Below are 72,089 nucleotides of genomic sequence, written 5' to 3' on the forward strand. Positions count from 1 at the left end.
ACAGATGTTGTATGAGTATAAAATATATTACAACACTGAGGATTAAACTATTGAGTGCTTTAGTAGTTAAACATAGATCAATATATACAGCAGGAAACTTCAATATACATTTTTTTGTTTGTTTTGTTTTTTCCTAACGTTGCCTCTGTACACCACTACAATGAATTTTAAACCAAACGGTCAAGATGTGATTGATGAGCAGCGTTTCCATTTTCATTCAAGGAGATTAATAAAGTTGTTGCATTAACTGTTTGGCAAATGCCCCATTATTAGGGACAAAATGTGGCTCCTATAGAGCGATCTGACCCTTCTGGTGCTCCAGCTACTCTTCACTGAGCCCTCATAATAAATGACCTCAGTTCAAGGGTGACTTTGAACAAGAAATTCTTAAGGAAGGGTAACAATGAGAGCATCTGAGGTATACCAAATTACTCAAGAACTGTAAAGAAGTCAGGAGACCGGTACAACAGTGAGTGTCTACAGCCATCTACAAGACACAGTGCTGGAGACACAGTGTCAAAACTGATGGAGTGATGAACACATAAAAGTACTAACAGGTTTTGAAACATCACGCAGTACCATCTGGAAAGCATCTGATTGGCAGCAGCTTCTTTTTTCATCATGACAATGATCCCAGACACACAAGCAATGCAGTGCAAATGTACCTAGGTAGAAAAAGACATAGTCAAACACTGTGAGTCATGGATTGGCTTCCCCAGAGCCCAGACATCAACACTGAAGAATGCTTGGATCATCAGGACAGAGAACAAAACAAAAAGCAGCCAATATCCAAAGAAGAGCTTTGACACTTCATTCATGAAGCTTGGAGAATTATTCCTGAAGTCTATATTACAATGGAGCTCAGGCTGTGTTGAAGAATAAAGATGGTCATAAAAACCTTGACTCTTTTTCCCTTTATCCTAGCAAAAATATTTTTAAAAATGAGGGGTGTCTCAGGACTTTTGAACAGTATTTACTTTACCAGGACTTTCCTGCTGCTTGTGCTTGTCTACAGCTCCCACTGCCTTCAGTCAGTAAAAATCATGTTCTGTTAGGTTAAGGTCAGGAGACTTCCTCAAACATTTAAGAACAGTCCATTATTTGCCTTAATAAGTTCTTAGGTTACTTTCCTGGAATGTTTTGCATCACCGTCTGTCTGTAATGCACATTTGTCCTTGACTGAAGCAAAAAATATCTCTGTACACAACAGAATTCATCCCTGCTACTTTATTCAGCTTTCACACTGTCAAAAACTGTCGACTGGTCCCAGTTAATTAGCTGATTTTAGAGGTTGTTCTTTTGTTTCACTAATTATGCAAGTTTTTGATGTACTTCATTGTAAAGGGTTACTCGTACAATATTTGGTATTCAGCCCAGTAATAAAAAATAATTTGTTAAACACTTGTTCTGCAACTCAGACAAATAGGTAAACATGTCTCTCTACAGAAAAGGGAAACAAAGGAGGAGAAGGAGGCTGGAGCAAACACAGTTAGAGGTGCATTATTGAATGATGGGTTGTAAGCAAATTAAAGCACAATATACTTGAACTGATCAGATTAGAGGGCTTCATTCCAGTTCCTGTTCTTATATTGGAAGACAGACTGCTGCAGAATGAATGACAATCATGTTGCATGATCTAGCCACATCAAGGTTCAACTATTAAACCTTTACTACTGTGAATTTCATGAATCCAACAATATTTGATAATCTTGTCACACAAATCCCAATGAGTTTTCCTTTAGGCATCAGATGAACCTGAAGAAGACAGGGGGAATTCTGAGTTTTCTTTAAGGATGTCGGACTAACAAACATGTTGTGTCATTTCACATTTACTGTATCAAATTGTGGCTACTTGACAGCAAATTCCAGGGCTGCTTTTGTTGCTGTTGTTGTTGTTTTGTTTTGTTTTTCCAAAATTGGAGTCCTGTCTATCTCTGCATGTGTCTATGTGTGTATACACGCACACTCAGATTCATAAGGAGAAAACTAAGCCAACACGCTTTCATTTACTGCGGCTGGTAATTGCTGCTGTCATTCTGTCTGTCTTATTAAAATGACGAGAAACTGTGCCTTGAGTTTAACACATACACTCGCACAGACTGCACACAGAGCTTTGGTTGACTTGTTTTTACAAGACATGATAACATAGCTGGTATTTTTTCACCTTGTGAGTCTGTGTGTGTGTGTGTGTGTGTGTGTGTGTGTGTGTGTGTGTGTGTGTGTGTGTGTGTGTGTGTGTGTGTGTGTGTTTTGGAAAATTGTCATCTAGGAGATGCCTACAGCATGCCAACACAAAGGAGGCTTTGAGTACTGTGGACAGATTTGTCTATATAATAGAGTCACAACAGTACAGATAAATACAGTCATGAACATCCAGAGGTGTGTAAGGTGAAATCAAAATAATAGGTGGGTGTGGTCCATGTAAACAGAACTCCTGTAATTGTTTAATTGTCATTTAGTTATCTCTACATAGTAATCATGGGTTGGAAGCCACAGGTTTACAGGTATCAGTGATGTGATATTGATGTGTTCGTCTTCGTGAAATTAGTTGTTCTTTTTTTCTAGCTAGCTAGATGTTCCTCTCAGCAGGTATCTATAGCTCAAGAGCTGTCCACTTCCAATTTCAGACCCACGAGCCTGCTCAGTGTTTGTTGTCGTGCTTAATCCCCATTATTTTCAGTAGTCCATGCTACAGTATTGTTTGGCCTGTTTATGCTTTTGGCAAACTGTTCTTAATCATACTTAGAAAAGTAAAAACAAATAAAAAATAAAAAAAAGGAGTGGTGGATGTTTATATGCTTAAAATGGGTCATTTCAGCCTGTTGCTAGGTGGTTGCTAGGCATGTGTAATTCAACTTTAATGGATATAAATGAGATATTACTGTTGTGAAATTAAAATGGCAGGATGACTTCATGAGGTGGTAGAGGTGCATAAAGGCTAAAACCAAGTCATTTTATCCTGTTGCCAGGCAACGTGATAGCGTCATAATAGATCATGTGTAATACTAATTTTGTGGATATAAATGAGATTCTGTTGTTGTGAAATTAAAAGGATAGGGTGTTTTTATAAGGTGTTACAGGTGCCTAGATGCTAAATATTGTCATTTTAGCCCATTGCTATTTGGTTGCAAGGCAACATGGTGACATCATATTATCTCATTAAGTGGAGGATTTTCAAGGGTCTAAGTTGTACCAAAGTCATTGAATGAAAGAGTTGCGTGTTTTTCACAGCAATGGCCGCTCATGGAGCCTCACAATAGATCCCAAAGTAAGCGTCATACACTAAGTGCGCCATAGAGATATAGCAGCACATTCTGAGATTCATTTTTAAAATATAGGAAGTTAAAAAACAAGTCTGTATGTTATTAGCACACATTTCAACTGCCCTTTAAGCAGTTGGAAGAACTATTTGAAGGCTACATGACCCACATTATGACCCCAAATTGGGAACCCCCCCTCTGACTTATTCAAGGACTCTGAATTGTACATGTGTGCTCAGCTCCTGGTGGTTTAGAAGGAGTTGGAGGACAAAGACACAAACAAACACGCAGATGGAGATAGTAAGATTACTGCTATTAAACCAATAAGTATATTTGTTATTATGGTCATCATCAGTATGCCAAGCAGTTTGACACCTTTTGTATTGAAAGCTGTTCCAGGTGTCTCCCAGATCCTAATATATTCTCTCTTTGCTGTCCTTTCTATCCAGCCATTCAAGGCTGACAGCTGCTTATCCTGAATCTGGTTGTCTTGGAGGTTTCCTTTTAGTACAAAGAGAGCTTTACTCCTCAAGGATGAACTGCCGGCTTTCTCTCTTGGTACTGTAAGGTGTTGACCTCTGTTTGTAAAGTTCATTGAGATGAAAAACTGTATGTTATGATTTGAAGAAAAACTAAAGTGAACAGTGAAGCTGCAGAAATAAGGAATTGTTTTTCAATGACATCTGTGGCTCATACCAAAGATCTTCAGATCGTAACAACGAACACTAATAATGAGAAAAGTTTAGCCCACAACAGCTGAATGAATAGCTTTTTTCAAATGCCACAAGTACAGTATTATAGACAAGCATGTGATGTAGAATATGTAGATGCACATGAAATATTCCCCTCTTGCATTCTAACACCCCACCTTCCCTCCCCACTTCACACACATATCCGCACAGACAGGATGGCCTGCGGACAGACTGACTGTGATCAGGACTTTGACCTCTGTGATAACCGCAGCTCATTTCCATTTGCTGTCCTTGTTGCCTCACACACCTCGCGCAGATAGAGAGACAGACTGTGTATTCACCGGACTGAAACTCCCACATTCCCACAAAGAAGATATGCCAGCCTCACTGGCAATTCAGTTCACTACTTCGTCGCACGTCACATTCAGATAAAGTTCTCAAAGGATAATAAAAATTCTCCTAATCTCTTCACTGTGTCCTCCTCTGTCCCACAATGCCTTGGGGCTGGCTAAGGCTGCAGATTGACATGTCTCCATCTTAAGTCTCAATCACCAGCAAGGCTTTAAGTTGGAAATGACTTTCTGATCTCATGGACTCCTTTTTAGATTTACTGAGCAGAACAGAGAGGTACACTTACTCCACCGACTTAATCTAGTAAATAATAAAATACATTTTTTTTTAAAAGAAGTCTTGATTTGATTTGACCTGGGAGTTTGGGAGTAAAGTGAACCTCAAAAGCTGGAGTCACTTCTGCTGTAAGTGGTTTGGCCAGTAGGGGACTATTTATGTTTGTTAAAAAAGTAGTATGACTCAAAGTCAACCTTTAATCACTCACATAATTCCCTTAACACTTTGGCTTTAAAATGCTTTCTGTGTTAGTAAATGTCACTACATTCAATGTACGCTGTCTAATTTTTATGTCTTTAGAGAGTGATTATTAGAGAGTGACGCATCAGAGCGCTGAACAAAAACAACAAAAAACTCATACAGAGATAATGGAATAAGTTGGGCAAGAGTTGACACATGGATAAAAAGATTACTGTGTGCATTATAATCTCCCAAATCTCCACACATGGCAGGCAGCAGGCAGGAGATGTTACTGCTGGTGCTTGGGAGAGGAGGGAGCAGGCAGCTTGCTGCCAACAAAAATCAGTGTCATGGCCTTGAGCCACACCTTACTGGAGGAATGCCACTGAAGCACTTCCCTTGGTTTCTAGTGACTTAATGCATACTCAGTGAGCAAAAAGGACGCCCTAATATTGATAGAGACATTTAATTCGAAAGTAATTTCAAACTGAAATGCCTGATTTATCAGTGAACCGAGTGTGACTTTTAATCACTGCATTAACCCACCTGTCTCATGGCCACGCCAGAAACAGTATGAGAGTACTTTTCCTAAACTGTGAGGCAAAATATTTTATATATTTATATGTATTTAATATAAATATAATATTTCCAGTGCCCTTTTTGGTTCTTGAGATAAAACGCCACAGAAAAATGTCCGTCAGCCTTTAGCTCAGTTGACTGCTGAGAAGCAAAAGAAAACATTTATTTTCATGTATATTTGATTGGTTTTTACGTCTCCTTCCTAAAACTTTTAGCTTTCAATTTGATTATTTACAAAGCACGCCAGCTGCCTCAGGTCACCTTATCCTGTGAGGTGAAAACCTTACAATATTTCAGAAAGAAATCCAGGTGTTTAATATCTCTTAAAATATAATATTTTCTGATCTCACAGCAAATGCAATTTTCCGTTTTGTAAGCCTACCTGTTAAGACAACACAGATAAAGACAAAAACACTTTCTATTTTAATGTCCTTTTAATGCCTGTTTTTTTCTTGTCTGACATTTCTTGGAAGCACAAAAGGAAACCAAACACAAACGTGCGCACACACACACACACACACACACCCAAGGTATCTTTTAAGAACAAGGCGCACGCTGTGAATGCAGCTTAAACACGTGCATCCCCCACACATTTTTTCCAAGACTGTTTGAAGAAAAAAACAAAAAAAAAAAACAAAGATTAAATAAATGTGACTCATCTACGTCTTACTCAACTAACACTGAGCATCACCAGTACAAAACTGAAGAAATAAGTCACGGTGATGAAGAAAAAAGAAAACACTACGATCATAGTATTTACATGATGCGTAAGACGTGAAAATGTAAGCAGGACACGCTAAAAATTCTTTAAACTGAAAACACAAAGTTAAATTGCCATTAAAATAAAGCTGGAAGTCACTTCCATCAGATCTTTTTTCCTTTTTTCCCTCCGCTCTGTGAAGGAAGTCATCCGCTAAATATCAGTCTTTTGTTTGGCTGCCATTTAGATGAATCACTGGCCGCCCCCTCTCCTGTCTCAGCCTGATATGCTGTTATCTCACAGGTGGGAAAAAGTCGGACACTGGTCGCAGAATGGCGAAAGATGCGTTTAATGATCAGACAGACATTTGAATAGGTGGGACTAAATTCATCTAGCCAATTTGTAGATGTTTTGCAGGAGTCTCCGGCTGTATTCTCTGTGGTCGACCGGCTGGACTTCCATTACAGTTACCTTTACTCGACTCTCATCCTGTGGAGGAAACAGAGAGTTTGAGTTCAGTGCACAGCATCGGGTAAAGAAACAACAACTTTAACCTCTGTTATCAGCACGATTCAAGACTGCACATAATCATTAATCTACTGAACCAATTAAGACTCAACCGGTGGAAAGTCTGCTTTAGGACTGAAACTTCCTGCTACTAACAGAGCTTTGCTGTCAGCTCAGACTTGTACCAACAACCTTCTTCTCAAAATCTATGCAAAAAGCCGCAAGGCCACTAGATTTTATTGTATGGTCTAATTTCAAATCCTTTGGCAAGTGTGAGCCATGATGTCGTTAGTCATGTCGAGTTGAGCTGCATAATTTACATGGTATTTAATATGTTGATTTTAATTTGCATTGCCTGCTTCTTCTGTTTTGATATGTTGGAAAATCTCACAAATGTAAGAAAACGAGAGCGGCTTTTTTCCCCCCATGATGTAAGCGAATCTTGTCATCAAAGCACTCTCTTTGGGAACCAGACACCTCTGATGATGAATTTAAGCATTTCACCTCAAACGGTGAAAATTCAGCAAGTCAGACTGAGTCCTGACTGTCGCAAGACTAAAAAAATAAAAAATAAAAGGCTTCCAACATAAACAAGAACACAAACACTGGCTACTGCACGATCACAGACTTCAGCAATATTTAGCAAAAACTCGTGTGATTACTCAAACCTAATGGACTGTGTGATTATAAAGTGATCCTACGTGGCCCCAAGGCGGGAAGCAGAGCAGGAAAGGTGACACTTTCCATGCCATTTACAAAAGTAAGCAAAAAGAAGGATGTTCCACCTGTTCCCTTCATATTAATAAAAATGATATCAATAAAAACATATTCTAATCTGCCATATTATACAGTGCTACAGTGTTTAGTGCCTCGTAGCTTGAGGCTTCCTGGATCCACAGGCCAGCTTCTGTGTGAAGTTTGCATGTTCTCTGTGTGCCTGCGTGGGTTTCCTCCTCCCACAGATCAAAGACATGCTGGTTAGGTTAACTGGAGATTCTAAATTACCCATCGGTGTGAATGCGTGCTTGTACTTTCACAAACACAAGAACAATTGAGATCGATAATTGTGTACGCAGATGTAAGCTGTCTCAACTGTTTGCAGTAAGAATCACCATCAGTAAGTCAGATTCTGTACCATCAAACAATGGCATGATTTCCAGTGAAAGCATAAAGTCAAAAGCTCTTTTCCATCATAATCAGTGACAATTATTAAAGGGATTAATCCAGAGACAATTAGCAATTCACTTAGGATAACCAGCATCAAGGGTTGAACATTTGTTCATTATCATATGCGTGATTCCACACTTCTACTTGTATTTTCAATTTGCATCTACCTCAGGCAAATTAAACAATATGTGTGTGTGTGTGTGGTTCCACTTGACAAAAGGTGACAACTTATTTAAAAATAATAGTTTTCCAAATGGTAGGGTACTGAGAGGAAGAAGGCTTGGTAATTTAATATGCGCAGACTAATACTGCAATCGCATCTGGAGAAAACAATTACTTTGTAGCCAAACATTCACCCCTGTTCTCTAACTCAATTTCAGGCGGTGCGCTGAAGTGGGGTTCTTCCCTGAAGGAATAAATACCAGCACTTCTGGATGTGCAGACAAAAAGAAAAAAACAAAACACACACACATGCAAAAGTACAGCGCACAACTAGCCAATAAACGTTTACACTTACTGATGCCACATCTTCAAAGAGAATTAATAAGATGCTGCACTATACTGTGCAAAGAAATAACCCAAAACTACCTGCAGATAAATATTATTTGTAATATTATTCATTATACGGGACAGATAGCACTGTCTGTTTAACAATCCAGCACTTAGGTCAAGACTGAAATATCTTACCACATTCACACAATAGGTTTTATGCAACTGAAATGAATAGGATAAATCCTACTACCATTTTTTTCCATATATCCAGTAAAATGTATATGCAAGGCAACCTTGATAAAGGATTCTTAAAACTTGTCTGAAAGTGCCACCTTAAAGGTGAATTAAGCCTCTGACAAGGTCACCAACCACGTTCTGTTAAATTCCACTGTAGGACGTTTGGGTCAAAAGGACTATTTTGGCCTATTTGCGAGAAAACACTGGAAAACTATTGCCCAGGAACACAAGTTTCTAGAAAGTCTGGCTCCTTGGAAACAATCTCTCTCAATCTCTCTCTCTATGTATATATATATACATATATGTGTATATATATATATATATATATATATGTATCATGGGAGCTCTTAGTGATTTTTATATTTGCCATCAAGATGATAAATGCCATCATGAGAATTTTCTGAAACCTTTTTCCACACTCAAGGACAGCAAAAAGGTCTGAGTGTAATGTGGCGTGAATGTTAGCAAAGAATACGTTTAGTTGATGATGTAAAGTGTCTGTGTTAAGAGTGTACTTGGCTCTGAATGGTCTGTCTGTTAAAACAAGGCAAGAAAAACAGATCCCCTATGACACTAATAGATTCAATGAGACACAATCAATGTATTCACTTCAGACTGATGCACTTGGACTCTCACACAAGCACAGATATATGTGCACTAATACAGCAACACATATTTAAGATGAATAATCAGCCAGCCTGGAACAGATTCAAAGACTAAGATTTGAACTCAATTATCACATCTGAGTACTGGTTCGAAATCAGATACACATTTCTTTGGATTGTCTTTTAAACAAATGCAAATTAAAAGATTATGTGTAAACAGCGCTCTTTAGTGCTCCGTAAATCCAATTCACCATGTTGTGAATTGTGTGTAGGAGAGGAAGATGAGCCTCTACTGCACTCAATTCTGGAGCACTAGTTTCTGATTCACTGCACATGCTCCTGCCTTTGTAAGGCACCACCTTAACGAAACACGGCAGACAGTTAAGACAGAACTTTATTTAAATTCAGCATTTACATTTTTATTTACGTCTGTTGCCAGCTGTGTTGGACTTTTTCATCGTCTGAAGGATTTGTAAATTTGTTTACCTGGTTGTGAATATAGACCAGATGTTGTGATGATAAATGCACATTTATCATCACAACATCTGTATAAGAGTCTCCCACTTTTATACCTGTCGTAAAGTATAAAAGCAGGCCAATTTTATCAGCTACTGCTTTGCTTCTTGTACTTTCTGCTTTCAGAGCTCACTTGAGCAAAGTAATCTATTGTTAATATAATATTTGTTAAATACCAAATTTGAAAAACCTGGCAAACTCCAAAGCTTTCAGAGACTACACCCCCCAACAGAGGGGTATGTCAAGTTGCCTTAAGCAATTTCTGCAATTTTTAAAAAAAACAAAATGTCAATCACGTCTGCTTCATGTAGAGATTTGCCAGGTGAGAAGGGGGATAGAGGGAGTCTGACCTTCATTCTTAAACTCTCAATTATCATTCTTCACACAGCTGTCACCTTTAAAGCAGGGCTAAAAGAGACTGATGCTCTTCAGCACCGTCATCACCATATTTAAACAATTATTGTGGCTTCTCTGTAATTCTCATTAATCAGAAAAAAACTTATATATACATAAGTTAGCAACTGGAATGCTTATGTGTGAATAATATTTGTTTACTTACAAAAACATATACATTACGGTCCTGGGATTAAAGAGTCAGTTTGCTGGATTTGAAAATCAGAGCTCTTTGGCCACATCGTGACAGCTGCCACAGCCCTAAAACTAACCTTACCCATCATCACGCAACAAAAGAGGCCTTAAACAAACTGAAAGGAGGTCATCTGGTCTGATGAGTCCGGTTTTCCTTTAAATCCCACGTGTGCTGTTTACTTTGGGAAATAATGTCAGTGCTGGTGTTTGCTTTTGGTGAGTGTGATGCTCTGGCGAATGCTCTGATCATCCCACATGGGTCCATAACACTGCTATAGACCAGGTACAACTCAGTGATTTCCCCCATCAGGAAAAACGGGCTATGCCACACTGCCCGTTGTTCAAGAACTGATTGAAGAACACGATGAACTTAAGGTTCTTTGAAACGTTACCTTCAATTTCCTCAAATCTCTAGAAAAAGTAGACACAACTACACAAATTATAGGCCTTCAGAGGTTGATAATGTTAGGGTGACTTATATGCTTAAGAAATCTGATATTAAAACATATCAAACATTTTTTTCTTCCACACGAAATAAACAGATTTAGCTAAGATCTCTTATGTGTAGCTATTTATTTACATGCTTACATTCTTCAGGACTGCCCCCTGGTGGTCAAACTAAGTACTGCCAAGACTCATAAGATGGTTTTAAGGGTCTCCTTTTTACTTCTAGATTCTCATTTATTGGCCAATATATATGCTTTTACTGGCCGGGCCCTTTTTTTAAAATAGTATTTTCCTAAAATTGGTGATTATATAATATGAATTACCTTTGTGAGAGAAAGAAAATAATTTATCATAACCTTGTCTAAAAAGGATAATGGTCTAAATAGGAAGAGTGACTGATGAATGAAATGAGCAACAGTGTACACTGGTAGAGTTGATGACTGAACAAAAAAAACTTGTGAGCGCATTGTGCTTGTTAAGTCAAAAACCTGGTAGTTTGTCATCTCGCTTCTGTTCCTAAAAATAAGACAAACCTTAAAATATGATCCTAAGCCAGGTCGTTCTCTCTCTGCGTGTCTCTGTTATGACAAGTGACAAAGCACACACTTTACAACTTCATTAATCTTATTACGTTCCGACATTTCATTGCGTTGTTCTATTTTTGTGAAAACAATGCGGTAGGACTTTTTGCCTTGTGTCACACAAGTGTGTAAGAACGAAGGCTTCGGTAGAAAGACAAAGTGAACAGCTCGTGTTTTTGAAGCGCAGGGTGTGCCAAATGCAGCCGGAAAAAATGTCTGAATACAGTGATAAGCCTTATGTAGAACACGTTTCTATTCTGAGCTCATTATATCTACTTTGTTGAAAACTGAAACGATCAAAAAAGTGCTATTTATCTTGAACTCTTCCTGACACATCCTGCAATAGAAAAATAAGTATTTACCTAAAAAGTAAAAAAAAACTTGATTTTGATGCATTTGTGGTCTTGAAAAAACATGTTGTGAAAATGCTCTATGTCTCCCCACAGTATCACCTTTGATGCATAATTAACAGGTGATCAATGATTTTCTTTTTATTAAGTGCAAACTGTAATTCATTTATTTTTAATATTGTTGAATTAACTGAATAACCAGAGCACTGAATTACATGAATAAATCTGTATCAGTCTCTGCCTCAAACACAGACATGCATGGCAAAATAGAGCCTGTAATGACAAGCGCTTACTGTGCCTGCATTTGCGTTCAGGGTGGAAAAAACCCCCCTGATTGCTCAGTTAGCTGTTCTGAAAGCTGCTTAGTTGTTCAGCAGATCATTTAAACTGTGTCTAAAACACTGTTGACATGTTTTCAATTTTTCATTTCCATTTGCTGCCAGCCAGGGCCCTCTGAACTGCGATGACTCCCCTTTTCTCTGTCTCACAATTTGAGCCCAGATTACCTTGAAATTTCCTTTGGACGTTGATGGTTCTCAGCGGATAATTTACACAAAATGTTCATACTCCCAAAGTGAAGTAGTGTTTGTTTTGAAAAACTATGACTCCTTCTGTAATGCAGCCCTGAGGACGGCATTTTAAGCCCCACCGGTGGTAAGGCTGTAAGAAAAGCAAAATCATCAAAATGCCATTTGTTCTGACCAAAGCGTTGTTCAATATAATGGAAACTGCAGCCTCCAGCATTTGCTCCTCTAACTTCAGGCTGGCAAGTAGAAGTGATATGCTGACATTTAGCGTAAACAGTTTCTTCCGCTTTCTACATAAAGATCACTCTTTAATGAAATAAATGTTACTGTTGGTGAAGTTAGACTTTCCTCGCTTTATGGTTTATGAACTCTGCATAGTTTTCCTTGTAGATTTTCTCGAGGTCAGGACACAGACCATTCAGAGCTCATCCTACATCTCAATCATTCCACTCAGACTCTCGGTATGTGCCCCTAGCAGCAAATTAGTCTCTGAATAATTACGCTAATTAGGCTTAGAAAGACAATAGCTAAATGCTAATTAGCAACTAATTAAGAGAAATGAATTCACAGCTGTATTTGTTTTCTGTTATCCAAAGTGCACCGGCTATAAAACAACTCCCCTGTCACTCTTATACTAATTGAAATGAGTTCGGATTCATGTTATTTGACTGACAGCATGTCGTGATTATACTGCATATGTAGCTTTACATGCTTGGGTCTGCAGTGCAACCGACTGGAAGACAATATCTGATGATGAGTGCTTTAACAAACTCATGAATGGCATGCAGATCATTCATTAATGCACTGCAATAGGTTATTATTGACAAAAATAATGCATGTTCCCTTAATCTAAGAAGAAATCTCTTTACATATCTTTACAATTTGTTCATTTCTAATTGAGTTCATTAAGAAAAGTGCCAATTATGCTTGAGTAAATGAAGCCTCAGTTAACACAGCTGGTTAAATTGAGGTTTATGTCAGCGCTAACACTTCATATCGCCTCTTTTAATTTCATCCTTAAGGATCCTGCTGATCAGTAAATACCTTCCGTTGCTAAAACTACAAGCTTTTCCTTATATCATTTTTTAACAATTAGGCTTTATACAAGTATCGAAGCACCAAAGACACTTCGACATGCGGACTGGAGGGGTTTGGATTCAAACCAAAGGCCTCCTGATTAGTATGAGACCTGTGAGGGAGCGCTGGGATCTAACAAAAAGACTCATGTGTGGCTGTGGAGTTGATAAGCAGCAAATGTTGCAATTTCCCATAACAATTACATAATTGTAATTGGTCGCTGTCATATAAAAGAAACAGCTCACACAAACCCTTAACATCTGTGTATTGTAGCTGCTTTTTATGAAATTGAAATGAAATTGACCCCGAATGAAACCATTTACTGACTTTTACAACAATGTGACTTATGTGCAAACCTTTTGTGTATTTTGAAAGCCTATTTTTTTACAGAACCATTATTGCTGTATTGGGGAAATAAGATGCCTGCTGGTGTATTTGTTGAATATAGTGATAATACAGCTGTTTGTGACACCAGCCAATCAGGGTTGAATATTCCTCCAGGATCACTGAAAGAATGCTTGTAGGACAATGATGAGCACTAGTGTGCACCAGTAAATTCTGCTCTGCTACTAAATTGTATTGCACTGTACCACTTTATATTGCACAGCTGTTTTTAGCCACTTACGTTGTAGGTCTCTAGCTTGACTCTGTTTTTAAAGATGTGAGTTGTGAAGTTGGCTTTCTGGAAGACTTCATCGAAGGCAGCTTCATCCTTAGAAACAAAAAACAAGGGAAATACAACATCAGGAAGCACAGGAAGTAGTCTTTTACAGTTAGACCTTCTGGCAAAATTGCAAAGGCAATTTTCTTGTCCGCCTATGTGTCTTACTGTGTCTCTGAGATGTCCGAGAGTTTCTGCGCTGTGACCCAACAGGGCCTCAGCTGTCTCCTGGAAGCACGTCACCCACTGGTTATCCCCGAAGTCAGCTAAGTTGGCCTGAGAGAGAGGAACAGGCTGAGATGATGAGTGGGCGAGAGATTATTTATATGTGTATGTGTGGTCACGCATATTCATGTAGGTTACAATAATTCTCATCACAGTATGTATAACAACCACTACTGATGTGCACTGTGCACACTTACAGAAAGTAAGAGTCTGTATTTGAAGTTGGGGAACTCTTTGTTACACTTTTCGCAGCGGTACAGCCCGTTCTGCTGATCGATGACCTTCTTGTTGCAGTCTGCAGATGGACAGGCTTGGTACAGACAATTCTCCTTACGAATGTACAGCACTGTCGCCACGCAGCTGAAATACTGTGCCTGAAAATGGAACACAAAAACATATTTATCCTATTACAGGGGTTGAGCTTGATTGCTATAAGCACCAAATCATATTGCTGCAATCGGATTGTCTCGGAAACTGCAGTTAATCTGTAGGTGCTGTGCTAACCAGCAGCAGTTTAATTGCATTTTGTCTATTATATTTTTCAATCTATTACTCTTCCATATTAAATATGAATGTGGCAAGTCAACCAAATCATCCGAGACTTGTTTTAAGAACTTTGCATTTAATGTGCAATTTTTGCAACAGTCAAACTATTCCTGCTGGAACCCGGGAGACAATCTAGCATTGTCTCACCAGCTAATTAACACCAGTCCTCAAAAGCATAATTTAAGTCGGTGTCAGTAAAAATATGGCAAATTGGCAGCATACAGCTGCAGGAGAAAGGAACTCATGGCAGAATAATAGTCAGTGCCAGTGTTATGGATCATTTAGTTTTCTTGTTTAACTGGCAGCTTTCTCCTTTGAATGTTTGCAGAGCTGGCAGATGTTAAAACAAGAAATTAACTGTAGCCGTCCTTGTAGCTGGCTCATATTTGCCTCCTTTCATTCAAGCTTTCAGAGCAAAGCCATCTGATTGCTTTTTTTTGGAGTTCTAGAGTTGAATAAAACTGTTACACCATCTTGTAGACTCTTGAGCCAAGATTAAAGTTAAAGGTATGCGTATGAACACTGAAAAAAAAAACATCTGTAAAAAAGTTTGAAACAAAAGTCTGAACAAATAATTGTAAATATAAATGCACTGTTCTTTCATAAAGTTATAAAAATAGTCCTGACTCAACAGGACTTACAAGACAGGTCAACAATAATCATTACAAACTGACAGCTGATGACATTTCCAGTGCTTTGTCATTCTATAATTCCTTACATTTTGTGGTAGCAATTAACAACTGCGGGCTGCTTTAAGGCAGCTGACAAAAGATCTAAAACTGAACCACAAAAGACAAAAAAACCTCCCATATCACTGCAAAAGAGCTTGAGGAAGGTTTAGCTGACAGAGAAGAGGTGGTGCACCTTTCCCTTGTGCAGTGTTGATGCGTAAACAAGACTTACACAAAACAAGTTATCAGTAGGAAATATGGACTGCTACCTCATTTGGGAACTGAACATGTAATCTTTCAATAAAAAAAGGAGCAGCATTTAAAAAAAAACGACAAACAAACAAACAAAAAACAACAGAACACAGGAGTGGAATAATTCAACAAATACCAAAATCTGTATGCAAATATCACACAGTCAATCAAGAGAGTGAAGCTAAAAAGAAGTTGGCTTCTATAAAGCAGCACTGATGCACAATCACTTTTACTGTTTGTGATTTTTAAATTGCTAAAGAAAAAAGGAGTGCACTAATATTAGCGTATTAATTTGAAGTTTGCTGCAGGAGCTCTGTTTACTTCTTTTCACTTCAAAATATGTGATGTGTCCAAACCCGTGCACAGAAAAGTGACACAGCAAAATGAAGGTTTGACTTCTCAATTCATTCACTTGCAACGGATAACCGAGGACCTCTTAGCTTAAGAAGCTGCATTAGTATATTTACAAAGACAGACAACCTTTAGTTTAGACATTACAACTTTTCTATTGAATTAGGCTGCTTAGAACTTAGGAATGTTTTAAAACTTTTCTTTTACATTGAGCGGCACATTCAAAAGAAACATTCATCAGCACTCCAGGTGAATAACCCTCAGTGGATGTGTTGTTTTCATCTAAATATTGTAAGTATTCTTTTGGTATTTTCTTGTAATTTAAGCTGCCTTACTTTTAAAATCATGACTTAAAAGTGATGAAATTAAACGATAAAATCCAAAAGAAATGTGAGATCGAGAGGAATAAAAGTGGGCCTTTCAGAGTGGACAGTTTTAAAGAGGGTGAAAGAGAAATATTAAATAAAATAAAAATAAACTCAGATCAAATTTGGCATCAACTGTAAAACTGTTGCCAACAAGTTGGCCCAGCTGGTAGATGCATGCTGTTTACACATCTCTATTTGACTTCCAAACAATCTTGGAACAGTTTAAAAAGAGAGCAGAGGGAGTTTGAGAATTCTTTGCATAATAAATGCAAGATGAGATGGATCTCTCTCTCTCTTCCTCTCTAGTTTTGAAATAGTGCTAATGTGCTAATGTATGCACGCGCACAAGCACGCTGACATATACACACGGCTGCGGTGCAAGGTTATATGCAAAGACCCAAACTTGTGCATTTGCAATACACATACAATGAGCTGAACTTCTTTCTGTTAGGAATTTAAATTAAAGTGTACACAGTCAAACAGCATCAAATTAAAATGCAGCGATATTGCTGTAATTTAAACAGATATTAGCTCCTTAGGCGGCAGAACTCACACTGGTAAAATCAACAGCTAAAAAGGAAAGAAATGCTAATTCTATGGGGGGAAAAGGCTATTCTCTCATCCTGTGGAGACGCTCGGCATTTGATTTCCATAAATATAAATATAAAGAATGCACACAGCACAGGAACTGCATCTCGTTGGGAAAAGGCACGCACGTGGACGTGCCTGCATGCAAACATACACGCGGTTAAGCACGGGGTGATGAATGTGATATACCTGCACATGCTTGGAAAAACCACAGAAAAATTTATTTTCCTCGATTCACCAGAGGGTATTTCTTCTATCAGGAGAACAGGTCTTAAACAAGATGTTGGAATTGAAGCCAGAATTTAAAATGAAATGCTTTAAAATGCATTCTAAACAACAACTACAAGCTAGAGCTGGGCCAGACTCATTACTAATGTTGGCCTAAATGAGTCTATCAAAGACTCTTTCTAGGATGCTGGCCAAAGTCGTGCGCGCGCACGCGCACACACACACACACACACACACACACACACACACACACACGCTGACAGAGCAATGCTGTTCCTTCGTTATACAGCCCACACTCGCTGTAAAGTGTTTAGTAAGAGCATGGAATGTGAAAAGGCCGTTGTGTTCACAGCGTCGCTCATGAGAGGGTTGATGATGTCCTCTGTCCTCATGACCTCTACAGATACTGCCAGTCAGACTTAGAGCTCTTTGACACTTTTTCCCCCTCTAGCTAACACTGACTCACAGCCTCATAATCTGTCCACCCATCCATCTACCCAGTACTCATGCCACACGGCAAGAACCCCTCTTGAACACTTAGTAAGGCTTTTTTTTTTTTTAATTAGGAGAATTCCTCCCGTTAGCAACAGCGCTCTCCCCCTCAACACTCCACTCCCATTTTCCGCCTGCCTCATCACGTTTTGCAGACTTGGGCAGATTGGAGCGCTGGAAGGCTGGAGAGGTGGGAAGGCGATGAGTGGGGAAGGTGGTAGAAGGGTGGACGTAACAGGAGAAAAGAAAACAGGATGCTTTTTGAGAGCACGGGGTTGTTGAGGACTCCTAATGTTGGCAGATGCTACAGACAATGAGCGGATAGAGGTCATCGCGATCTGAACCATAGTGATTCCCACAAAACTAGACCACTCTAAATAAATCCCACTGCATTTGTCATCATCTTTCCGGTTCTCCCTTCATGTTTTATTCTCTCCCTCAGTATTCCAGTGTGTACACAAAAGCCTTGGGGCAAAGTCTTAACCTTAAGCACACTGAGGAGCGCCTGGAAGAGTAGCATGACTAACGCTGCACATAAAAACAGACACACAACACAATGCAAAAATATGTGTGCACACTTACCTAAAGATTCAGAAACATTAACACACACACACACACACACACACACACACACACACACACACACACACACACACACACACACACACACACACACACACACACAGCTCTGAAAATAGTTTTCATTCTTATCACACCAAATCCCTGTGTCACCTTCTGGCACCTAAATGCAATTAAAATTTGTATGTGGAAGGGCAACCAAGTGAAAATCTACTTCACATAATTGACGTGGCTGCACATGCCAACTTTAATGCTTGTCCCCAAACCCCAACACACACATTGCTACATTAATTAGAAATAGCTTGTATGCTTGCATCTGCGCGCGCGCGCACACACACACACACGCGTGCGCAAACAGTCACGCACTTACATGGAGGAAAACAGGTAGAATGTCAAATTAGATTCCTTCAAACTATAAGCTAATGATTTGAATTCCATTATTATAACCAAAGTCGCAGCCTCAGAGTGCACGAGAGACAAGCTTCTTTAAAGCCTTAAAGTCAATTACAGAAACGGTAGGTGGTACGCAGGGCAGACAGCTAAGAAGACAGAAAAGAGGACAGGACAGAGGATAAGAAGAGGGGAAAAATAAGAAAAACAAGAAAAAGAGGGATTTCTCACCTTTCAACCCTCATCCTGACTTTACCTTTTCTTAATAACCCTTGTCACTTCTATCCAGTCCACTCCTCACTACTTTCTTTACACCTTCTTCTGTGGCCTTGGTCCCCGCCCTCCCCCGAAAAAAAAACATCCCTCAGTGCAGCTTTGTAAGTGACATGTAGCTTGAATGGCTCTGCCTGACTTTTTCCACTCATCAGCTCTCAGTCTCCCACGTTTTCTATCTGCGCCACTTCCCTTCTGGTAATGTTATGCCCTATAGGCTTCCCACACCTCCAAAAACATAATTAGAAATTTTTATTAGAAGCGACACTGATCTTGAAGCTACCCGTAAGTGGCTTCCAATTAAATGCGAGGAATGAGGCAGACTAGTCTGAACTAAATCTCATTAATTAGAAATTTTAGGAGTGGCACATCACATTTAGATGCACTCCGCTTTTGGTCAAAAGTTGATAATTCTGTGCAATGACACCTCTTAAAATGGCACACAATTCAATTTGAGGGTTCTTGCGTGCTCATCCAATGGCGTTTGGCTTTACTGCTAATACGTGAGCATCGCTATCTCCTTTCCACAGCTAAAACAAGAGAAGCATGACTCTAATCCATGAAGTCATAGCAAGGCACAGCCTAGAGCTGCTCTGTTTACAATGAATGGAAGACTGACTGTGGATTTGTGTTTGTCTAAATGCTTACATTTAAATGAGGCTGAGCAGCAGTCAGGTCTAAAAATCACTGAAACCATGTCTGTTTACAGAAAATCTTCTTTGATAGTTTTTAATAAGAGGCCTTCAATCACATTATGATCCTGTGATGTTTAGTAGTAAGGATTGCTTTCATCGTGCATTTTGTGGGTTCAGTTCAGTGATAATGGCTTTACTGGCGTGACCATATTCAGACTCGGCCGTGCTGTGTATGAATTCTGACATGAATTTAAAAGAAATTCTGGTTATTTTCTTACAGGACAGGGAAAAAAATACAGCATTTTTGTTTGTAGAATTAAATTTAACTTTTCTTTTCTACCTCCCTGTCAGTTATTTGCACTTTGTGAGTTCCTGATTTTTCAGTAATTTCCCTTTCATATAGTGTATTACATTGTATATTCATTACATACAAAGTGAAATATTTCAAGCCTTTTTTTAATTTAATTTTGAAGATGATGGCTTCCAGCTCTTAATGCTCAGAAATCCAGTATCTCAGATTATTAGAATATTATTCCACGATTACATAAAAAATGTTGGGGCTCCTTTTACTGCATTGGAGTGGCGCTTGTGGCAAAGCTGAGGTGTTACTAAAGTCCAGATCGCTTGCTGCCTTCAGCTCATCTGGATTTTGGGATTTTCCTCATCTTCCTCTTGAAAATACCCTACAAATTCTCTGTGTGGTTCAGGTCAGGTGAGTTGGCTGGTCAGTGAAGCACAGTAATAACATGGTCAGCAAAGCTTTTGGCAGTAGTTCTGGCAATTCAGACAGGTGCTTAGTCCTACTGGAATTTGAAATCGGGATCTCCATGAAGCTTGAAGGAAGTATGACGTACTTCAAAATCTCCTGTTTTATGCCCGCATTGACTTTGGACTTTGATTAAACACACCAGACCAACCGCCACCAAAACCAGCTGATAACACGGCACCCAAATCATCACAGGCTGTGGAAACTTCACGCTGGACTTCAAACACCTTGGACTCTGTGCCTCCTTACTCTTCAAGTAGACTCTTTGACCTTGATTTACAAATGAAATGCAAAATGTACTTTCATCTAAAAAGAGGACTTTGGACCACTCCAGTTCTTTTTCCTTAGTACAGTAAGACCCTTCTGACGCCATCTCTGGTTTAGTAGTGGCTTTACATCACTGATATTAGCAATGCAACGGTTGTACCTCCTTTCCTGAAGACATCTGTGTGGTGAGATTGACACCAGCCTCAGACTACTCTTTGTGACTATTCATGAAGGGTATGGTCATCCCTGTTGCTTGCACACCATTCCTAGCACAGTTTCCCTTCCAGTGAACTTTTCACTAATACGGTTTGGTACACCACTCTGCAAACAGCCAGCTTTTTCAGCAGTAACCTTATGTAGCTTACTCTCTTTGTAGAGGGTCGAGCATTGTCATCTGGAAAACTGCTAAGTCAGCAGTCTTCCAAGTGACTGCAGTTGAATGTACCGCACTACACCAAAGGATACACTTTCTGTAATGCTGCATTTTGGATTTTCGTGACCTAAAAACTGTAATCGCCTAAATAAACATATCACTATATTTATTTCAATTCATGTGTAATGAATACAGAATATATGAAACAAAACACAATCTTTTTTGCAATATTCTAATTTCTCCAGACGCAGCTGTATATGTAATTCAAGAAAGCCCAATCCACACTGTGAATGTAACAAGAGCAAGCAAGTTAAAGTTAAGAAATAAAAAATTTAAAAACAGCATTACACTCCTGACGTCAAAGTCCGTCAACATGATGGATTTGTCCCCGTGTGACTGGAAACTTTCAAAGCATTAAAGCTTTAACTCCTTGATTTTTTGGGGCTGGTGCCAAAACTCAATGTTTACAGTGCTTGTCTTACAACGCTGGAAAGATTTTCTGTTATCAACCTTGGCTGTACTGTAGCTATGCTGATGTTACATCATCTGCACAGGGTCTCTTTCATTCCTCTTCAAACAGTAGCCAGCTGCCTGAGTGAGAGAAGGATTTTCTGACTCACATATCAATCTGCTTCCTACCAAGATTTTCATAAAGAACTGACTCAGAAATCAAACTAAAACTGCAACACAAACAACAAGATTTACCCTTTTGCTGTTTAACACCTTGTGGTTTAATTTTGATCAGATTTACTGCAGATCCCCCACTGTGCATTCAATGTAGCAAGCACTATAGCTGCTTGTGGTTCATAAAACAATTAATAAAACTTAAAACAATCAAAGACTGTAAAACAAAGTCACCTAATCCTAACTGCAAAGAACATTTTAATGGCGTCCATGGATCTTACTTTAGTCTCGTCCACCCCAGTCCTAAAATTTATTCTGATATTGGCTGCTATTTGGGTAAAGTAAACCTTCAGTGATCTTTATTTTATTTCCCTTTTAAATCTAAATGCATGTAATGATAATGTCTTTGGAAATAAGGTAATGCAATGTGTATTTAAGTATGTTTGCATGTGTTGAGGTCACCTTCTCTCCATGGCCCATGTCTTCATTCTTAATGGCGCTCAGTGTTTTCCAGTTCATGTTTAATCCTGTGCCTGCTGACCTGGTCTCTGTCAGCGACTGGCTGTTGATTGCAAAGCCTTCCCGGTCATACCTATAGAGATGACACGTACATGAATAAATATGCGTTGATTAGGCAGACCATTATAAGCACTGACAGGTGAAGTGAATAATACTGATTCTCTCTTCATCATGGCGCCTGTTAGTGGGTTGGATATATTAGGGAGCGATTGAACATTTTGTCCTCAAAGTTGATGCGTTAGAAGCAGGATAAATGGACATGTTTAAGGATTTGAGTGAGTTTGACGAGGGCCAAATTATGATGGCTAGATGACTGGGTCAGCAGGCTGTTCACAGTCACAATCTATTAATAGCAGTCCAAGGAAGGAACACTGGTGAACCAGTGACAGGGTCATGATCGGCCAAGGTTCACTAATGTATGTGGAGAGCGAACGGATGAGCTACTGTAGCTCAAATTGCCGAAAACATTTATGCGAATTTCTGATAAAAAAGTGTCCGAATACACAGTGCATCACAGCTTCTTGTGTACGGGGCTGTATAGCTGCAAACCAGTCAGGGTGATTATGGCCCCTCTTCACCACTGAAAGTGAGGATCAGAACTGGAGCAGAGAGCAATAGAAAAAGTTGGCCTGGTCTGATGAGTCACATTTTCTTTCACAACACGTGGATGGCCAACTGTGTCTGCATTGATTACCCACGAAACACCTGGCACCAGGATGCACTATGAGAATAAGGCAAGTCGTCAGTGGCAGGTGCTTTGGGCAATGTTCTGCTGGGAAACCTTGGATCCATCCATGTGGATGTTACTTTTACATGTAGCAGCTACCTAGACACTGTTGCAGACCATGTACACCCTTTCACTGAAATGACATTCCTTGAGCTCTCTTTCAGCAGGATAATGCACCCTGCCACAAAGCGAAAATGGTTCAGGAATGGTGCATGAGGTATTTACTTGGTCTCCAAATTTCAAAGCCCTCAATCCAATCAAGCATTTGTGGGATGTGCTGGACAAACAAGCCTGATCCATGGAGGCTAATATCTTGGTCCAGATACCACAGCATACCTTCAGGGATCCAGTGGAATCCATGACAAGTCAGGGCTACATGGCAGCAAAAAGGGTACCAACACAATATTAAACAGGTGGTCATAATGTTATGCCTGATGGGTGTATGTCCAGGCATGCCTATGAACCAAAACACATTGGTATATTCTTTTTAAATTGTCATGCACATTATACAGAGAGCAGGGGAAAGAAATATGGATTTGATAAGTCAAAAGAAAGCACACCGTATGCTTGAGGACACAAGTAAAGATCCCTGGATACTGAAAATATTAAACTACACTAGATGTTCCATGAACATTGGACCTGAATATGTTCAGCAGTGTATCTATTTGTGAAAAACAAAGTGTCAAAGCAAATGTGTGTATATTTTTTTAAATGTTTGTTCTACGGCATTTTCTTGCGGAGTAACTAAACTCAATCACTAACTGCACTGTATCAATTATAATCCAAATAAGCCTCTTCAGACATGTCTGAATCGCTCTTGTAACTGATTTCCAGACACAACATCCTGCAATATATCTGATCTGACATATGGCTGCCAAATGCATTAACAGACCATTTATCATTTTTTCTCTGCATACATTAGCATCCACATACACAGTTCATTCACCAAGTGAAAAATACAAATAAATAAAACCTCTCGAGTATTGTCTATGCACGCCTTTTATTAATTTATCTACCTTTTTAATATACCATCTAAAATCTTCATGGATCAGTGTGACTCCTGCTCAGCAGTCTAACTAAGCAGCGCAATCTAATCAACTCATCATCCAAATTCATCAGCTTCCTTGAATTATGCAAAGAAGTCTGGTCCAAACAATCCCACATAGCACCGCATCGCCACAGGAAGTAGAGTCAGACAGACCTCCTTTGTCTTTCTAAAGCACAGACCTAAATATAAAAAAGAAGTGGATAACTGTCTGGTACTTGACTAACTTCATTGTCATTCATTGACTGATGCCAGCATGTAAACTTGGATAAGCACCAAACAGCAGCTGAGATCGAGAGGAAAAGCTGTGGATTAGAGGAGAATGGAAGGAGTGATGAAAGGAAGGAGGGTGCTGTTCTTTTACTTATTTAGCCCTTTAAATATCAACACCAGAGACCAATAAGACCAAGATTAAAGCTAGAGCAATGCAGCCTACCCCTTCACTTTCTCCTGCACACATAGGTAACTGGCATAATTAATATAACGTACCCATAAAAGTGGCCAAAATGATCAATCATGGAACAATTAGCAGAATTCATAATGCAGTCATTAAAAATTTAAAAGTGTGAACAGAACCATGCCTTCGGGAACACGCCTGAAATTACTGTATTTACACTTTGAAGGTATGAGTGCTGTTTGACGCAATTTAGTGCCTACGAATAGATTTCAAGAGTAGCACACAGGCAATCATATGCACACTGAAGGATTGTTATGTACACACAAACACACATACACAGAGGGAGGAAAAAGGAAAAAGCGTTTTTGTTTCAACAGTGTCCAGACTTGGGAACAGCCTTAATGAGTGAATGAGTCATAATTCAAAATCCCTCCACAGGAGCTGCTAATAAGAATCCAGTTTAATGCTGCTCACCATGTTCCCACCTTTGTGAGCAAGTACAAAAGCAGTTAGGAGCTGGAAAACACAAATACTTGTGCTTTGTTTCTGTGGTGCTCCCTCCTTCTGCCCTTCTGTCTACATCCTGTCTCGAGTCCTGCTGGGACTGAGGGGGCACATGCCACCAGTCTCCAGCCAAGTCATCACTGGGGCTTTGCATTTATATTTATGTGTGAGACGCCTGGTGGATTTTACCATACTTCATTTCATTTGTATGAGCAATGCAGTTGGGTATTTTTTTTTTTTTACAAAGAACTTATTGATGTGATTATCAGTGCAAGTGTATAATTGTTGGTGTATGGCTACACATCAGAGTGACTCACCAGGCTCTCAGTCTAAAGGCCTGTGGTATATCTGGGTTGACCATGACTGTTGAACTGAACAATGCAGAGAGAGATCTTCCCCCAAAATCAGACAATCGAGCTCCTTTGATGGCAACCACTGGCTGTGTAGAGCCATCAAAATTTTCTGCCTGGAGAAAGAAAAAAAAGAAGAAAAAAAAGAGAGTGTCTAAGAAAGTAATTCAGGAGACAGAATGCGAGGCTGCAAAAGCAGTTGTATTATTGTCTCTTACATGTTTAGTCTGTGTCTGCAGCTTGAAGACACCAGAAAGTAATATTTGGTATGGTGTGCTTTCATAATTGGACAACCTACAAGTTAATTTGAAAGTCATTTTTGGATTTCTGCAAAGAGGAGGGGATTAGCTCTTGCAGATCGAATGAGCTTAGAGAAGAATAGTGCTATTTCATGCACATTCGAGAGTTATTTAGCCTTCTGTTTCAAATAGGAGACTCTCGTTCAAAACATCCCTGAAGGTCACAGGAATGATTTGACCGATCCAAATTTTACAGCCCAGAAAACCTAATCAGAGTGTTTTTGTACTCGAGAGCACCCAAAGAGAGATGTGTGACTACACATGCATGGCTGTATGCACACATACATACATGGGCACCTACATAAACATGTTCAATTAAAGAGTGCTCAACACTTTTTAATGTCAAATTGGAAATCAATCCATGGATACAAAAAGACAGAGAGTGAGATTACAGTTATTACCTCATCGCCCCACAGTGTGACTGTCACGACTTTGCCTGTTTCGTCGATTATGCTGAGAGCCCTCTTGGAGACTTCTCTGCTGTTCTTAGTGGTGATACGGGATACATCCTCAGCACTCTTACATATTCCAATCACATCTAGAGGTAGAGATAATCATTTTACAACTCCATCTCTTGATAACAGGAAGACAATATCCTTACAGTCGGGTATGAAAAAGGGCGTTATGTGAAGAGCACCTCCTGAGATGTCTCTACACAGTGTAGAGTTTAAAAATGCCCCCTGGATATACTCTACATAATGTGAAGTGTTATCACATCATAAGCAGTAAAGGCCCAACAGAGCACAGAGCTGACACCCCTCTGATATTGCCAAGTTACAGCAGAGTGACATAAATGTCATACCAGGCTGGCTAACACCCAGCACCACTTTCCAAATGACAACAAACACACTCATCCCTCTTTCAAGTTTCTTGTCATGTTCAAGGCCTAAACACTTCATTCAGGATTACTGCACTGAGGAGCAACGAGGAGCTCTAAGATAATAAAGAAAAGTTGATAAAAACAAAATATTCAAATACAGATTTCAGTTCGACTTGAGTCTGCGATGTTCCTTTACAAGGTGGAATCAAAAAGGTATGACTCCACCCATAAAAAGCATAAAGAAAACATGACTGAATATGGCAGATTTCTCCATCTAGGTAGTCTTCTTAAGAAGCATCATCACAATTTCCTCCTGCTATAAATGGATCACTCCCTGTAAGCTGTCTGTTTCAAAGTGTCGTAAACAGCCACATGATGGCATTCACCGTGGCATTCAGATCATTTGTTCTCTCAGATACATCAGAAAATGACAGAATGGTGCACTAATAGTCTAACCATGGAGGACAAACTGGTAGTGCACAAACATACTCTTGCTAATACACCTGAAGTTAAATCTGAAGTACCTGGTACCTGAAGTGTACCATTTTCTGGTTGTGGCTAATAAAGCTGTTTGGCTTCTGGGTCAAAACCCAGCTCTCATCAACATGTAAATCGGGTACTATTTTGTGTTTTTGCGGTCATTGTCTCCAGCAGTGTATTTCATAAAGTAATTATCATCTCACTGTGAAGAAACTGCTTGGTATCAGCATCTGCTGAGGTGTGTGTAGTCTGCTACATGTGCTGCAAACAGTACTGTAGTATTATAAAAATGCTGCTATGTGATGACACCACTGATAAATTACCCCGAATATCTTTTCCATGCATTAAATTCTGTAAAAACAACAAGCTGTCATATTAACAAAATCAGACATTTACATCATATCTCTGATGGGTGATTATAGGTATCAGACAGGTGTTGACTACCTGTCATAAGAAAACACAAATATTTATTTATTAAGCAAATAACAAACTAAATACATGTTTTATACCAAAATCTAGACAAGTCAGAAATTAATCAAGTATGACATCCATCTATTTAAACTATTTTTCTGTCCAGGAACGCAAGGAAATAACAGTTATTTGGCATTTTAATTAAAAAATGTTTTTTTTAGTTTTTTATAAAAAAGCAAATGTGAAAATGCACAGATAACAACAATAATTATATTTTATTTTTATTAAAAACATCATTTGAATTAAAAAGTTTGTGCATAAAGGTGGATTAACCATTACTGAAAGATAAGAAATGATTTTTGGTAATTACAAATACTGTTTCCATATTTTGAATATTGCCGTCTCTGGAAAGCCTCATTGCGGGTGACTGTTGCCATTTGATGTATAAATGATGTTTATAACATTATTTATCTACTTGTGCACGTGAACTAAAACACACAAAAAAAATCTACGGGGGCTGGGGGGGTCTGTAGCACGTTTCATGGTGTCCTGAGGATTTACACATTTGTGTTCATGTATTTAACAAAATAATTAGACTGAATAACAACACCCTTTTTTCAGATCACTCATCTGGCCTTTCTGCCTTCTCTGCTAGCCTTTTTCTAAACTCTCCCCTTCCTACCCATCCTCCCGGTATTTCTGTCAGTGCTCTCTCATCCCTCCTTAATTCCATTATGATTGAGACGTCATCCACCTCTGAACTCCATTATCACCACAGGAACAGGCTGACAGTTCTCATTACCATGTTATAATCCCCTATTTAACAAAGGAGTAGAGTGAGAGGCAGTCGAGGGAGAGAGAGCGAATGGAGAGTCAACAGATGACACACAGGACATGTAACACTGCCCCTCTGTGACCAACGCAAACGCACTCCTACAGCTAAACTGCTCAGTGCATCTCTAAACTATTTAGTGTGGTGCTGTGCTGGTAGTTTGCAATAATGTAACCATGTAATATAACTGTTTAGGATGTAAACCTACATGGAGCTTTCAATTGGTAGGGTACAGCCAGTTGCTTATATTTCTTTCTGACCATTAATTTATTTTCCAATATAGTGTGTCCAGCACTTAAAAGATTCAACATGACTGCTTCTGTGATATCAGTTTTCTTACTTGCTCTGTTAGCCCATGACGCTACAACACTGGATTACTGTGCAATGCAAAAATCAAATCTCACACAGCGCACAGCTCTAGCATAAGACAAATGCAACAGACCTGAACTTCTCAACCCACAGAGGCCAGCAGAATAGGTTTCATCCAAACAGGATTTAGTGTAAAATTCCTCTTTAATCTTGTTTTAAAAAGCTGTTTATTTTTAGCTTGGAAAAAAATGTATTGGAATAAATAAAGAACAACTAAGCAACAAAAACACCCGATTCCTGTGAGAATTACATCAAAAATCACAAACTAAAGTGAAGTCAGGTCAATAAAAATCAAAAGCGAAAACTGATTTAAATTTGACAGATCTCCCCTTCAAGGTAGTGTCCTTGTACGTTTCTGGACTCCTTCCAGTCTGACTGCTATTTTGTTTTATTGTTAACTGAAGGCCCTTGTTTGTACTTGTGCAGACTATAAACATCAACTTCTTTGACGCTTTCACATTCAGAGCTCAGTCTCGGGATACAAGTCGCAGATTAAACAAATGTTATGTATTTTTTTTATAGTTATTAGTGGAAGAGTCTAGAGGGCATTCAGAGAAAATAAAGTCTGGAAAACAGTATATTTGTGTGTACATATATATATATATATATTAGGGGTGCAACGATACACAAAATTCACGGTTCGGTTCGGTACTTTGGTGTCAAGGTTCCATATTTTTTCGATACAAAAAAATGTTCATGCCTTTTTAATTTGTCATTTATTAAAATTATAAATATATATTTTAACTCAAAAGTACAGTTTTTAAATTTAATGTTGCTGAAACAACAAAATAATAAAAAATGAATTATTCTATCTGAAATCACTCATTTGTGGAAAAGAGAGTTTATTACAGAGAAATGGCTCTTTCCAAAATAAAAGCTATACTATACCCTTCTTCTGGGGTATATTCTCAGCAGCATATTAAACATATCAGGTCCCCATAAGGAGAATCATGTGCTAACGGCTGTCTAAATGACTCGGGTAAAGTTTGTAGCATGCGTGCTTGTTGTTTTTGTCTGCTTCCACTTGTCTTTGCACTAGGATGATGTCGGCGTAAATGTGCAGTCATATTCGTTGTGTTCCCACTAGTGCTGTCAGCGTTAATCTCGTTAAAGTGACATTAACGCCATAACGCGGCAAATCTCCGTTAACGAGTTACCGCGGATCGCCCCGTGTGTGGGGCTGGACAGCGTCAACATGTTAACAAGCTAAGTGCGCTAACGCACTAGTTCCCACCAATTGAGCATTGCGTGGCACATCCGACATACTGTTTTACTTTTGTCCATGACGCGCTTACCATCAGGGTCATGCTTAACATGAAAACCAAGATAGTTCCAAACGCCAGATCTGAATGAGGGTGGGGGAGGTTCAGTTTCGGGTAGCATTGAGTCAGTTGCCATGTTGCAACGAGCTTAGCTTCTGTCTTGCTAGCTTGTTGCGCTGCGCTCAGTGGATCTGCACTTGACAGTGCAGCCTAGGCGGAGTAGTCGAACGCAGATCCACTGAGCGCTCAACACAGACAGCATCATCAGAAGAAAAGTTGATAAAATAAATAAAAAAATTTGTATTGTTCGATACATATGCGTAGGGAACTGAAAGCACTGTATCAAACGGTTCAATATCGATACCAGTATTGTTGCACCCCTAATATATATATATATATATATATCTATATATATATCTATATATATATGAAAACTGCAGGATGTAATGTGCATACCGCCTAAGAAAAGTTTTTTTTGTTTTCTTTTTTAATCTCTATTACCCTAACTATAAAAATGTCACTCATACCTGTACATCGTCTCACTAATAAAAAGGAAAACACTACCAAATTACTGTCTCAAGCCTAATCTTCATTTGGATCATCCCAACTTATCTGCCATGAAGATAAAACTTACCTGTCACACACACTGTGCAGGAGCCACAACAAAACTTAATAAAAACAGCAGAATAAACGTAATCGCCTTCCTATGACTTATCTTACAGTATGCCTGAATTAACCTTGATTTTGATCCTGCCATAACAAACTTTCCCAAGACATCTGGCTTACAACTGACACGAACGTGCCTGTCAAATAGATTCGTTTTTTGTAGCATCTACACCTATGGCCTAATTGCTTGAGTCTAAACACTAGAAGCAGAAAATCATGTCTTATCATGTCAACAACAGCCCATTTCTAAAAACCATAAAAGCCCATTCATTCTAATTTCACAAGTAATTTAAATTCACTTGTGACACACAGCAATTTCTCTTTCAAATTAAAAGTATAAACAAAATGGGTGGGCCAGACCAGTTTAAATTGCAATCAGATAGTATGATACTCCGTGGGCAAAAAAACCACTAACTGAACCGAAGTCATAAAGCCTTTATCTAAATGATTTTTGATTTTAAAGACAAAAAAATGAATCCTAATTAAATGAGTAACATTCATAAGGTTTTCCTGTTAATGGAGTCAATCTAATGTGGTCTACAAGATAACATCACAGTGAAAAAAAAGGGTAACAAATATTTTGTTTTAGGAAAAATATGAAAATATTCTTTCATGATTGAGAAATGTGTTGTATTCTTTGCCTGGATTGACTCACACAACAGTCACTGGTATGTTTTTTGTTTTTTGTTTTGGCTTCTGATTTGTAAAACATACACACGCACAACACAGTTGCTGAATCACACTAAAGTTTCTATCTTTAACGCTCTTTTTAAGCAGTTGTTCCACAAAGTTTGAAGAGGCTGTGAGTCAGGTCATCATCAGAACACTCACTGCAGTCTGCCGATTGGTGTGACAAATTCCCATCTGGATGAGTTCATTAGTAATGTTTCTGAGCTGTGATTGCAAAAACTGAGCTTGTCAGATGCAGTTTGGTTTTGTGAGGCTTAAAAAAAAAGAAAAAGAAGCAAGTAGTCACGTCTCCTGCTTTTGCCTTTTTTCTAACCATCCTTGACACTGAAGCTCTACCTGCTCGCTCACTGTTAAGTTATTCTTTTATCTGTTAAATTGGAGAAATGTATAAATAAAGTGTGATGAATGTTGTCTCCTACCAATGATAGCATCTTTGTCTCGATTTTCCAGCTCTGCAATGGGCACAAAGTCACAGTGTACTGTGGGGATGCTCTGATTGTCATCACATGGCACGATGGATGAGTGAGCGTGGAGGGTCATCTCGTAGTCGTTCTTCAGCGTGGTGTACTGTTTGTTGGCCGGCTTGAGCGTAGCCTTGGAGATGTAGTACACCTACCGAGAACATTCGATCAAAGTTGTTGACATCATAAAAATTTGACTTGAAAATCTGCAGTTTCCTGTACATTTAATGCCATTGATTGAGTGGGTCACCAATTTATTGATCATGTAAAAGGAAATAATTATTAAAAGGCTGCTTGTGTTCAACCAAAACCTAATAAGAGTTGAAAACCTTCAGGTCCAACTAAAATGTGGTGTCATATCAGCCCCATCAGTCCTCTAATTCACCAGAAAATGAGAAGCAGCTGAGAGCGAGGCTGCTAAACAGCATAATTTAAACTCAATCTGCGAGGCTCACTTCTTCATTTACTCTCCCAAGTCTCCGATATCCCCCCTCTCTTTCCGCCTCCCAGTTTGTCTCTGTGACTCTCTTCTTTTTCCTTCATTCTTCCCCCTCTGATTTACCCCACACAGAGATGGGAGCATGAAACCAATGTGATAAGCATTCTGGCTGCTCAGAGCCAGTCACACCCACTCACTGCTCTGTCAATACCCAGATCACGAAGAGACGATGGATTCGTTCCTTTATCTTTGGAGGGCAGAGGACACAAATTGGATATGAGCCTGTGTTGGGAGTCACTGCCAGTGGCTGATACCTGAGCCAATGTGACTACCAAAATGATAGCTTGGGTTAATTGAGTTATTAAGCTCTGTGGGCGGGACTAAAATACGCAAGCGCTTTACCATGTGTTCTACCTGTCAGGTAATCGGACAGGTAGATAAGACAGGAACAGGTGGCTGAGATGATTTCGACTGGTGTTTACTTAATCTTTCTAGAAAAAAAATATTGTCAGTGATTATAGAAAGAAGGAATCTATGTGCAGCAGATTTATTTTTACTTGATTAAAAATGTACTCAGTTCTTTGAGGTTTCTTCTAAAAAACAAAAAACTAAATTATATTTATATTACTTGCCAAAATGATTTGTATTCTTGAGACAGAATGAATGTCTTCAATTATTTTTTTTACCCACAAAACATTTACAGGGCTGACATTTTTCTTTTTTGAAAGCGCAAAAATGTTTCCTTTTGTATTAAGTAGTGGGTTAAACAGAATTTTGTTGCAGATAAAATACTTGGTGACTCCTATGTTCTGTAACGTACACTGAACGTAATAAATCAAACACACGCAAACAGAGGAGGTAACATCACAATTGCAGGGTGATGATACAATGAATATAATATATACATGGAAATCAAAAGAATTAGGATTTATAATATGCTATGATCACTATAGAAAGATTTATCATTATAATGCAGCAGACACGTTTAACAGGACAAGGAAATCATTCACAGGTGGAGATAAACATCAAAATATCCAAGAATTGGTACACAGATTCTTATAAGTGCTTTTTTGATAAACCCCATTAGTTATTTGAAAACTCAAGATGGTAGACAATTTCATGTTAGCTGTCAAAAAAGGCAAGAAAACATAATAATTTTCCAAAGTAAACTAGAAATCCAAGAATGATCTTGATGTCAAATCATACACGACTGAACACATGAAAGTCAACTATAGAAGGCTGAAATTACTCAGAATTGTTTTTTGTTTTGTTTTTTTAATTTGCAAATACGGGTATAGTAATAAACATCTCCTGCATGGACCTTTACACTCCTCACTGGTTACTCAATTCTCACCTACTACCACCAAAAATCATGTTGTTTATAGTGCCTTGGGATTGAATAAGATAGAGAATGGATTGGTATATCCTTACCCATCCATTCTGGATTGCATGTGAGTGTTAAAAATGTGTCTGTAGGTGCATATTTAAAAGTGCTTGAGTGCTAGGTGAGTGTAATCTACAGTCATTCCCCATGGACTAAACTAGGAGACGTTAGAAGATGAACTAACATTAAATCTTGACAGTGTATTTTAACTACTTACATTAGTTAACCAAAGAAACAAACAGTTAGGCAGCACAATGTTACATTAGTTGACTAACAGTAAGGTTTTAGGTTTGAATCTATCCAAAGAGCTGTAGTTCACTGAAAGTGGCTTTTGGTGTGATGGTAAAAGGTTATCTCTGTGTTAGCCTGTTACAAAATAAATGATTAAGAAAACTGACGACAGGGTGTGTGAGCATGAGAGCTGAGCAAAGGGTAAAGAAGCCTTCATGCATTGAACACATGAAATTCATTGAATCATACAAGAATAAATTGGCTCCGGATGACTGTTAAATGTCTGAACCTAGTCGTAAGCATGCTATCAAAGAGGTAAAGGGGTAATCCCTCTGCTTGCACAGCACAGTGCAATTTTTATTGGCCCACTGGAGCTTCACTGTCAATGTCTCATTGCAATTATTTTGTTTTACATTTGACAAAAAAAGGCCTGAAGAAGTTGTTTTAAGTAAAGTGAAGTACAGAGCATATAAATCAAGACTAAAACCTCAGAAATGTATTGGCTGAAATTGTGTAGTAATAGTAATAGAAATAATAGCCAAACTGGAAATTTTTAAAATTCGTAAAATTGAAGTGGCTCAGATTTCTCAGATTAATGGCTGCATAGAGACAAACATGCAAATTTTGGCATTTGTATCCACTTTTGAAAGATTGTTTTACTTATCTGCAGCACTATTACATGAATCTGTCTCACTGATCGTGTTTTTATGAATGTAGCCACTTGAAAGCAAGATGCAATGATTTAATAAAATTATTATAATTAATAAATAATAATTCCTTACTATCATTTAGAATTTTTATAACCATACTTAAATTTGATCAAATATCTTGTTTGATTTGCAGCCCTGCAGTAAGCCCAAGGGTCAGTGTCTGTGTCAGTTATGTAAGTGCAGCTGGAGCTTGTAGGCGTAGCATTTCTTTCTAATATGGATGCTTTCTGACACGGGGTTTGAACCAGGGCCCTCTGGTCAAAAGATGATCCTATTACCACATGATATTTCCAAGATTCTTTAAGACCATCTGGTTTGGCAGAGACACACATAAGCATCAGTGTTCGACTTTCCAGTATTCAATCATACATGCCCATTTGCACATTGAGGGGGGTTACTGGTCATTTTAATCATGCTCACCCTCTAAACTTGAAGCGAAAAGAGACATTGCTTGTAGAGCAGTGAAACTCAGTGTGACGAAAGCCTCTTTTATACCTAAATTACCACAGGATTTATCCACTAGACTGAATCTTTAAATAAAGGGTAAACCTTTGGGTATGTATTCGAGTAACTGTAGCCAAGTCAGTTTTTCAGAAGCATGGATGAATAAGACAAAAGACTACACAAATCGTAAGCAACATAGGAGCAAGTAGATAAAGAAACATCAAGCAATTCATCCCGTAAAAATATTAAAAGATTATTCATCTGCAGGTAAATGTACACAAATATTTAGCAGCCCATAAGATTTTCTTGAAATATGTCAGCTTCATGGGTATCTTTCATATAATATAGTATTCATGGGAGACAACACTGACAATAAAGCTATATCTGATTATTAGAAAAAGAGATACAGAGATAAATTGAAGAATGCTGATCAATCATATTAGCTTTTCACCAAAATAAATCCTGTTTTACTCCCAGTATCGTACAGTCATACTCTCTTTATAAGAAGAGAAATAATGATTATGGTCACCAACAAAATTCCTGTACTAATACAGGCATTTAGGTACTGTATAAAGATGGATAAAAATTCATACCAATCCTTTAATAATTTACAAGAACACGCTTAAATCTGTAACGCCTGTATCAATTCCTTAAGCTCTGAGTGACAGACACTGATGTCAGCCCTAAGGCCTCTGGCTAAGAACATCAACAGCAAGACTAACAGTTATTTCTGACACAATAATGGTAATAAGACACCCGAACCACAGCCAAACAATAACAAAATGTCGCATTTTAAATTTTCTTACAGACATTTCCAGCCTTACATATCCACATTGCTCAATATGTCTCAAACACACAGGTATATATTTCAGCAAAAATAACTTAATGAGTCTCCCCTATAAAATCCAAAAGTCCTGCAGACATGAGAAGATTTTACAGAAGGATTTTATTAGGCAGTATTTCACCGATGTTGTTTGAGGAGCTGTGTGTGCATACAAAATGAATACCTGAGACTTAAGCCGCAAGCAGTGTGTCAATTTTTACGGCCTTTACAGATCATCTTTCTTTTGTCAAAATGAGTATTCAGTCAGATTTATTGGCTCGAATGCAAGCGCAAACCTTTCTTTCCACTCTTGAGTCATAAAACTCAGTGTAAACACATGTAAAACTTATAATTTTTGCCTGAAATTTTCAAGGAAGCACTTATCGCTTCAAGTGTGGATGGATACAGATGAGTGGGATCTGCTCACCTTGCCTTGCTCCACTAGAGAGAAAAACTTGTCCACTTCCTTGTTGAAAGCAGTGATCCTGATTTCACCCTGTTGACAAGCACGTTTCCATTTAACACCATTTCATTGCACATAGAAGGCAAAAATCAGCCATGTGTGACCATGTTAAGATGCAACAGTCAGATTTAATAAGACCTCTCTACTCCTCTACTTACACTCTCATCCACTATCTCAAAGGAGAAGAGCTTGCCCTCTCCTCTGGAGTTACTCCACGTGCGAATGTTTGACTTGTTGGTGACTCTGGCTCTGATAGTCCACCTATGGAAAAAAAAAAATTAAACTGTATTAATCAGTGACTGATAAATCACTAATCATTCAAGACCTAGAGCAATTTTGTTCTGTGACTATAAAACACAATTAACACTATTGTATATTATAAAAAGACTGATTGCTAGATAATTTTGTCTTTGGCAGTGATTGTATTAAAGCCCATTCGTCCATCCATCCAATTCAGGGTGACTGGGGGGCTGGAGCCTGTCATAGCTCACATAGTGCGAGCGGCAGGGTACACCCTGGACAGGATGCCAGTCGTATGTTACAAATATATCCTCTTAACACTTCATCAAAGTTATTTTTGATGACAAACCATAAAAAAACTGACTTGTTGAGAACTCACTGGCCTTGGCACACTAACCACTTACCAAGGTATTGTCAATTGTTTGGTCAGTATGCTCTCATCTGGCCCAATAATTGGTCACTAAATCACCGGTGCTACTTTCATGAGGCAAAAAAGCATCTATACCATTACAGAGCTGATCCATTTAAGTTAAGCTACTGTAACTAGCCTGCATTATGATGTTCCACCAACTTTAATCTTTAATGCTTTAGGCTACAGCTACAGCTTCACTGGCTCCAGTGTCTGCTGGTAGCGGTAGGTTCACCCAGCCCAAGCTCGATGTGAAACTTCCTCTTTTGTATGAATAGAAAAATTGCTCAGTCTGCTGGTATGATTTCACTTTTAAAAAAGAAGCACTCTTGTTTTAAGCACACAAACCTCCACCAAGGTAGCTCACTTTCTCGGCAGTATTTACTTTTAAGGGAAGAGTGTTGTAAGTAGCTCCTAATGCACTCATTAGACTGTGAATGTTAGATAGAAAACACTTGTATAAAAAGTGCTTGTATGAATGAATGAGACGTTATAAGTGGAGAATATTTGTCAAACAAAAATCCTTGGTTCATTAAAGCCCTGCACCTTGTAAATACACGAATCCCTTCCACCGTGTTCCATCATCAGATATTCATTATGCAAATACAAACAGGACATTTAATATAAATACTTTGTTAAAAATAACAAATTACTGCAAATAAGTTGTCTTTAACAGCACAGCTGTGTGAAACTTAACTAAAGGAATGAGTCTAAAGGTCAAACAGTAAATAATGCTGCAGACACTTTAAAAAGCCTCCTTTTTTGTTAATGAGCATTCCAGCTCAGCACACATCAGTCACCAATGTGTAACACAACTGCACAAAAAGAACAATTTCCTAGGAAATTGAATGAGTGTCTTCACAGTCTTTTTAAAGTTCAGTGAAAGGGAAAAATAAAGCATCTCACAACTTTCTTTTTAAAGAGTGAACTGGTTGTTGTACATCTGCCAAATCCTGGATGTGCTTCTTGTTCTGTTTTTAACAACAGCCAGCCGTGCTCTGCACTTTATGAAGCAGGATTCTTTTTGACTGCATTGATAATTTTGCAGTGGAGGATATTCATACTATAACTTTGCCTGCAATTAAATCCCCTATCATAAGAGCAGCTGCTGGCCTCGAGTGAACCCTATTTCCTGCTCAGTATGGATAAGACTGCTACACCAAGGTTTATGACAGTCAAAAGCCAATTATAGTCTGCTCTAGATGCTTTTACTTAACAACACCAGAATGGGATGGGGAAAGCCATGCGAACAGCCATAAAAGACCTTGCACACATAGAAAGCATCACTATATAATCCACTGCATGTAACACTGTGTCACACAACGACAACAAACCTCCACTTTTAATCTCACCCAAATGTTCATAGAAGGACTACAGCTGCTGAAGTCATCTGTTTTACTCACTGTAGGTACTCCCCAACTTCAAAGTAGGAACAGTCATCAGTTTATTACAACACCTAGAGGCACAGTTATCTTTACAGCTTGCAATTTCAAACAGTGCTACGTTATCAGTGCCCAAACACAGAGAGAGTTGACAGGGTGCCTTCACTACAATCTGGGCAACTAGAGCTTGTTATGCTGTGCTCTTGTCTTTTTGTAGCTAACTTTAAGGTCAGAGACAGAGACTTATGCCTAATGAAACGATAAGAAACATGATGGTGGTGGTGGGGGGGGGTGGGGGTGGGGGGCAGTAAAATGGAACCCTGGAGGTGAAACTGTAAGAGGGGAGGAAAATGGGAAAAACGTGGTTAGCCAAATCCCCACCAGGCCAAATAACAAAATCAAAACCTCAGCAGCAGACCATAAAGACCCAGCAGTACCTGCTGCAAAAGTGTCCGTTTCCAAGGCAAGATCGGTCATTTCATTTCATTTCCATGCAAATGGGTTGTATAACATATGCACACTCAAATTCACACAGCCACACACATTGTGAGTGAAAAAAAATGAATGCTCATACATGCATGCGTCAACTCATGCCCCAAAGTGCTACCAAGAAATGGTAGCAAGCGGGGAAGCAGAATCACAGCGTGAGAGAAAGTTGTTTAGCAGATGAGCAGAAAAGCAACAAAATCAAAGTGAAATCATAAACATATACAGCTTAAAGTTTGTTTGGATATTAGGAAGAAATATGGGCAAGTCAGATTCAACTTCACAACTTTACAATGATCTGCTACAGAACTTAACTCACACACAGTACATGTATGTGAAGGGTGTCTAATGTAAGGTACAAGTGGCCACTAAAAGGTCCAATCCTGCCCACAGCAAAATGTCCAAATTGTTCATTTTTTCTTTACCCAGATGTTTGATTTATCTGTTTTATATTCTTCTTCTTCTATCTACCGCCCGCCATAATACACCAAAGTAAGATGGTTAAGCTGCAGAGACATGTCAGCACGTCTCTTCATTCCAACAGTTCTGTTTCTTTGTAATGACACACGACTGAATGTGGAAATAAATACAAAACTGGACAGTTAAAATTGAATGTCTCACAATCTAAGGGTTCGTCTTTACACTAAAATAATTAGAAAACATTTGGTTGTCTTTATTTTTTTATAGTCACTGTCTCCTAGGTCTGACCAACTTAAAATACATTTGAGCTGCATGCTAAAATGAGTCTTAGACCCCTGATGTATATAAAAGTGAGCAAATTTAGACCAAGCTCACTTGCACTTACTTGCTTTGGTAGGGGTTGAGGCTTGCAATAGGATTCACTTTTGCTGAAGAAGCTGGAGAAGCGCTGTTGGCCTTCATGGGCGAAGCTTTCATGGGTGAAACCTTCATGGTTAAGCCCTTACTGGGCGATGCTTTTATAGTTGAGGCCTTCATGGGAGAAGCTTTCATGGGTGTTTTTCCCATAAAACTTCCTCCTCTGCCTCCGGGAGCTGAAACACAAAGAAGATACTTAAAAGAGTGTTGCACATTAACAACATGGTAATTTAATATTGCTGAAAGAGATCATCAACAATCTTGAAAATGGATTCACCACAAAAGCCATTTTCAAACTGAAATGGCAAACACTGGCTGGTTCAAACTTCTGAAATGGGAAGACTTGCTGATTTTCTCTGTGTTATTTTACTGTTGATTTATAGGTTTGAGACTTGAACTATTAACGTAGGTAGCACGATCCCACATCCGGTGAGACTACCAAACATTAGTTTCCATTCTATTTAATACCTGCATAAGTTATGTCTCTTATGTTGCAAAAGTAGCTTGTTAATAGTTTTTCATTAACTCTATCGAAGCTCCAACCACCGTGAGGTATTTATTAGCCCAACTACAGTGGTAGAGCACCTGCCAGTTTGCTATTAGTCAATACATTCTGAAACATGCTGCCAAAAATTTCAGCTGGTATTAAACATTAGTGGTAGTACTATCATGTGATCTGTGAGCAGCTGCCAAAATAATAAAACGCCTGAAAAAGTTAAATTCTCCCAACAGGGATGCATGTTCAGAGTTACTTAATTCCCTGTTAACATCGGTTTGTGCCAATTAATAAAAATGTTTTTCTTCTTCGGGTAAGGCTGCCAATCAATTATTCATTTCATAATTACTATATCTGTACGTGCCTTTCAGTCATAGGAGAAAGAATAATTAGAATTAGTTATCAGACTATTGGTCTCATGGCCAAGAAAGCAAACATACTTGCCTTAATTATGTTCATGCATCATGACTATTTTTTAACTTAGACTGGGTCAAAGACAGAGCAGTTATTCTAGATCAGTAGGAGAGAATATGGGAGGTTAATAAACAATGATTGCATATTTCTCGTCCTGTGTAATGCTCAACAGAACATAAAATTTATCTACTTCATCCACTGAATGCTAAAATTGTCAGAAAATATCAATATGAAGGCTAATGTGTAATTACTCAAGCTGAGAGTGATTCAATAGCATAATATGTAATTTATGGAATTTAATTTTGTAGTGTTGATCTTATTTCTGTCTTTGTTAGGTGCATACTCAACTCAGGACTAATTTAACTACCTCACATAGAAATAAATCAACACAACTGTATTTTTTTAAGTTACGATGAAGTTTTCTTTGTATAAAATTAAAAAAAAAACTCCTCAAGTTTTGTGTTCTTCTTTGCAAGATACAACAGTTTGGACCAGCCCACAGACTCATAAGGTGCTATCTCACCTCCCACAATGAAGTAGCATCAGCCCCATCAGTATGATTCAACCCAAACACTTATCTGCTGACACAATATTTTTTATGCAATTGCTTCTTTTGGCAGGAATAACATGCCATATTGAGCAGCAGTATTTTTTGGAAAGGAGGGTGTGCGGGGATTTTCAGGGATAAAGCGAATCAGGTCCACCGAGACCACTCCCTCTGATTTAAGCTCCGGTTGTAAAGCACAACAAATATGCACCTCGATGATACCCTCCTTTCTGTGTGTGTGTGCACCTCATGATCAAATTCCTTGGGGAAATTCACAGATTGAACAGCTATTTTCAGCCGAGGAGTAATTAACATCAATATTCATACACACGCTATCTAGATGGAGAGTTAGGAAGAGGGAACTGGTGGCGAAAGAGAAGATGAGGAGATGATAGGTGGTGGGAATCGGAAATGGACTGAAAAACAGCAAAGAGGGGGCAGAGCTTTATCAAGGATGCTCGTTTTCTGTGGCTTAGATCAATGCAGGCTTCTAATATGTATGCCAATACCATATTCGACAGTTCCTGTTGTTAAAGAGTGGACTGTGATGAGTATACACTAAGAGGGGAATATACAGTATGGATGAAAAGAAAATAAAAATAACAAAAAAAGAGAATGTGAATGAGAAAGAATGAAAACGTGTGTGTGTGTGTTCATCAGAGTGAGGGCAAAAGGGAAAGAGTTGTGTGGGGGAAAAAAGAAACCTACAGAGAATGGTTAGTGATGAATTATGGATATTATTTTAACCGCACTTTAGTGAGTGCAGATATCTTTTTGGAATTTAAATATCATCTACGAAGCAGTTTGAGAAGACTCTATTTCAAGAGATAGCTGCTGATGAATATTTAAATGGGAACACAGAACTACCTGTGACAACTGTGTCGTGGCCTCTGACTTCATACCTACTGCTGTTTTTTGGGGTTTTTTTCTGTTCTGTTCTGTTTAAGTGAGAGAGGACTGCGAACCTAAGAGGTGCTCTCAAACAACTAGACGCTCAAAACACTTAAAATAAATGCCACAAAATCTTCAACAGGAAAAGTCTTTCTAACAGCATCCTCCTACTCCCAAGGTGTCAAAGGTCAGGAGTCTCTACAGAGCACAATGCCTACAGCAGCTTTCCATTCAGCCAATTACTGTACGCTTCCTCCAGTTTCTCACTCCTCTGTCCTCTGGTCTGTGATTTTAGAACTGATCTTAGTTTTGCATCATCAAATATGTTCCAGTTCTTCAATGGATAACATGTATGTTAAGTTTTTGTATTTGGGCTCATTCAGGAGAAATGTATGTCGTATAAAGCTGCACCGTGAATTATTGTTTGGCCCAACCATTAATAAACTTCACTGCGACATCCTTTTCCATTGATTTAGTAATGGGTTTTGTTTCATTATGCGCTAATGCAGTGGTGTCAAACGTAAGGCCTGGGGGCCAGAATTGTCCCACCAAAGACTTCATTCTGGCCCACATGAAAGGTGTCCTCTATCAACTAAAGAAATTTCCTTTTTTTTTAGTGGGTCCACAGTAAAGACATTTTCTGAGAATTAAGAAAACCAGTCTAGGCATGGAGCTACTAGAACTTTTTCTGTAATTTTAACAATTTATCATGTCGTTTCACTGGTTCAGCCCACTTGTGTTCAAAGTGTAGTGTATGTGGCCCATAATGTAAAGTGAGTCTGACATCCCTGCTCTAGTGTATGAATATATCTACATATATATCTACATAAAGCACCGGAGCAGCAGTCATAGAGTTTCAGTTAATACCTCTAAAATGTTTATTTTAATATTTCTTAACCTTACGTCTACATGGGTGGTAGCTATCTCATGAAAATGGTGTAAGAGTTAAAGAGGATGTGCTGTTTGGTAAATACATATCCTACATCTTTGTGTCTCTTCCCTGCATCTTAGGCTTCTCTGCCAATAGGATCCCTGCTGCACGGAGCTACAGTAGAAGAAAGAGACATAATTGAAAGAAGTAATGAGCCAAGTTAGCCAAATGGAGGCACCCAGGGAGTCAGTATGTTGCTCAAAGACTGGGACGTCTGCACAGAGGTTTGAATCAAAACCCTCGAATACAACAACAGCCCCCTGAGTCATTACATAACCCAAAGCTCAATGGAAATGCTTGATTTGTGGCATTTAGCAGTCTTGGAAAAGCTCAAAAATGCATCGACTTAGTAAGAATGCAATTTAGAAAAATAATGGAACAATCAATCACTAAGTCGCATTCAAAAGGAGAAAAGACTTGAGACTTTATGCACAAGACCCCTTCATCAACAGAACAATTAAATAGAGGAGCAGTTTTCATCTATCAGCTTGAATCTCTGAAGCAACACAGATCAAAGGATGTAATGAGGAAAGGACTCTGATGAACTAGTTAATGCGGAGCCTCGTCTTTGCTGAGTCAAATTAGTTGACTTCTCTCTCAACCCCCCCGCGCCGATTCTCCGTGTGCATCGCTACAACAGGATTCAGTCCACAACACAATATTCATGAAGCCATGAACTGGAGGAGCCACCGGCCCACACAAGCTCCCTCAGTCACAACATGAGCACACAGACACACACCTACACATGCACAAACACGCGCAATATACTAAGCACTCATTATCCACCCACATGCCTACATTCTCCACCGAGGAGGACTATCGGGTATGTTTCTGCCACATAACAAAATCAATGTCAATGCTAAGCGTAGTTGGTGGTGGTATAAAACAACTGAGTGAAACAAAGGCTAAGCTAATAAAAGCAGATCCAATAAAACGCAGACTACTTTAGGCATGATACATGGCAACAGCTACTGTGGCAGGAAAGCGAGTATCATTTGGGGCTCCTAAAATGTTACAAAACTCTGGTTGGTGGTAAAATAGAGGAAGAAGTGAGTTATGGACTCCCCCAGTGGCCAGTGGGCAACAAGATAGTTTGCCGCTCTGATGGCTGAGCTGTAAATATGATTTAAGTACCCAACGTGTTATGAAAAAAGGTACTTAGACTAAAGCGACTTTAGTCTACCATTCATTTAGCATTTCCTGTGGCTACCACAGTGTGCCTTATGATCCTGCTTTATCTAGTTCTTAACCCACCCCCAGACTACAGCCTTTGAACACTGAACTGCTATGAATATCAAAGGGATGGACATCAGGATGTACTGTTTGGTTAGCAATGTCTTTCCAAGTCTCTGTTCTCCACCAAATTATAGCTGCAGTTTGAGGTGAAAACAGTGAGAAGACTGCAAATCAACCGTCAGCAGCATTTGCTTAAAGGGTGCTTGGCTCCCTCTGTTGGCAAGATTAGGTTTTAATAAGAAATAATATTCTAATTGTCCCTGAAATAACTGGACCAAACATCGTATGTTTAAACTAAAACAAAACCCTCCTTTGTTCCCTCTTAATATTATACACACATGATTAGGTGCTCTATACCACTACAATATATGAATTGTAGATGACAAAAATGATTTGTAGTTCATTAAAGACCTTGTGGTAAGTACGGCTAAATGAGGACTTGTTTTAAATCAGTGAGGTAATTAAATACTGTAATCTGCAAAGCAAGTAATGATATCCATAATCCAAGAGCAGGAAAACCTCAGGCCTTGGCACACTTTGACACCACCTACATATATAATGTTAGAGACCAAGCACAATCCCTCTTATGGCAGTGGCCTCCTCCAGCCAGACAATGCACCCCACTGCTTGGTACTGACACCAGCAACACTGAAAAGGGCCTAAGGCATTAACCAATCATGTTGAGCAATTGCTGGATTCACCAGAACAAGCCCAAACCACAAAGGCCCCAAACCACAACCCAGTGGTGTCCTGCCAAACACCACATGATGCCACCAGAGCTTTTTACACAGCATGACGGGATCATACACTATATATAGCAGGCAGTCTTAATGTTGCGGCTTGTTGGATCATGTTTTTGGTCTTACTATTAATAGCTTCATCCTGATCATTCTGAAATCAAAGCTTTTACTGCTGCTGTTTCCCGAATGTGTGAGCAGTACACACACACACAGCAGATCGAGTCACTTTCAGGGAAGAAATAGATAACAAATAGCAATAAAGTTAAACATGGCTGTACAGTACTGTGCAAAAGTCTTGAGTCACTCCTCATTTCTTTATATTCTGCTAGAAAAATGGGACATAGCTGCAGCAAATTATTTTGAAAGATGTGCAAACTCACTTAATTCTGTTTTTTTGAGAGTTAACAGACAGAGTTCTCACATCTTTTAAAACATGTTAAATCTTTGGCAAGTTTTCTCATAATTCCTTTAAGAAGTCTTCAGGAATAGTTCTCCAGGCTTCTTAAAGGAATATTCAAAGGACTCCTTTGGATGACAGAGCCTCCACCGTGTTTTACAGATGGCTGTAGACACTCACTGTTGTACCTTTCTTCTGACCTCTTCCATAAATATTGACGACTTAACCAAAAATGTCCAATTTGTATTCCATAAGATCTGTTGGCATATATTTTCAGTCCAGTTCTTATTTAATTTAGCACACCTCAGCCTATTCTCCCTGTTTACCTTCCTTAAGAATGGCTTCTTGACAGCCACCCTTCCACTGAGACCATTTCTGATGAGGCTTCAGTGAACAGTACATGGATCAAATGAAGGGCCAGATGCAACTTTTGGATCCTGCATCAGGTCTTTGTTGGATTTCCTTTTTCTATTTCTTCAGGACATGATTTTCAGATTCTGTTCATCTGCTGTGGATATTTTTTCAGTCTTGCTGCTTTTTCTTTTGTCCAACAAAGTTTTGTTACATTTTTTTAAGGACACCACGCTGAGATCCACGCAGCAAGTCTTTGGGAATCACCTACTGATGCAAAACTACCACTTTATGCATCTCAAACTTTGGCTTTTTTGGGGGGATTCAACTACAAATACTAATTAACATTGTTTCTTTGCTAAGTTGCCTGTCATGTGCAGACGCAAAACTGGTTCATATATTGAGCTAAGTTGCTGTTTTATGCATGAATGATCGATAGATCTGTGTAAGTGGCTCAAAAAACCCATTCCTCTGAAAATGGTCAGCTACAAGGACTGACTGAAAAATTAGTGACAATGCAGACAACACCCAAAGGAAAAAAAACACTTTAAAAACCTAAAAGAAAATCTGGCTGCTTGGAGGCAAAATATGAAGAGATGAGGGGTTCCTCAAAGCATCTGCACAGTGCTGCATATCATATAATTAATGGCACATATTGTAAATGAATAAGTACAGGCACTTTTTCTTCAGGTTCTCAAAAGCCATTGTTTTGCATTATAAGCGATTTATTCTGATACAGTGAGATATAAAGTAGTGCTGATGTCAACACAATGAAAAGGTGCTTCTGCCACACAAGTGACTAAATAACAAGCAGGAAATGGCAGCAGTATTATCTTATGATACCATGATTCATATACAAAGTGTTTGACAACAAACTCACAACTGTAGTTCCTATAGGAGGGTCCAGGCACGGCAGCAGACGGAGGGGACTCTGGAACATAGGTACTTGATGACACCTTCTGTGGAGATGAAGTCTTACCTAAAAGTGGAACAAACACCATGAGGGGCTTCCAGAGGCTGTTTATTACAGTTTCTTACCTTGATTCATGCACACTTTAAAAGTACTATACCATCTGTATTATAAGGAGTGGGATTTCCAATCTTCCCCCCAGTTTCCTCTGCTGACTTTAATATATCCATGTCCATAACAACAACCACACGCCTGGAACAAAAAAAAGAGCAAAGTGAAAATTATACCAAATGGGAAAACATCAGTAAACAAAAGAAGAAAGGAAATAAAGAGTCAACACATACCTGCCATCAGCCAAAGTGTTGTTGATGGTCTTTTTCAACAAACACACGCAGTTTGGTACCAGGAGGTTCTCTTCAGATAAATAGTTTAACTGGGTAGCAAGCAGGCAAGCTAGACACAAAAATACACAGAAACTTTCATATATAATTTCTAGAAAAAGAAATATCACAGTTTAACTGGCTATATCTCAGTATTTAAGACCTGCGCATTATCTTTGACTTTTATTTCTGGTGTCACTTCCAAATTTAAAAGTTGTTGTACTACTGGAGGACACTCACAAGTCAGAGAGTGCTGGCCATCACTCATCATAAGTCGGAACCTGGGTGGGCTTGAGGCATTACTGATCTGACGGATGTTCTGACAAACAGAGAGGGAAGGAAAGACTTCGAAATCAAAACAACAAAAGATCCCAAGATATATTAATAGAAATCATTAAACCGCTCTGTTTACACATGACAGCAAAGAAGCAATAAAATCAATTATAACAAGCAGACATTTATTTACACAGCCCTTTCCCTCGAAGATCTCCACAGAGATAGCAGATGAGTCAGGACCTAAGGGCGCCACTGCCTCATCTGTAAGCTCTGAGTGTAAAGAAGGGAAATGTTTAACTAGCTAGCCTAGCTCAGACGTTATCAAATGTTCTAATCACAAAACAGGTACAGTGGACACCTGTGTTTGATGTTTGTTTGTTTAACACACAAGTACAGGCATAACACAGACTAATGAAAAAAATGCATTTTGTCTGCATGTGCTGATTTTGCTGTTTTAGTGAGTAGGAGAGGTGAGAGGGGGAGAGAACAGGAGAGAGCAGAGGACAGATGAGATGCTAAAAGATCTGGTGTAGAGGTGATGAAGAGGAGATTATCACATGAGACAGAGTAAACACTCTTTGCCTCAGCTCAAAATGAGCCCATCATACAATGAAATCAGAAGATGAGATGCGAGCTCATTCATTTTACAAATTTAACAAAGAATTGAAAAAATACAGAGCGTAACAAAAAGAATCATCTGATTTTTAAAGGTTATCTTTAATAAAGTAATGGAAATAGAAGCTTGCAGTAAGTAAAAAAAACATGGCTGTACATAAAATTTTACATACAAAACTTTCACTGTTGACAAGTACTCAATGTGTCCCCCTCTATATGTAATATGTCCATACAACATATGCCTTGCCGAGTTAAACTTGTCTCATACTTTTGTGAGCATGTCTGTAGTCACTGCTACCTACCAGCAACCACATGAAACTCACAAATCTCCTCTTTCTAACAGTATGTGGCTGTGGAATTAAAGCACTTTGAAATCAGATGGTTCTTGTTGATACATCCCGTACAATCTCTATTATGTCTCCATCTGCAATGGCAAAGCTATTTCAAGTTCACAATGACATCACTGGATCATTTCATCTCCAAACACCGTGAGCCTTCTGCTTGACTATGTCAGATTTGCATAAAGATTTTATGATCTGACATTTGGACATTTATAATGATTAGAGAGATATTTATTTATTATTTACCTTCAAATACTTTTCAAGATAATGAAAATGGTCTGTTGACCCATTTGTAGCATGCATTTTGGCAACTGAGTAAATGTCTGAACATGAAGATCTCAACAACTATTAAAGATAAAACCACAAAATTTTCACTGGCATACTCGCCATAAAACTGGATCAGACTAATCTTGTTGTAATTTGGTGCTATATAAATTAAATGTAATTGAACTGAATAAATCATGAAATGTCCGACTATTGGCTTGTTAAAATAAAAAATAAATTTACAAAAAATCCCACACACTAACAAGAAAGGTTTGCATTGCAAAGACGACTAGTGACAATTTCTGAATGATATATAGTTGTATTTAACCATAATGCAAAATAATACGTGTAGAATACATTTTAACATGAAACTTTTAGTCACAAAATTGAAAAAAAAATGCTGTTTTTATTCTGTGCTTGTGCTTGAATGTTAAGTCAAGTTGCACTGCAAAAAGAAAAATATAAGTAGTCTAAAACTAGAACTAAATTCTTTAGTTTCCAGATGGTATTGTAATTATAACTCATATATACTCACATATACTCTGTACTTATGCTATAATAGAGCCTTCTATGCATATCATGTAATTTGAAATACAAGTGGGTTTCCACAGAGCCACTCACCAGCAGCTGCAGCACGGGCTTGTCCACATCTAAGCCTTTGCAGAGGGCCTAGACATCAATAATAACACACATGGAGTCGTTAGTTACAACTGCCTGTTTGTCCTCATTACATATTACAGTGTTGCTAAGGCAAAGTTACAGTGTAACAACCATTGGACAAACTGTCATCTATTCTGTTGCTCATCTGGATGGTGACAAACACTTTCTCTAGACGTCAAATATTATCGAAAAACTGTCGAGAGGTAAAATGTCATTATAACCCCAAAACAGATTGTTCTGTTGACCCAGCCTGATTGTTTGTGCTCTTCATCACAAATATTGCTCTTAGGGCTTTTTTAAATCAACCAGTAACAAAGTTTATTTTTTTAACTGATCTGGTAATGCTACAGCTGATGAACCATTAGGACCAAAGATAAACATTAGCGCACAGTGCTAGCAGCCTGAAGTTACACCACACCACAATCAAGCTTGAGACACGGAGTCAAAGAGAAAACAGCAGCTCAGTCAGTTTAAGGTTTATGCTTACTTCAACCGCCCCTTTTGTAAGAGGTACGTTCATGTCTCTCGTGTGAAGCTTATCTCAAAGCTTGAGGAGTTTAGCTTTTCTGGTACGTAGCTCCCCCAAAAAAAGCCATGACACTTATCGCGATAGGAGAGAGGCAAACGATACTTTGCCGAGAAGTTAAAAGACCGGAAATGTCACATTTACGCCTTCAAAATAAACGATACGTTATGCTACTGGACGACATTTACTACTTTGCCAATCTGTTGCATTAGATTAATTTGACAGTTTCAGTCTGCAGCTACTGCACTGGTTTAAAAACTAAACATGCTACATACATACTACTACATCTGCAGCATTTACCCAAATTGCATTTAGATAATATTGCATAATAACAACGCAACACCCCTTTTACTAAAAAATACTTAGATAAATAAAACTTATTATTTGTATTTATACAACAAACAGATTCAACAAAGCTGTGACCACCACTATGTGTGTATTTGTATAATAGCCAGAAATGAATAAAACAAAACTTCAAAGGCAAGGGGCAAAAAAACTGAATAACACCAAAGGTAATCCAACTTGTATGGAGTGTTGTGTTACTACTTTTAAACAGATGTTTCCAAAACTTACTTATTTAAATACAGCCCTCACACATTACTACAAATATCAAAAGCATTTGAATATTGTCTCATATGACATATCAGATCCCGGTGCAAAATGTGAAAAGCGCCTTGAAAATAGTCACGAGAAGCAATTTTATAACCTCTAAAATGAAACCTAGCTTCAGAATTATTTTTGGATACTACAGAAAAATGTTGTTTTACGACAACGTGATTAGTTTGAATTGTGTCATTAACCTAATAAGGAGAATAGTTTTCAATTTTCACATACAGGATGGTCTTTGCACAGCCACGGGTTTGCAGTTTTGATTTTATTGTGAAAGATATTGCCGGGAACTGTAGTTTGGTCCACTCTAACGTGACGGCTGTGCTGAGAGAGCTGAGAGCTGATGTGAAACTGATTCAAAACAAACCCCAACTACCCTCCGGTCCTGCGGTCCTGTCAACAAGGTGACGCGGTTCTGTTGTAATCCATAATGGATCTGCTGTGCGTTCAGTGGCAAGATCACGTGGCACAGAAGTGGCGCTCTCTCGAGCCCAAACAAAATGAACAGTTTACGTCCCTGCTGGAAATAGATGGCGTTTTCAGATGTGCTCTAAGTCTCATGAGGTAAGCACCCAGTTCAGCTGATGTAGTACCAGTGGATTTAAGACAACGAACCTGTTTTATTAACCTTACACTGACTGGTAGTTCTGGGGCAGCTGCAACAGCTTGGACCACCTGAACTGGACTTTAGTCCAGGAAAAGTTTTTGAACAATGCTCTGCTTCACCTATTTTGTGTTTCTGTGTATTATTAAAGGGTTCTTTTTGTTTTTGCAGACAAGATGATCTGGACTTCTTGCAGCAAGTATCTGCAGTATATTCAGTACAGAAGGATGCAGAGCTAGCAGCCAAATGCAGGGAGAGGGGAAACTCCAGCTTCAAGACTAAAAACTACACTGCAGCTGCTCTGCACTATTCAAAGGTAAATTTGAAACAATATTATATCTTACTCTGGGACTGTAGGCACCCTAGATACTTTAATTCAGTTAAAAAAATCCTTTCTTTTAGCAGGAAGAAACCACCGGCAGAACCAAGCTCAGTAAGAGAGTGGCTATATGCTGCAATGGGTTGGAGTGATTGGGGGGAAGACAGGACAAAAGACACACTGTGGAATAAAGCCAGAGATTAATAATAACCAATGATTAAATGCAGAGTGGTGTGTAAACACAGAGAGATTGAAAAAATGTGAAATACTAGCTCTGATGTAAGTTAAGTAAGAAATACTAAGCTGGTGACTATCGCTGTTACATCTGAGGTGTATCTGGATTTTATTTTGACTCTAAAAGTGTAAGCATGCCTTTGATATTAAGCACCTTAAACATGAAAACACTACCCACCATAAACCCCTACCTCCACTGTCTCCTGTTATTGCAGGGCATCTGTTTTGCTCCCAGTACTTCGGAGCAGCTGTCTCTGTGCTACGCCAACCGCTCTGCTGCGCTCTACCATCTGCAGCACTACCGGGTGAGTCTGTGCCACCTTCACCATTAAAACCAGCTGTGCTCAGTGGTTGGCTAGTGTTGTCATGGTGTGATCTACAATTGCCTGTAGGAAGCTTGCAGAGAAAAACGTGCTGGTTCAAATCCTCATGCAAATGGTTGATGAGCTGCACACAAGACTGCATAAGTGTTCTTTTTTTAACAATGTTGAAGACTTTCTTGCTGTGGCCAACAGGAAGGATACCCATGTTCCTCACAACACACCTGTTTCCATCACAGAAGCTTTTCCTGGAACCATTTATAAGTCACTGTACCTCTGCGGGTGCTTTGCAACCAGGAGCTCATCTTCTATAATGATTTTTTTATGATTCATTAAATAAAAAAATATTGGCCATTATAATATTTTTTAATATCCTATTTCTCAAACTTGTGCCAGGCACTAGGATTAAATCAAAACTGTACAGGGCATTCATTTATCCTACTTACTTTTGAAGCTGTTATAAAACACCTTTGACTGCTAATTCCACACTGTTCTCCCCTCACAAGTCAGGTAAGAGTTTTGAAGCACCAGCTGAGTCCACAGTAACAACCCTGCTCTCCATTACTCGATGTATAATAAGCCTGTATGGTTAGGAAGTGTCTGTGGGAGGACATTAATCTGCCAAAAAACGGGAATAAAAAGATTAAAAAAGTTAAAAGTTAAGATGAGCGAAGTTAAAAAACAGTAATTCCTGCAGTTTCTCATGTTTAAGCCTAACATGTCAAATAAGTTATTATCAGTTTATTAAATTTTTAACACCTTCAAATGGGAAGTGTGAATTAGATATTCTAGTTTATGAAATTGTGCATGTTTAGCAAAATCTTGATAACTGTCTAAACCTAACCCCGTCTGGTTGGGCTTTAACTCTTTTCTCTAATAAAGATGACATTTAACAACCTCCCCTGTACCCTTAATGAGGAGTTTTGACACCTCTGTATATGTCAATAAAGACGTGGTTTGGTGACTATTAGAATAGTTTTCGGGTTTTTCCAAGGGTAGCTCTATAAGCAGAGACCACTCTCACTAATATCTGATGCAGACATAGTCATTTTGTTCTATAAGCAGACCTGACATATGAGAGGAACCACTCAGTTCAGAAAGGGTCCTCCTAATGGATTAGTAAAGAGTTAAAATAAAACTAGTTAATTATCCTAACCACAATCACTGGGATTATAGGTCTAAACCCGCCGTGGTTTTCAACGTTTGTGCCATGAGCCAACAGTAAACCTATCCAACAAGGAAAGAATGCACTACTGCATATTTCATTCATCCAAGGTTCAGATCGCAGAACAAAATGAATTCTTTTGTTTTTTTTCTTCGACTTCTCTTCTTGGAATCATAGCAGATTCTTTTTCTTCTCCTTCCTCTGCTTCTACTCCTCCTTCCTTTAGGGGTTGCCGCAGCAGATCATCTGTCTCCATATCAGCCTTTCCCTGACATCCTTTTTCTATCACACCAACCCTCTAAACATCCTTCTTCAGTGCAGCCATGAATCTTCTCTGTGGCCTTCCACCTTTTCCTTCTGCGTGCACCATCTTAAACATCCTTATTCCAATATATGTACACTATCTCTCCAATATATACTCGGTCTCTTGACTAAACAAACTATTTTTGAATCACATTGACTGTCAATCTCGGGTTTAAGTGTGTGGTACAAACTCTCAACATCAGACTTAAAGCAAATCCTAATCACAACCACCACACCAACTCAAATGCTGTCCTCACACTAAAATTCTCTCAAATTCATGTTGGCCTAAATCTAAACTGCTCTTTTCTGAGTCCTCTACATAGACAACAGCAGGTATGATGAGAATAGAGAGCTGTGAATGATGTGTGAGTCAGTGCATTGACTAGACCTTCTTTGACCCCCCTAATTCAGCTGCCTGTTTGACACACAGTGTACAGACCATCATTATGATAGCTAGGCTACCTAACCATAGCCAGAGCTGTAACTGGCAGAATCATACTTCATATGTAAAACCTTGCAACAGCTTAGCAGGCGTGTGAAATGGGTCAGAATGATAAAAGTGCTTATTTGTGTACAATCTGTATGTAGCATTCACAGCACTGCTTATTGTCCTTAAAAAATGCCTCCAGTATTCCTTTTCTCAGTCTTCTTATGACAGGTTTCTAAGCCTTACCCCTCCGGTTCAGTGCAGAATTCATGAGTTAGTAAAACGTCTGTCATCTCTATGTTTTGCTCACAGTCTTTGATTTTGTGATTGTTCACGCTCCAGCTTTTCTGTTTTCCTCAGGAATGCCTTGATGACATTGACAGAGCCGTGAAGAATGGCTATCCCTCTCATCTTTTACACAAACTGGAGGACCGCTGCACTCTGTGCTTTAAACATCTCTCTGTACATGAAAAGGGAAGGGAGAATGATCAAAAACCTGCCTCAAACGATTGTAAAGGTTCAGACACAGCAAATTCACCATCTGTTGGGCCTCTCACAGTTGGGATTTGTCCTCAAGTTGTTGTTGACTCCACTGTGGAGAAAGGTCGACACCTGGTGGCTGTAAATAGAATAGCAGCTGGGGAGGTGATTCTCACTGACAGGCCGTACAGCTGTGTCCTCCTACCAGGAATGGAGGAGGTGAAAGGGAAGGTGGGACGGTACGGCAGAGAGAGAGAAGTGTTGTTTGGAATAGAGGACAGGCGTTGCCATAGGTGTTTGACTGAAACGCTGAGTCTTGTGCCATGTGACGGGTGTAGCTACAGCCGATACTGTTCAACTGGCTGTCAGCAGGAAGCCTGGGAAGAACATCATCGCTGGGAGTGTGCGCTGGGAGCAGATCTGATGGCGATGGGCGTTATGTCACAGCTCGCCCTGAGGGTAGCTCTCAAGGCAGGGTTAAAAAACTTCCTACTAGCAAGGGAGCCAATCAGAGACGAGCACAAGGAGTGTTTTAATAATCATTCGAGTGATCCTTCTACATCATCCTATGGGGGCTCTTACCTGAATATGTATAACTTGCTGCACCACCTGAATCACCACAGCCCTGCTCTGCGTTTCATGTGTGCGGTCACCGCGGCAACACTCTACCTGAAGCTCAGCAAGGCAGGACCACCACCTGTATCATGGAGCCATACCCCACAGGGACCAAACAAGGAGGGAGAAGACACTGATTGGAATGCAGAGCTATGGATGCTGGGAAGTGCAGTTCTACAGCACATCCTACAGCTGAGGTGTAACGCCCAGGCAATAGTCGTGCTGCAAGACACAGGTGACTGCAGGTGCAAAATGTGTTGTTAAGTTGGCTCAGATTGAGTTTAGTTAGAATAAACAGCTGCAGCTGCATGTCAGAGGCAGAAAAATGAGAAAGAAAATCGTGTTCCCTCTTTGATGAAATTGATGGATGGCACAACTAAAAACGATTCCACTGGCATAAAAGTCGTTTTTTAGCTGCTTCAGGTGTGACGGCACAGCAGAAGTTTTCAGAGGAAGATTTACAGTGCGCTCACTTTGCTTTTTTTTTTCTAACTCAGTGGAACGAAAACAGTAATAAAAAATGTGAGTGAGAATGAAGTTAAAAGAGGAACTGATTGTAAATATGCTTGGATGATGGGACATGTTTACACTGCTTGTTGGGTCAAAAATTCAGTTTCAGGTTTTTTTGCAACTGTGAATACTCTGTAGTGTAGACTATGCACGAGGTCCCTTTTTATAATTGCGTTTTGTTTCGGCTTTTTGCATCTCACAGGAGCAACAAACTCACCGGTGCAGTCCAACAGGGAAATTCGCATTGCTACTGCAGTATTCCCGACTCTTAGTCTTCTCAATCACTCTTGCTGCCCCAATACCAGCCTTGTGTTCAGCACTGGAGGCATTATTGAGCCTTCTGGTTCAGCTCTGTCTGCAGACTTCAGTGGGGGTGAAGCTGAATGGAGGCACAACGCGCAGGGAGTCACTGTAACAGTCAGAGCAGCCAGACTCATCACTCCTGGACAAGAGATCCTGCACTGCTATGGTATGATGTACGATGGAACATTTAGATGGATTAGAATCAATATGGTATCATAACCTTGTGTATAAAAGCAATTTTTCACCATTCATTTTATTTTCCCTTCAGGTCCTCATAGCAGCAGAATGGTGACCCAGGAACGCCGTCGTCTTCTGCAAGAGCAGTACTACTTCTTGTGTCAGTGTGAGGCCTGTAGCCAACAGCAGCAGGACGTGGAGGAGCCCAGACAGCAGCAGCCAGGCGCTGAGGGCAGAGATCTTGGACTCCTGTGCATCAAGTGCAAAGGATCTCTCAAAGTATGAGATCATTATTGATTTTTTTCAGGATTAATTCTGGGGGGCACAGTGTTGCAATTGAAAACATGCTGGTTAGTTAATTCTAATTCTCCACGTACATTTAAATATCAGAGTGTGGTTGTGTGTCTCTCTGTGTTAGCCCTGTGATGGACTGGCAACCTGTCTAGGTGCACCCCTTCTTTCATCCTATGAAAGCTTGAATAGACTCCAGCCCCCTCTGTGACCCTAAATTCAATAAGTGCAGTGGTTTGCCTCACAGCTCACAGGCGTTTGAATCCACTTGCCGACTGGAGGCTTTTTGTGTAGCGTGTCCTTGTGGGTCTTCTCTGGGCATTCTGAATTGCTCCCACAGTCCAAAAACATGTACGGGGTTATTTTGATTTGTGATGTTAAATTGACCATAGGTGTGAATGTGAGTGTGAATCGTTGTCTATTTCTCCCCTGTGACCAAATGACGACTTGTCCAGCGTATGCCAAGCCTCTTGCCCTAGGACTGCTGAGATCCAGCCCTCCATGAGCCTGAATTAGATACGGGGGGGGGGGGGGGGGGGACATTTCCATGTCAACAGACATGGAAATGTCAACAGACATTTCCATGTTAATCATTTAAAAATACTGTAAATACTTTTCAGAAAAGGAGTGAGGACAGAGAAGCCGGATTTGTATGTTCACGCTCATCCTGCAGTCATTGTATGTCCTTATCTGACGTGAACAACAGGCTGCAGGAGATCAGGGTTAACCTGGAGAAGGCTGTGGAACTCATGGAGACAGACAGGCCAGGTGCTTGTAAAAAAAATAAAATAAAAAAATAAACATCCAAATCTAGTCAAATATAGAAATACATCACTGTCATGTTATTCTTCTCTTCTACCCTCCCCCAGGTGAGGCCCTAAGACTGCTAAAAAAGACTCTGTGTCAGTCTGGTCTCATCCTTGCAGAGACACACCCGCTACAGGGGGAGCTAGCTGATGCCACAGCCAGAGCTTATGCTTCTATGGGTACGCATAATAATGATGTGGAGTATTTGCATATGAGCTATGTGGTTAATGGTGTTTGTGTTTTTAACACCCTGAGGAGTAAGAAAAACTCCAAAAAGCATCTGTGCATATTCTTTGCAGTCTTCTTACTGCTTTGTTTGTGTTCTGCTTTTTCTGTAGGTGACTGGAATAATGCAGCATCCCATCTGGAGCGAAGCGCTGTAGCCATTGCCTCCCAGTTTGGAAAAGAAAGCGTTGAACTGGGTCGACAACTCTTCAAATTAGCACAGCTACACTTCAACGGGTGAGAAAAGTTATGCAGAGAGTGGGCAGAAAAAAATTTCAGGTTGCTTTCCTTCTTTTTTAGTGTCTAGTGCTAAATGTGCAGTCACACTGCAGCTGTCAGAGTAATTGCCTAAACTTGGTTTAATAAGATGACAAACCGTACCTGAGCCAGGTGCCTAAAGCTTCACAGTCTCATAACTTCTACGACGTTCTGTTTTTGACTGTCTTTATTTGCAGAAATAACAACCTTTGCGTCATTTTCCTCTCCTTCTCCCAGTGGTTCCCGAGGGACGGCTCTCTCCGTCATCCCCAAGGTCAGGCGACTTCTCTGCCTTCACTGCGGTCCACACTGCCATGAATTACAGGAGCTGAAGGCCATGGAGGACTGCTTACAAGGGTAGTTTTCAAAAAAAGCAAACTAAAATTAGTTTTGTACTTTGTGAAGCTCATTAAAATATGAGAAATTTCATGATTGTAGGCCTTGTTTGTTTTGTGTCTTTAAAAAGCTGTTACATTACAGGTAACATATAGTCTTTTTTTTAAGTTCTTGTTTTTACAAGAAGAAATTATATTATAGCACTGTAGTGCTGTACATACCCTCAGCTATGCTACAAATATAGGTAACCGTCTGACCTTTAGATGGCAGCAATTGTCCAGTGACTAATTCAATTTCATGCTTGAATGACTGGAAAGTAAGATGTAGCTTCTACTCCTGAACCTACAGTACATGGCCGATGTCCTCCAAGACCTTCAGCTTAAAAGTCTTTATAGGACCATTAAGGCGTGATGTTCAGGTGTTGGAGCGTTTTTCCTCTTTCAGTCAATAATCAATTAAAAGCCTTGCATGTAAGTGATGAAGTACAAAGACTAGTGTACCACAGCAGTGAAGAAATAAGGGTTCAGGTCACAGTAAGCTCTGATGTAAAGGTTCATTAGCTTTTAGAAAGGAGCGGAAGCTCATGTTGGGCAAAGACAATAAAATCATGATCACAGCTGGAAGTCCCGAGGCATGTGCCAGTTAAAACCTCACAAGTGTCTGGAGGGCAGCCAATCTGACAGATGTGGAGATGTGGGTACAAGTCAAGGTCAAGACAAAACTCTGGTGAGGCAGCTGGTGAAAGAAGCTGAGGAACAGTGAACTCCTCAGTGAACTCAGAATGGTCCATGGGGCAGATTCCTGCTGATGATTGTGGGAAGAAGGTTGAACAAGGGGCAAATAAAGTTAAGTCTGAATAACGTCTTCACTCAGGTCAACTTTTAAGTCTCTCTAAAAACTCAGTAGAAAACTGAGACTGTAGATGAAATTCTTTTCAACATCTATTAATGTGTTGATTTAAAAAAAAATCAGATCTGTATTCTATAACACATTAGAAAGTGGTTAGAAATTTCTTATCACAATATTCCAGAATGAAAAATGTCCATCAGGATATCACAGAGCACAAAGTAACATTAATAATATCGAGCTGTCCAAATCCACTAGATGTTTAATTTACTGGAAAGTAAACCAAAAAGTCTGACGACCATCAGAAACGTTGTCTGTTGTCATACAACAGAAGTCTAGACTGCCTGGCCTTAATGAGTGAATGAAATATTAAACCACATCTATACAGTGCCCTTATGTGAACAAAAAAACAAAACAAAACACACACTAAGGTTATGGTCAATGATTCAAAACACACTTGCCAGTCCATCTCTGAATGGCTCAAAAAAACTAATTGAAGATAAAGTATTGGAATTTCAGGAGCGGGACCACGCCTCCAAACATGCTCCTTCCGGTTCTTATCTATATATGTTCCCCCAGTTCTACAAGCTGTTCATTCTGGTTTACGTGCCCCACCGATATTCCCCTTTCCAATTCTTTAACTTCTTCAATTCAATTTAGTACATGGGGATCTGCTAGGCCTGGGAGCTGCTGCCAGTCCCTTTCGAGGCCTTCCCCAAACCGCAGCTTAATTCATGTCATTCATTATCTACTAAAATGCTGTCAAACCTAAAATGAGGACGTGGGCCCAGCTAGTGAAATGAAGGTTTTTGACTGGCCTAGTTAAAGCATGAACTAAAATCTAATTGAGATGCTTTGGCATGACCTTAAATCTGCAAAAGAATACTTTTGACATTACTGTGTGGGTGTTATGCCAGTCACATCTATACATCTATCCACATCTATACTAAACAGTCAAAAACATTTGGTGATGTATGTTCTATAACAAGAAACCTTTTGACAAAATAATCATGAGAGTTTTCAGATCTTTAGTCATGCTAAATTTCAGTGTTTAGCCAATCAAGCGGCAATTATTTTAATCGCTTGTTTTTAATTGAAATTAATTTAGTATTCTCACTCTCTGGTCAAATGTCTCAAAAAACATGTCTCTTTGTATGTTTTGTCCTCTTATAAGCTAATGTAAACTGAGATATTGTTAAAAGGCAAATATTGTCAGTGATTGTAGCTTTAACACAGCTTATAGGCTTGAGAAAAGAAGCTGATGGAGTGCATAATAGGAGATTTACACTAATGCAGCTTGAAATCCCCTACATCAGAGATAACAGAGTTTTCATAATAATCCTACATATAATTCAACTATGCATCTTGAATAGTAAAATCTAGAGATAGTCTTCTTTGTTACCCAAAGAAAGACGTATCAAAAGAGCCAAATTTGTCTTATTTGTAACTGCAGACATATCATCAAATACCTCAGGTCCCCATTGTTGCATCTGTTTACATTTCCAAATGGGAAATTCTTCGAATTTGTTTGCTTCTTCTTCTGCATTTGTAAGATAAGCTGTGTGTACATCACTATCAATAGGAGCTGAGAGAGACATGCAAGCCCATGTCCAAAACGAATCACATGAGCTAGGTAAATATTTTTGAGCTAGGGGGTGAAAAGGAGCACAAGAAAGACAAACACAATCAGCATGAAAAGGTCTGCAGATGTCTGCCGGCTGTTGCAGTATCAGATAGTGGATTTGTTATTTTCACTGTGCAGTGCCATTTGAGCCCATTTCCACAGGCTGCGATCTTATCAGATGTTTTCCTACATAATGCAATCAAAAATGGACAGACCACAGACAAAAAGCTGTGGCGTGCATATTCGGTGATATCTCTAACAGCCTGACAGAGCCACTACCAGCTGAGACGCCTGACTCATCTCTCCAAATTACAACCATGCAGCTTTACAGTTGTAGGCAGAAGTTTACATACATTCATATGTAGATCAACCACTCTTCTTGGAAGAATTAAGTTAATTTAAAGTGGTTGGTTTCCTGGCATGGACCTGGCTATTAAGCATAATCCACAAATTTTCAATACAGTTGATGTCAGGGCTTTGGGAAAACCATTCCATAAGTTTAATGCTAGACTGATTTATTCATTCCAAAACCAGTTTTGATTAACATGTTTGTGATCATTTCCTGTTTGAACACTCAACTCTGTACCTGTTTTAACTGTCTAGGTGTTCATTTGAGATTAATTTGAAGAGATTGTAATCCTCCTCCTTCATTGCTGAGCAATGTAGTAGTACCACTGGCAGCAAAACAGATCCAGAACATGATGCTACCACCACCACCGTGCTTGACAGCTGGTACCGTGTTTTTAGGTTTGAAAGCGTCACCTTTACGCTTCTGAACATACATCTTGGCATTAGGGCCAGATAGCTTAATCTTTGTCCTGCTGGACCATAAAACTTGTCTCCAGAAGGAATTGGCTTTTCCACATTCACCGCTGCAAATGTCTGTGAGCTTGAAGGTGTTGATTTTGGAGCAAAAGCTATTTTTTTCATCTGTACCCTCTCAGTCCATGGCGATGTAAAACTCTCTTCACTGTGGCCAGTGACGCTGGTGTTCCAGCAGTTTCCAGTTTATGACAGACTTGAACCCTGGTAGTTCCTGGGTTGTTTTTTAACATCCGTATAAATTTCCTCTTATCTGAGGGTTGCTGTTTGATCTAATGATCTTGGAATCTGCAGTTGTTAAGAAATGCCTCTAAGATACTTTTTAAGAGATCTGTCTCTTTCTCCTGTCAGGTTTACTGTTTTCCCCCTCATAAAATCCAGGAATTGGTATGATCACAAGCCAGACAGCAAGCTAATGCAACTGCCCAAGCATACAAAGAGCACAATAGACTGCGTCAATGCTCAAAATCATAGGAGCAGGAGTATTTCAGCAGTTTTATATATTCCATAAATTATCATAAAAAGAGTATGTAATAGTCCAAAACCATTGGAGCACTGTGGTGATTTGAATTACAGTGTGGGAAAGCAGAAGCACCAAAAACAAAAATCACATGTAGGCCCACAAGTGAACTTGACGCTTCATTCTCAGCTTCAGTCTCTGGGGTTATTTTTTCAGACATTACGTAGCCTCCCCTGAACCGTAGCAAATGCTCTAATTTGAGTTTGCAGTGTTTACCCTTCCAAAAGCAGGGCTGATGCCCAATAAAATCCCATTAATCCAGCCAATGTCAGCCTATCCCAACAGACACTTGGATGAGAGGTGGTGCACTTTCTGCACAGATAGGCATTCCATTACAAAGCCAGTACTTAAATATTTTTAAGTTGGTTTGAAGTTTGTGATCATTATGGATGTGAATAATCCAATCAACCCCCCTTCCCTCTTATTCATCAGCCTTCAGTTTTAACCTGCTGATGCTGGCCCCTTTGGAGAGCCTGATGTTCAAACTGTCACATCCTGACACGAGCCCCTCACTCCTCACTCTGAAACTCCGAACCTCTCCAGTGTCTCTGTCTGCCTTTAAGCGGGTTTGTTCCTTCAGTCTTCAATGCTCCATCTATCATCCTCTCTCTACAGCAGAGGAAATTTGATACATGATGCAGATGATGGTAATTTGGCTGGGCTCATGTAAAAATAAAATTTCCATCACTCTCTCAAGGTTATTATCAACTAATATGAAAATCGCTGACAGTAAATCATAGTCTCGATCAAGACTGAATGTTAAGTACAATGATGATGCATTGGAACCAGTTCTGTTGGGCCAAAAATAGAAACATTCATTAGTTATTGCTTGTTTTGCAGGCTACCATCTCAGCATCCAAATCATTGTTAGATGTAGAGAGAGAGCGAGAGAGAGCGCTTGTGGGCTGAATAAAAATCACGAGCTGTGGATAGAGGAGAGGCTAAATTTAGCACATGTGCATTAGAGGTGTTCACACTACAGGACAAGGTGAGGGTGAGCTTAGCCAGCAGACCCACCGGCAATCGCTCTCCCAAACAGCCTGTTCACCTTGCCGGAACTCAGTCACACACTTATGAGTAAGCAGCTCGACACATACAAGGTTAGGCTTTGATTGACACTTCAATCTGCAGGCTGTATGACTCTGGGGATGTCAGTGTTGGTCTGTAAATGAACTGCTTTGGTCCTGCTTAGGATCACCATTATTAAACTGTTATCATAATATCATTGCTCCAAGCACAGCCTCACAGAGCTGCACACATGGATGAAGACTCTTGCCACTGCTTCTTTATTTTCGACATTTCTGGAAGTAAAATGTACCTTCTGGCTGCTTCTGAGTTCCTAAACAGGTGATAATCTAATATTTACACCTGTAAAGTATTATTTAGTACAATTTGGGTTTCACTGCCATCACATTATCCTAATAAGAGGAGCTGCTGTTGACGAACTTCATGATTGAAGGCTTTTTTCCCCGTCCCCCAACTGCTGTCTGCTCTCTTGTTATGATGTTCCCAGATATGAAAGCTGAATATTGCTGACATTATTCATCCACCTCCAGGGAACAATAAGGCGTGTGACATACTTCGAACCTCAAAAAGCAAATAAAAAATATTGAGGAGAAAGTCGCCCTTGGGGAAATTTATTTATTTACTTAGTTTATATTCTGTGGTGTCAGCATACTCCTCTGCCACCTGGGGCTCTAAATATGTTAAGTGAAAAATATAGGGCCATCAACTCTTTTTTTCTCCCCCCGATTTTTTTTATAACTGCCATAAAAGTATATTCATCTGACAAGCCAAGAAGGTTTATTTCTCTTTTGCGTGTGTTTGATGAAACCGAAGTTTGGCAGAGTCAGCTTGACGTTCTGAAACTTTCTCACATAAAACTGTAATCTATCTTGTCATAGGGGTAAAAAGCTAAGAATAGGTCCCCTCTCTCTTCTCGCCAGATAAAAGTAATGACCTCTCCTTTTTAATTTGCCTCACTATAATAAATGTAAAATAATCTCCCCCTCCCCCTTGTCAGCCTCCTCCTTTTTTTTTCCTTTCATTTTTTTTCTTTCTTGTGAACGTCCCGCTCTGTTCCCGGCTGTAATGGCATGAGTATTTTCAGCACTGTGGAGGAGCATGAATGGATGATGAAGCCATTTACCTCAGTGACTGCTCATGCTCCTCATTCATCAGTCTACCCTTCTTGTAATGTAAAGCGATCTGTTATTGCACTTGATAGGGAAATTTCCTTTCCATTTTTCTCCCTTCACAAGATGAGAATGGGGTCAGAGAAGGTAGAAATTTGGTGTCATGTTCAAGGGCACCCAACTTCAGAGGGAAAAATGTAGATAACTGGTCACTATACTGGAATTATTCCTGAATCAGTCTCTCTATATATACATATTGAGAACAATTTGAACCAAAAACATCAAATCTAGATTCATCACCTTTTTATGGTTGAATGATTCATAGGTAAGTGTGGCTTAACAATGAGAGATGACTCAAGAGTTTTTACTGTTCATCTTTCTTTAAAACAAAACTTGAGTGAAACAAAAACACAAAAAGATAAGTCCTCTGTAGAATATTAAGTGGCAGGAAATATAAATAAATAATGTCTCCCTAAATGTACAGTATTTGAATAAATGTCCTTTTGTTTCTATTAACCTTTGCTGAACACCACACCTCACCATCCAGGAGACCTCAGATCACACGTCTCACTACCTATACGAATGTTAATTATTGAATAAAAGAGAGGCCAGAGCGCTGGCTGTGATCCTTCTGTCCAGAGTGCACAGCAGCACAGCAGCTATTTGCCCCTGGAAAGTTCGCCATGACTGTGGACAGAAGTGATGAGCAGCACTGCTGATGGATTGAGGGTACTGTGAGTGTGACTGAACAGTCCTGCCAAGCATAAATATTGTCTCTGACTTTGCCCATTGAGGACAGCCCGATGACAGGAATTGTTTTATCGAGAGATGTTGAAAGAGCGATGCCTGCCCACACTCACTACATAAACTTGCACTCTAAACGACAGCTCTAGTAGCTCTTTATTAGTTAGCGCATTTTACCACATTTGGAAAACCCAGTGTAAGTATGTAAAGATGACGTAATGAACACATGTCGCTCGATTGACCAATAACCTTTGAGAAGTCTAGACACTTGAACTCTTAACTTTAACCAAACCCTGACCTTGTTAATCCTGACCTCAAGGATTAAAGTTAAACTCGTTTAACATTTAATACTTAAACTCTTATCGCAGTGTTGGATAATCTCAGAGGAACAGCCACATGGCTACAAGTTGACAAGTTGCACTATTGTATCTGAAATAGGAGGTGAAAAAATTAATGAACGTAGAACACAGAAGAATAAAAACACAAAGTAAAGCTCAGTATTGTTCTGAAACAGGATCAACAAGCACTTTGACTGATTAACCCCATCTAACAAGACTGGCAGCACCCTGGTGTCATGCCCTGACTCGGGCAGCTCATTCACTTTCCAAGGTGTCCTGATACACTTCACCCCTCAGCAGGAGTGTCTGAATTGCCTCGAGGGCCTCAGTATCATCGTTCAACAGCCAGAAGGACAAACAGCGGTCACCTGAACATCAGATATCAAGCGTTTTGTAATTCAATCTAAACAGAGGCATTGCAAGCCAAGTATCCATATCATTTGTTTGTTATGTGATCTTGGGAAACTCATTGTTCATTATGGACCAGGAAGATGTGTAAACTAATCCTAATCCCAACCAGGAGCTGACGAAGTTATTATTCTGTAATCATTTTTGAATGATTTTGGGTTGAACATATAAAAGAGCATTATGAAAGTTACAGATAATTTATTACTTCATATAACACCAGATAACCTCCTGTTTTTTTTTCAGGGCCACAGACATTGTGTAATGTCATAATAACCCCAGAGGACTCTTGGGTGTCTCTAATGCACTTTGCAATTTAATCTTAATATGTTCTTGAGAGGTCAAGTATCTGCATCAGTTGTTACTTGATCGTTGAGAAATCAGTGTTCCTGAGCTTGAAAGAGTCTGATCATAGGCACTCCCTGTAACTATTAATTTCCAGATCATATTGCCTCCACACTTCAAATCTTGAAGTGCAGAGTTAATGTGATACCTCACATGAAAGTAAATACTTTCAGAGAGCACTGTGATGTGAATAATGTGGATCCCTGAGCTTTATTAAGATTCTTTACATGCAAATTTGAAATGGAATAATTCACCTTTTACTCTAAATATCTGTTGAGATAGTAATGTTGTAAATTAAATATAATCTCTTCTGAAAAAAATAGTGCCCTATGGCAGCTGGGATAGGCTCTAACCACCTCGTGACCCTGAATTGGATTAGCAGAAGAGAATGGATTCAAATATTGCATGATGTAATTCAAGTAAAAAACAAATAAAGAAAACAAATTACAAGTGTCATTACCTTCGCATTTATCTAACTTTTAATATTATACCTTATATTGTTTTTCTTTTTTTCTCACTATTAGTGTGTTTACCTTCCCAAGATGAATGTTTTTATGCTCCTTTCATGAATCCCTTTCATTTTCTGTTGCTTTTATGTTGCCCTGTATTATTCTAAGTGTAAAGTAATGCTGTTCTCATATAAATGACCCTACATACTTTACTTAATGTATTTGTAAAGTCCCATAAATCAACAAAGAGACCCTGTCTGTATCTATTATACATATCTAATATGAACTTAGTGTTCATTGTATTTTCCCACTTTGGACACGCAGTGTTATCACCAGCCACGGCTCACTCCTCAGCCCAAGTGACTAACTTTGTTTGGCCGATTGTGCCTGTCTGGCTACAGCTCGCTCCATTACAAGTCTAAATGACTAATTAATGGTCCTGGGACAGGTGACACCAGCTCCTCAAGATCCATTTACACTCCCTTCGCCTCGGGGTTCTCACTGGATGCTGCTGCACTTCTTCGCTTCTCCCTTCCATCCATCTTCTCCTCCTCCCCCCAGGCCCTCTGCTCATCTCTTATTCATCCAGAGGTGGAGTACTGTTTAAGGAGCAGGTCTGCGGAGAGACTGATGGACAGATTGAGAGGCAGGTGGAGCACAGAAAGAGAGGTGCAGACTCCATGTGAGATGGGAGGGAGAGCGAGATAGAAAGAAAAAAAGCGAGGTGGGTGATATGTGACTATCTTCACAGGAGGGGAGATAGATTAACCCTGAACTCCACCTGCCTCCGGGCGCAGCAGAGTTTTGTGTTGGGTCAGACAGGTAGTATAAAACCCTGTGTGTGGGTTTAAACTGCGTTATTCACAGTTGCTACAAAGTCCTTCAACTTCCTACCCCAGCTGCTTTTTAAAGTGATGGACAATATCAAGCGTCCACGCTACAGGGCAAGGACAAAGATTAAATAAGATTTTAAATGGAACTGCCGTTACCCAGGAGCATTGCAGTTGTACCACAGTACATAATCTGGCACCCGCATCTGTGGGCAGCAGCAGTGCAAAGCAGTGAATGCTCCTAGCCAGTAATAATCTTGTACAGCAGTGTGGAAACCTCCCTGTGCTCCTCAATTTCATAGCTAACAGAGTTAGGCCTATTAGATTAAGGTTTTATTTACTGGTTTGTCATTTTCATGCTAACTTACTAGTGAACATCCATCAAAGAGAGAAGGAATAAGAAGAGAAGCTGCACACTGTGAAAGAGAAAAGAGAAAAGCCATTTAGTGAATAAACAAATGTCTTATTAAAGGTTATAATTTAATAAGATCCTAAAAATGCAACATTAAAGTGGGAGAAGTTGGAAAAAGGGATATTTTGGATAAAAGAATTTTTGATGCAACAAAAAGAGATCTAAGAGAGAGCAATGTCATTGTTGTTTTATTAACAAACACATACTAGACAAGACAATGCCAAGACTTTTGTAAGAAATAAGTTAACACAGACAAGGTGACGATTTGGATTGGATACTCTATGTGTGCTGATTGTATTTACTCTCACAAAGGCCCATTTTGAACCAGGAGATTTTAAGCAACATAATAGTTTTATAGTTGCATCTTCTCACAGTATCCTTTCTCCGTGTGTTGCCAGAGAGATGATCAAGGTGCAGGTAATGTCTTTGATGTGATGAGACGCTGTGTTGAGTCATGATAGGAAATCTAAGCACCTAACATTAACTGACACCCTCAGACTTAGAGGACTGTTTTTACAGTGCTCACCTGCTGTAGATACACACACTTGTGTCCTTTACTTGGCTTGTTTGGATAATATCTAATTATGAGTAAGTCCGGCATGTGTCAGTCATGTGCCAGCTGGAGGGAGGATGAAGGAAAGATCAGGTTGGCTCTTAACTCAAGGTTAATGAATGACGGATGATGCAGGTGGGATGAAGGAGAAATCCAAAATGAGAAAGTAAATGCAGGAACCGTTTGAAGCGAATAAACGGAGCAATTCAAGATCATAAAAAGTATCCAGTCACCAAAGCATGTGATCAAATGTAATTGCAGCATGTGCAATGGTTTGCATAATGCATACACAGGACAGCAGTAAGCTTTGCTAATTTGGCATGTGTGCCGGGCCTGTCAGAAATAATGACACACCTGAGGATTAGACGAAAACTGGTCATTCACTCTCAAGTTTACAGATACACACACACACTCTCTCTTACTGTAGTCAGGAGATAGGGATGGGCAGCCTTGAGAAAATCAATTACGAGGTTCAGTGTCAAATTAAAGAGCATGGTGAGGGCACCGTATCCCAGCAGCAGCCTGTGAACAGCAGCCACCACTAAATCAGCTCTCAGCTCTGGCAGATAGAGTGGACACCCAGGTTGTGGAGGAAGCAAAGAGGTCTTGAGAGGATAAGAGGAGGACTGAACAGATGTCCTTGTGTGTTTGGGGGAGGAAATACTGTCTGCTATGTTTTAAAAAAACAACCTGACATTAATTTCTGCTTATCAGCAGCAACAGCAGTAAGACCATTTTCCAACATTTGTTATCTCGTTGTGCCCTGTTGTTTCTGTGTCTCGGTTTCTTGTTCTCCCTCTCCCTCTGTCTATATTTACATCCCCACCATAACCATTTGTGTCCATTTGTTGCTGATGGAGTGCTCTTGAGAATGACAGCGCACTGCAATCAGCTCCAGACTCCCCCCGGTGCCGTGGTCTCTGTGATAAGCACCAGTCTTCCAACTGTCCTTAAATGAATAATTCGTAATTTAGTGAAATCACAAATTGAGAATCTAATTTTCTTGCCAGGTTTGAGGAAAGATCAATACCAATATTATACTGAATTTTATTTACTTAGGGGGGAAAAAAAACATTCATAATCAATAGATTGTATTTACACTAACACAATTTCTATGCAGATGCTTTTGCTCAGATAATCTGATTTACTTTTAGCCTGGAGTTTGGTTTTTTTCATGAGTTGGTACTCTTATTTCCATTTTATGTAAAGTTCTATATCAAAGTGCATAGTGTTGTTTTGGGCAAGAGTGTGTTTTCAACTATGCGTCAGTTTGGAGAAATAGTCAAACCAAGTCCATGAAGAACTGGCTTTCTAAGACTGGTGTGAAAGATTCTAGTCATGTATACCCTGCTATCAGTCTCATCCAATGGCTTGAGATGAACTGATGAGCACATCAGTGAACACACATCCCCGCAGCTAGAGTCCAAATGTTAGGATAAGACTACAATCAAAATGAGATTACAGATAAATGTTTTGCTTTATAAGAACAGAAACACACACAAACACACACACACAAAGAAGAAAAAGAAAGCCAAATTTTGATTTAAACTTTTATGTTGTTGATAGGCCATTGTTGTAAATTTGTGATGAATGTAATGAACATTAGAAACAGCAGCAGGTGGGAGAGTGAATGCTACTAGAGTTTCTTTCTTTCTCTGCCCTAGTTTGTAATTTTTCTGTTTCTTTTGCTCTCCAGTTCTTTCTTCTTCTTTTTTTTTCCAGCCCTCACTTCCCTTCTTTGTTTGTGCCCACAGAACTAACTGCAGTGCTCTGCTGTATGGAGGCATCCATGCTACTGACCCCTGGGCAGTCTCTGACTTTCCCGTTTTCCTCATCTTTAGATCTTTAGTTTCTTACCATTTAAAATGGAATAAACCTCTTTCCTCCTCTGTTCTCTCCTTCCTTTGATCATTTCAACTTAGGCTACTTCCTTTTGAACACAGAACAACACAATATCCCTTAGAGTAAAGTATTGCTCTGTGGAGCTGTCCAGGGTGCTGAAGCTGTAGTTTGTTTATTAACTCTAGAAACACAGAGACTAGCCTTTTGACCAACACATAATTATGACTGAAGAACAAATACTCCTGGCACAGTAGAACAGTTTCTGCTTAATATAGAAGCTACATTGAACAATGTACTCTGCCATGGTACCCTAGGACTAATGTTTCCAGATTCCTTACTGCGTAATTAGAGTATAATTCACTTCATCCTCATTAGTCCCAGAAATAAATGTAAACATCAGTTGTTTCATCCTCTGGTTTCTGGGTAAGTAATGAGACAAAATGACCGATCAGTCCCGCATGTCACTCCAGCATCACAGGCCAATGCAAAACTCTGATTTTGGAGCTGCTTATTTATTCAGGCTTATTGATTTGTTTGCCAACTCTGTACGGTAGACGTGGGGAGCGTGACCAACTCTCCAAAAGTGAGTTTTCTTTTTGTGGAAAATTGATTCATTGGAAGGAACTGACCAAGGCCCCATTAAACATTCTGCACTACCCAGGCATAATTACAGCAACTCATTTGCAATGAACGCAAAATGTAATTCCAGCCTATAATAATGTAATAATGGAAACAGCATGCATGGGGAGGGGAATAAAACCAACAGCCTTGGAGATAAATGACCGTACAGCTATCCAGTAATGGTAAACAGTGTCCCATTTAAAATTTGTAGAATGAGCTTCATAGATTCAATGAACAGTTCTGATTATTGCTGTTATGAACATTAATATTTTGTTTTTGGTATTGAGGATTTTTCACTGGTGAGCATTTAAGAGCGTATTTCTTCAGGAAGAAAAGCTAACATTAACATTAAAGTCCATCCTTCCATTCATACTATGATTCCAATTATTTTCAGGGACTCATGTGATCTATTCTTCTTCATATCCCCTTTTTAGCAAAACAATGAATTCTGAAGGAAGAGGGCTCAGAAGAACATCAAGCTTGCCGTGCATCTCTCTCTCTCTCTCTCTCTCTCTCTCTCTCTCCCCCTCTCCCCCCCACCCCTCTCTGTGACAGACGTCAAAAATACCACCATGGGAGCGCGGATCAGAAGCTTTCCACGCAGCCACACTTCACACTTGGCCGTCTTCAGCCGTTCTCATGCGTGCAAATCTCAAACAAAACTCATCTTTACTGCAGAAAAACACGACTCCAAGGTGACAATGAAGAAAGCCGTTTATTTCTATCCCGTCTGCTCCAAGTAAAGGCAGTACGTCGGACTGACACGACTTTACACGCCTGTGAGAGGATCGGTCACCTTCTTTGCAACACCCATCGGCAAATTCCTGCTTCGAGAGGAGGGGGGGAAAGAGGGAGAAGATGTGGATCTTTTACAGTTCGGACGATTCAAAGTGTATCTTTTCTATTTGGAACCAGTGGTGTTTGTATTACGCAGCAGTGATGTGTTTGTTGTTTTCGCCCGTAAGGATGGACGACGCGTGCCCGTCGTCCTGCATCTGTACCAGGGACTCGAGGACGGTGACCTGCCGTGACGGGGACTACACCGAGGTACCCAGAGACATGCCAAAGTGGACGTCCACCTTGACACTTACAGGGAGTAACATCTCAACTTTACAGCGTGATGCGTTCATGACCAACGGCACGGAGTTGGAAATGACAACACTCTCTCTGTCCTATAACGGGATACAGGCCATTGAACCTTACGCCTTCCTGGGGCTTTCCCGGTTACATTCGTTGGATCTTAGCCACAATCAGTTGGAGTTTATCTCATCCAGGGCTTTCCATGGATTACCCGAGCTGCGCTCTCTTAACCTGAATTACTCCGTTTCTCCTGCGGCCACCGCGCAGCTCTCAGATGCGCTCAACACACAAAGTTTGCGCAACCTGCACAGACTGGAGTTGGCGGGAAACAAGCTGACGTCTATCCCCCTCGAGAGATTAGATGTCTTTAACCTCCACGAGTTGGTGCTGATTAATAACTCAATAGAGATCATCGGGGAGGAAAATGTAACCAGTTTGTACCAGCAAAGGCGCATACGCGTCTACTTGTCTTTAAATCCGTTTCGGTGCAGCTGTGAACTGGAGGCGTTTTACTACTGGCTGAAGAACTCGTCCCAGTGCCTGGATGCAGGGCGTCTCCTGTGCAGCGAGCCAGAGGCTAAGAGGGGGATTCCCGTGGAAAAGCTCCGGGGAGAGGAGGTTGATTGTATGAACGAGAACCTGGAGGCGGTGTCATATGTTTTCCTAGGTATAGTGTTGGCTCTCATCGGGGTGGTGTTCCTGATGGTGCTCTATCTCAACCGGGGAGGCATCAAACGGTGGCTCAACAACATCAGAGAGGCCTGCCGAGACCAGATGGAGGTATATCATTACCGCTATGAGCAGGACTCAGACCCCAGACTGGCCAACGTGGCTGTTTAACCAGTCGAAACATCAATCCAGTGCTACATAATGTGAGGACAAACCATATTACCAGGAGAACTATTTATCAAAGACTGTGGCCTTGACCTGTCACAACTACAACTGATGGTTTTTTAAAACTAGTTTCATCACGTTCAGCCCATGAATTCACTCTGGGATATGCACAGAGCCAAAGGCAGTTAAATATAAGTAACTGTTCATCCAGCACAACCGAATACTTCAATCTTCTCAGCAGTGTTGTACATATTGTATATAAGTATCTCCTCATAGCAGAGAGGAGATACTCGTGTTATCTTACACAGCCCCACTTGTTTAGCATTTACCCTCAGTAACCAAGTCCAAAGCGCACAGTAAGGGTCCATCAAATTTCCAATTGGAAAAGCTGAGTCAGCGTTATTACCCAAAGCTGCCGCCCCTGCTTAATATTTTACATTCAGAAAAACCTGCACAGAGAACAAGACTGCTTTTAATCTACCAGGGAGTGCATATTATCAGAAAACTGTCAGAGAAGGAAAGTCATTTGGCATTTTTTTAATGGAGTGCCATGTTTGTGGAATATGTTACACACCATGTTTTCACGAAGACCCTTTTATTTCAGAGAAGAACGTGTGTCATTTGACACCA

The 72,089-nt window shown here is 39.5% G+C and overlaps 3 protein-coding genes across 4 annotated transcripts in view; 2 read left to right on the forward strand and 1 right to left on the reverse strand.

Annotated features, from left to right (window-relative positions):
• Positions 1–5,759: 5,759 nt before the first annotated feature.
• Positions 5,760–49,160, reverse strand: LOC134637612 (replication protein A 70 kDa DNA-binding subunit-like). The gene is made up of 17 exons (XM_063488068.1): positions 49,038–49,160; positions 48,512–48,559; positions 46,635–46,713; positions 46,359–46,467; positions 46,175–46,266; positions 45,985–46,083; positions 39,070–39,277; positions 35,906–36,008; positions 35,712–35,780; positions 31,212–31,404; positions 25,664–25,800; positions 24,931–25,079; positions 21,884–22,013; positions 14,216–14,392; positions 13,962–14,069; positions 13,758–13,844; positions 5,760–6,527 (listed from the first exon to the last, which is right to left on the reverse strand). Exons 1-17 carry the CDS (start codon positions 49,068–49,070, stop codon positions 6,426–6,428), a joined length of 1,923 nt encoding a protein of 640 aa, XP_063344138.1. The 5' UTR covers positions 49,071–49,160; the 3' UTR covers positions 5,760–6,425.
• An 838-nt stretch (positions 49,161–49,998) lies between these two features.
• smyd4 (SET and MYND domain containing 4) lies at positions 49,999–57,126 on the forward strand. 2 transcript variants are annotated; one of them, XM_063488305.1, is made up of 10 exons: positions 49,999–50,249; positions 50,461–50,605; positions 51,058–51,147; positions 53,418–54,387; positions 54,865–55,131; positions 55,234–55,421; positions 56,054–56,201; positions 56,303–56,419; positions 56,579–56,702; positions 56,961–57,126. In XM_063488305.1, exons 1-10 carry the CDS (start codon positions 50,116–50,118, stop codon positions 57,082–57,084), a joined length of 2,307 nt encoding a protein of 768 aa, XP_063344375.1. In that variant the 5' UTR covers positions 49,999–50,115; the 3' UTR covers positions 57,085–57,126. The 2 variants fall into 2 exon arrangements, with proteins under 2 accessions (XP_063344375.1, XP_063344376.1); XM_063488306.1 differs by having other exon boundaries at positions 56,921–57,125.
• A 12,862-nt stretch (positions 57,127–69,988) lies between these two features.
• Positions 69,989–72,089, forward strand: part of waif2 (Wnt-activated inhibitory factor 2) — a 4,422-nt gene continuing 2,321 nt past the window's right edge. The window contains exon 1 of the mRNA XM_063486358.1: positions 69,989–72,089. This exon is cut by the window's right edge and continues 2,321 nt beyond it. Within this exon, the coding sequence (XP_063342428.1) occupies positions 70,404–71,465 (1,062 nt within the window). The 5' untranslated portion in view covers positions 69,989–70,403 and the 3' untranslated portion in view covers positions 71,466–72,089.

This window comes from Pelmatolapia mariae, linkage group LG10_11, assembly GCF_036321145.2.
Source record: "Pelmatolapia mariae isolate MD_Pm_ZW linkage group LG10_11, Pm_UMD_F_2, whole genome shotgun sequence".
Lineage (NCBI taxonomy): Eukaryota > Metazoa > Chordata > Actinopteri > Cichliformes > Cichlidae > Pelmatolapia > Pelmatolapia mariae.

Bases quoted from the DNA above. Each gene is read 5' to 3' on its own strand.
- LOC134637612 (XM_063488068.1), bottom strand. From the start codon at position 49,070: ATGAACGTACCTCTTACAAAAGGGGCGGTTGAA. The intron at 35,781-35,905 runs GTAAGTAGAGGA...GCTTGTCAACAG, and splicing joins TTGAGATAGTGGATGAGAGT to GGTGAAATCAGGATCACTGC. The intron at 25,801-31,211 runs GTAGGAGACAAC...CTCTACCTCTAG, and splicing joins AGACAAAGATGCTATCATTG to ATGTGATTGGAATATGTAAG.
- smyd4 (XM_063488305.1), top strand. From the start codon at position 50,116: ATGGATCTGCTGTGCGTTCAGTGGCAAGATCACGTGGCACAGAAGTGG. The intron at 51,148-53,417 runs GTGAGTCTGTGC...TGTTTTCCTCAG, and splicing joins ACCATCTGCAGCACTACCGG to GAATGCCTTGATGACATTGA. The intron at 56,420-56,578 runs GTACGCATAATA...CTTTTTCTGTAG, and splicing joins CAGAGCTTATGCTTCTATGG to GTGACTGGAATAATGCAGCA.